This window comes from Strongylocentrotus purpuratus, unplaced genomic scaffold (assembly GCF_000002235.5).
Source record: "Strongylocentrotus purpuratus isolate Spur 01 unplaced genomic scaffold, Spur_5.0 spur5_scaffold_2, whole genome shotgun sequence".
Classification (NCBI taxonomy): Eukaryota; Metazoa; Echinodermata; class Echinoidea; order Camarodonta; family Strongylocentrotidae; genus Strongylocentrotus; species Strongylocentrotus purpuratus.
The window spans coordinates 19,495,491-19,567,579 of record NW_022145605.1 but is presented as its reverse complement, the minus strand read 5'-3'; the positions used below and the strand labels follow the sequence as shown (position 1 = coordinate 19,567,579).

At 37.6% G+C, this 72,089-nt stretch overlaps 4 protein-coding genes and 1 non-coding gene across 6 annotated transcripts in view; 3 read left to right on the top strand and 2 right to left on the bottom strand.

Annotated features, from left to right (window-relative positions):
- The window catches only part of LOC583141 (cyclic nucleotide-gated cation channel alpha-3), a 21,941-nt gene extending 19,958 nt beyond the window's left edge, over positions 1-1,983 (bottom strand). Inside the window, exon 1 of the mRNA XM_011685909.2 lies at positions 1-1,983. This exon is cut by the window's left edge and continues 345 nt beyond it. Within this exon, the coding sequence (XP_011684211.2) occupies positions 1-1,094 (1,094 nt within the window). The 5' untranslated portion in view covers positions 1,095-1,983.
- Positions 1,984-15,332: 13,349 nt separating this feature from the next.
- On the bottom strand, positions 15,333-26,567 carry LOC753686 (NFATC2-interacting protein). The gene is made up of 8 exons (XM_030991915.1): positions 26,453-26,567; positions 23,828-23,970; positions 22,822-22,972; positions 21,866-21,994; positions 20,656-20,839; positions 19,736-19,880; positions 17,647-17,780; positions 15,333-15,861 (listed from the first exon to the last, which is right to left on the bottom strand). Exons 2-8 carry the CDS (start codon positions 23,949-23,951, stop codon positions 15,700-15,702), a joined length of 1,029 nt encoding a protein of 342 aa, XP_030847775.1. The 5' UTR covers positions 23,952-23,970; positions 26,453-26,567; the 3' UTR covers positions 15,333-15,699.
- A 41-nt stretch (positions 26,568-26,608) lies between these two features.
- Positions 26,609-51,991, top strand: LOC592196 (rabankyrin-5). Its single transcript, XM_030991914.1, has 23 exons — positions 26,609-26,656; positions 30,050-30,245; positions 31,640-31,758; positions 32,363-32,498; positions 34,254-34,377; positions 35,332-35,481; positions 35,769-35,934; positions 36,727-36,931; positions 37,634-37,702; positions 38,180-38,331; positions 39,225-39,322; positions 39,949-40,330; positions 40,997-41,249; positions 42,626-42,794; positions 43,507-43,625; positions 44,178-44,334; positions 44,952-45,152; positions 45,451-45,627; positions 46,492-46,639; positions 47,313-47,403; positions 49,009-49,280; positions 49,955-50,045; positions 50,745-51,991. The coding sequence occupies exons 1-23, from the start codon at positions 26,647-26,649 to the stop codon at positions 50,872-50,874; spliced, it is 3,615 nt and encodes a 1,204-aa protein (XP_030847774.1). The 5' UTR covers positions 26,609-26,646; the 3' UTR covers positions 50,875-51,991.
- Positions 43,830-43,902, top strand: TRNAK-CUU. The gene has a single exon. It is a non-coding gene; the product is annotated as a tRNA-Lys (tRNA).
- A 2,611-nt stretch (positions 51,992-54,602) lies between the features above and the next one.
- LOC757057 (deleted in malignant brain tumors 1 protein) lies at positions 54,603-70,610 on the top strand. 2 transcript variants are annotated; one of them, XM_030991912.1, is made up of 8 exons: positions 54,603-54,764; positions 55,610-55,927; positions 59,583-59,897; positions 60,724-61,047; positions 64,412-64,735; positions 66,583-66,909; positions 68,534-68,843; positions 69,646-70,610. In XM_030991912.1, the coding sequence occupies exons 1-7, from the start codon at positions 54,704-54,706 to the stop codon at positions 68,839-68,841; spliced, it is 1,977 nt and encodes a 658-aa protein (XP_030847772.1). In that variant the 5' UTR covers positions 54,603-54,703; the 3' UTR covers positions 68,842-68,843; positions 69,646-70,610. The 2 variants fall into 2 exon arrangements, with proteins under 2 accessions (XP_030847772.1, XP_030847773.1); XM_030991913.1 differs by lacking the exon at positions 60,724-61,047 and having other exon boundaries at positions 54,604-54,764.
- Positions 70,611-72,089: the final 1,479 nt, after the last annotated feature.

Sequence of the window (72,089 nt, the reverse complement as noted above, 5' to 3'; positions counted from 1 at the left end):
AGGTAGAAGAGATCGGTGGGGAGGAGGGAGAGGAAATCGACTATGCACTGCCATGATCTTAGGTAATGTCTGAAGAGTTTCTTGCCGTCTAGGACAAGGAGACCCTGCTCCAAGTATGCGGTTCGGGACTGGACCACGATGTCCAGAATGTAGATGAAATCACAGAAGTAGTCAATGACGAACCACGTGATGCGGCCTTTCTCTTGGAGCTCAGGCCAGGCTTCCCGGGCGATCAACACCCAAAGGTTATACATGACCACGATGCTGACCACCGTCAACCAATACATTAGGAAATCGCCATCCGGGTCAACGATGGTTTTCGTTTTCTCTTCCTCGTCATCATCCTCGTCTTCAACAACCTCGGATTTGGCGTTCTCGTCCTCGGGATAATTGGACAGATCAGCTCGCCTCGTGGTGAATTTCTCCAAGAAAGAATCAACGCGTTGTGCAGACACCTTTTTATTTCTTCGCTTGTTTTTCTCTCTTAACTTGACTGATGATTTTAAAATATTCACGGCCTTGATGGAAGTCCAGAAACCTCCGGCTGACGTCGGAACGGTAGACATATCTGATGCCGAAGCGAATTCATCAAGTTGAACGGCCTCTTTAGATTCTCTCCTCTGGATGCCCGGCATGGGAACGAAGTTGGAATCATCTATCAAGTCAAGATAGTTTGTCGACTCTCTTCTGCTCATCTCTTCTCTTGATAGTATATCCTCCCCGTCGTGTTGGGATGAAGCCGTGATCGGCTTAACACTTCCATTTGAATTATCTGGCACTTTAATCTTTGGTTTCAGATGTGCATCTTTATACTCGTTTCCAGTCGTTGCCTCATTCGGCAAAATGTGTTCGGGATTTCTTCCCTCATTCGACTGGAAGTCCGTTCTTGTCTTTTTCTTGTCACCACGGTCGTCGTGCACCATTTCGTTGACTGGGTCCTTTGAGGAGCTTCGACCTACCTCGGTGAGAAGTTGAGTCCGATCTGACGGCGACTCACTCCACGCTTGCCGCTCACTGCTCTCCCGGCTGACGACCCGCGTCGCGTTCGGTGGCAACACGTCCCACGGTTGACTCATCACGGGTTCCACTGACATGTTAGCCAGCCTTGCCTTCACATCAAACCATGGAGTATAACAAACAATGGCTAGGTGCCAAAGGACGAAGACTACATCCCTGTCGAGTCATTCTCGAAAAGGTTATTACAGATATTTGTAGCACATTTGCGTAGAATTCCATTAAAGGTTTTCTCATTTAAGCCTTTCCGACCATGACAATGATGAGTCTTTATACACAAGGACCAACGCGTGAGGATAGTCAATTCGGAATCATTCCATAATCGAGAAAGCATATAAAATCACTCCACCATAAAATTAAAAATAAATTGAAGACTGTTGAAATTCTGGTAAATTGAAGCGTAACCAAAAAAAACCCTGCTATATCTCATCTCTAGTCAGTCGTTGCCTTCTCGACACACATCACACTTCAGAACACGACCCATTCATAAGCTAGTTACCCAAATGCCTTGTTTGGCCAAAGATCAGTAACTCTTTGGTTCGGCCAGTCAGCGCAGGGGACAAATCCCTTATACGAGGACCCTCATGAGGAACGAACAAACGGGAAAAGGGGACTCTGCAGATTAAACAAAACAAAAGGCAGTATCTGAAGAAGACCCTTCCCCCGTTTGATAAATCGAAGCGTCCTCTAATACTTCGAGCACACAAACAAAACGCAAACAATCGAAAATAAGACAGTGACTGAAATAACGGGAGCGCCTGCCGGGAAAGAAACTCTGTTATTTAAAGGAACTTCGTAACTTCTCGAATAACATGTTGGAAAGAGAGCCCAAATAGAGGCGGCGCCAAAATGACATGGGTGACGATAAAATAGAGTAGAGTACCTTTAAAACATGCATTAATCATTTGTTCATTATCACATCTATAGGATTTCACGTTCATTGGTAAGATGGCCTACTAGAGTTTTTTGTTGAAAATGAAATTTATATCCCTTTTCCATCCTGAACATCAATATTTTTTTTTTTATCATTTCAGGGATGTTTTACTTTTATTCTTTTAGCTTAATTAATGAATATTTCAACTACGTGAAAATGATAGACAGTATATCTTTAATTTCTTGTAAGCTCGCACTGCATTCCCTTTTTTGTTGAAATGGGCATCTCTACCATCTTATCTTCCACCCTTACCACCACCGATCATTCATGCCCATCAACGTCTATCTTCTTCTTCTCTTTTCAGTCTTTTGGGACAACCGAAATAAAAGTTCTCTAGTAGATTATTGATTTGGCTCAGTTCTTAAGAATGCACGAGATGCGTTCTCTTTTTCATTGAGGTAAGAGCTTCAGCATTTTAAAGCTGTTCAGACGAAGATATAATGACAATGAATTTTGTTGCACAGTTGGGACACTCTTGTTTGAAACGCTTAAACTGTACCAATCACCTGAGAAATAACTTGTGTGTAGCTAGAATAAATAAAAATATCCTTCAAAAAATAATAAAAAGCGGACTTTGGTTAATCATATATGCGAGTACGTATGCGTGTGTCTCCTCGACAAGACGTACTTTTACTGTTACTAAGATTGTATTTAGATTGCAATATCTCTTTTTAGAAGTAATATTTGAAGCTCTTATTTTGAATACATTTTCATTGAACCTCTTACATCAAGAGCAAACATATTTTGGTGATCGGTATAATGTACATTATGTAATATATCTGTATTTGCAACTGTGTGAATGTAGGCCAGGCTAAAGCCGGGGTTTAAATCCAAGGACGATGGAACGCCATTAATTTCAAGCTTAATTGCTTAGACTTTAGGGAGAACATTATTGATATAGATGAGACTACTGTGGGTAAATAGGAACATGTTATTACCATTAGGCCTATTATTTATCTTTTTCCGAATATTCCTCAGTTAACCCTTTAAACTATTGTTATTATTGTGCATGGAATATGATTAAAAGCAATAAATAAAACATTGATTGTTCCTTTTTTTAAAATGAATATTGCCTTAGATCAAATCACATATATAATTATGGATCATTAATTATAAGTATACAAGAGTATACTGAATGCAGAATGGCCGATAAAAAAATTAAAAAAAAGAGTTCACATCACCGGTTTGTATGTTAATTTTGTATCATTTTTTTAAATTAAGGATTAATTTTGCAAATAATTGCAGAAAAAATATAGTTTCCTGAGTTTTATTATCTGACTACTGCTGTTCAATTTTATGAAGAAAATAGATCTGAGTTAATTGTTTTGATTCCTCTTGTGCATGATTAACGTTATCTTGAAACGTTTTTTATTATTATTATTATTATTATTACACAGATGTTCTTCTATTAGATTAAAGATGTTTCGGGATGGTTTGGGGAACATAAAACAAAATCCACTGTAGAATCTTGGTTAAAAATATAGGAAATTATTGTGAGCATTCCGGTCTGTATATTCATGATGAAATTAAATGAAGGGCGATATATTTCAGCTGTCTAAACACACTGTACGTGCCCAATAAGTGTGAAGCGCTCTCTGGTCTATAAATCTATATCGCTTCGAGTGGCGTACACAATAGGGTTTACACCAGCCCAGTTTTAAAGGAAGATTAAAAGAAAGACGCAAACATTATTTTCCAGCGGCTATGACACATGTAAACAAACTATCTGAATGTATGTCGCTCTGTCGTTTCAGAGGAAGATGCAGAATTCTTTAGCGGGAGGGTGTTGGCCGGGGGGGGGGGGGCAAAGGTCAGAAAAACGGTTATCATGTTTGGCTAAAACAAAAATCTGACGAGCTAGCAGACAAAACATAAAAGCCTTATTCCTCCTCCTCCTCCTCTCTTTGCCTCGATTTTGCATACCCCTGTGGCCCTTATAAATCCATCACTGCGTGCATTACCAAATATATAGGCCTATATCTGTAGTGAAATTACCTGTTTTTCTATGTCTACAATAATATTGCCATATCATTTGTATTCCAATTGGCTGCTAATTGCTAAAGAAACCCGAAACCATAGTTACTGTAATAAAAGTATTCAGGAGATTGTACATTTTCACGTTGGACCTGTTGGCCGCGCCAAAATTTCTTCGTTATGTTCATATCTATATCTCTTTTTCTCCAAAACTTGCAGCAAAACTGTACGATTACTTAGAATCGCGTTTTTATTCAGCAACAAGAAGAAATCCCAGAAGAAAGCTCCAATCTTACTGTTACTGAGGTAGCAAAGGATTATTGGAATGACAATAAGATTAATCTTTAATGGTAATTTTTTACTCATCCAAGCTCAATTGCCAAGACTGTAAGAAAATAAGGAACATTGTTTCTCTGCCCCTAACCGTTTAAATCGATGGTTTCAAGAGCAAGTCTTTTACGACTATTGATCTAGAAAGACCTCTTGTTTCGTTTTAAAAAGCAGCTAATAGATCGATCTTTCGATTTGAGTCGCTAAAGAGCTTGAACAAAGCTCACAGCCCACCTGTAGTGCAAGGACAAAAAGAGGGGCGTATTTTTCGACGTAACTAAATGTGCAAGAATATAACGGGTCGGGATTAAAATATATGCACCTGCATGGCACGAAGCTTGTGACAGCAAAATGACCCCAGGTTACATCTCGATCATGATGTGTATCTATCATTGCCTGTTAAGTTTTCAGTATTACCTATCACTTGTTTTGATCTTTAATATCTCATTACCAGTGTCAGTATTCAGTTTAAGTTATTACTTATTTTGCTATTTCAAGCTTCGTGCCACGCAGGTGCATTAATCCCGACCCGTTAAAATAATTTTTGCTTGAAACAATTTAATGATAATGATAATAATGTCAATAACAATAATAACAACAACAACTACAGGAACAGTAACAATATAGTCATAGTAAAAGTCACAGTAATAGTAATAGTAATAGTAACACATGTAGTAATAGTAATAGCAGTAGAAATAGTACTAATACTATATAGTACTTTTACTTGTAATAGTAATAGGGATAGTAATAGTGATAGTAACAGTAATAGTAATAGTAATAACGATAGCGATAGTACTAGTACTAAATCTAGTACTGGCATTAGTAGTAGTAACAATAAGGCCAAAAAAAGAAAGAATTTGTATTGCCCTTTAGGTGCCAAAACATGGGTCGGTCGGTCGGAAATCTTTCTTTAAACAAAACAAACTTTTTAACAACTTTTTTTACTCCCTCTTTGGGCTGATATTTTTTAGTTTTGAATGCTTTGATACATTTTTTCTCTCTAAAAAACAGTTTAAAAAAAATAAAATAAAAAAAGCAGACCGTAGATTTCAAGATTTTGGGGTCGGTCGCAAAGGGCAATACAACATTTTTTTTGTTAGGCCTAATGATGATAGTGATATTACAGAATTAGATGGAGTTGTATTCAATTCAATTCAATAATAGGAGTCCTTGTGAAGATGATGAACAATGATTTGTGCGTGACCATTCGGGTGTTTACCCAATAACAGGTGTTGTCATACTTGTCAATCACCGTAGATTAGAACTCAGTTGTATGACCAACAGGTCTTATGTAATGCTCTGCATTTTCCACCCTTTCCTATGTTCTACAATATATTGCATCCAGACATTTTTAGTTTCTTCACGATCATGTTGCTAACCTCAACTCAATCTTTAATTCAAGACGCGTGCCCATTACATCACAGTAATCCCGGGTCAATTTTTTGTTCTAAAGCCGATTAAGAGATAGAAAGCTTAATTGGTAATCTCCTTTTCACTGTAGACCGTTATAACTATATTCTGCTGTCACCTAGTAACTGGTCCCACGGGAAAAACAGACAGCGATAGACAGAGGGGAGGGGCGGGGGGGGGGGGGGGGTGCTGTGATCAAAACATTATATAAAAGATACCTGTACGACATCAAAGCATAATGTCGGTCTAGGCGTTTTTATTTTACGTCGATTTCTGTTTCTTCCTCACCTTTACACATTTGGGAAAAGAAATCAAGGACAAATTAGGCTGGGAAGTATCACGTTTTGTGCAATATGTGTCCAGCTCTTAATAGCAAACAGTTTTAGAGGTATACTATATATATATATATATATATATATATATTGTTTGTTATGACGAAATATAAACGCAAAAATATACAAAAACATTGGAAGGAAATCAATCGCTTAACTGTCAACAGGCCTGAGTTGTGTCACGTTTTGTATGCTTTGAGCATATATAATATATATTTTCAAGCATATTTCATAGATGGTCCACCGTTAGTAAGAACTTGTTCTGAAGACATAGAAACAAAGCGATTGTATCCATGCAACGGAGTGAATACATACAGCAAACATTTATCACATTCTGTGATTGTTCTCTCGTGTACAGTTAGCAGATAGCATAACCAGTTTTATAAGATGATGAAGCGGATCCTATCAAATGATTGGTTGAGAGCGTACACGTGACCAGGCATTTATTTTGCCTACAAGTTTGCTAATGACCGGTCATTAGCAAATATCAATGACCGGTCATTAGTACAATCATGTTATAAAGCATCATTTCATAAAAGAAATAAAACATCATCTTATAAAACAAATGATACACATAATTTTTGATGGGCATTAGTAAAACCCACACTCGGTACCTTCAAAACAGTCCAATCACTCTCGGCTATCGCCTCGGGCGTGTTGGACTGTTCCAAAGGTACCTTGCGTGGGTAATTCTTACTAATGTCCTCACTGATGTGTATCATTAATTTTGTATATTGGTATTAAATCTCTGCCATGGTCTCATTCACACAGTGGCCTTCTTACTTATTCTTAAATAGCCAAAGACATCTCACATTCTTTACACAGGGAATGCCTAAAAGGTTTACCATCATGCTATAAAAACGACACCAACCTTCCCATCCAACTGCAATCTCGTACTAATCAAACATTATACATTTGTTCTAATCAAACAATAGAACAATGTCTAGCATTGCTCCGCGGGAGGGGAAGCTATCGTGTACTTTTCCCACCTTTATGAGACACTTAAACATCCTGCTGACCACCACCCCTAATTTGTGTTCCAATGGCCTACTTAATGCAAATTTGAACTATGACCCGAGGTCGGCTACAGCAATCGAGACCGACAGCCCATCGGTCTCGTTAGCCGTCTGAAAATTTTCTTTGATATTTCGATAGACCGATGGTCCTCGAGACCTATATCACATTGGACTGACGTTGTGTCTATCTTCCCTTTTATGTATTTCTTTGTTTTGTTGGTCTCGAAGGCGTTTTGTCTCGTGAATCTTTTGGAACCGTCTTCTTTTCTATATATTCTTTGGCATGGTTTTGTTTTGTCGGCCTCTTGGGCTGGCGGTCTACTGGGATGACCGTCACCTAGTCTACTTTGCAGACTTTGAAATAGATGAAGATAACAAATCGCAAAGAAGAGCACGATCCGACTTCGATACCTTAAAAGAAAATCTGTATGGAAAAGTTTCGGAATTTGTCTCATCGATTTGTTTATCACACCCGAAGGAAGCCGCTTCTTTTTTATTCTGTTTTTTTTTTTTTCGTGCAGAATCACGATAATGCGATCTGAAATCGGCATTACATACAATATGTACGTCAATGGGAGGTACCTGGTTATATATTACTGATTAAACATACGGATACTAATGAGTAATCGTGTATTATGTGTAATTACTCATCAAATTACACGACAAAACTAATGCATGTGTTTACATCAAATCACGTGTATATAACCTAAAGTATTTAAAAAAAAACACAATATATCATCAAGTATTTGTCAGCATTCGTCACGTCTGCACCTCTCATTATAGTTTTGAAGAAAAAAGGTTTCACAGTCCACCATGAAAGTAAATAATCTCCATCGATTTTCACGGAAACATAATCCAATAAAATCAATTTTCTTGGAACACCTCCTAAACGTTTTACGTGTTGGGCGATTATGTTAGGAGCGCAGGTGTGTAATTAAATTGTCACGTATTCATATCGTCACGTACGTCCAACTACAGATGCTATTTTTCTTTAGGTAAATGTTGCAAAATTAGTCCAAAGGTTATACGACACTATTTTTTAGTAATCAGACGAAAGGGAAATGCTCTTGTTACGTGTAATTCCAATAGAAAAGACGGAAAAGATGATTAAGGCCTATTCAAATGTTGATTAACAAATCCGAACGAATAAGATTTGTCAAAATTGGATAAAAGGGGTGGAGGAAGAAATATAACAGAGAGAGAGAGAGAGAGAGAGAAATGGAGAGAGAGAAATAGAGATAAAGAAAAAATAGGAGAGAGAGAGAGAGAGAGAGATAAAGAGAGAGAAAGAGAGAGCGAGAGAGATAAAGAGAGAGAGAGAGAGAGAAAGAAAGAGAGGGTACACAGAGAGAGAGAGAGATTTAGTCGAATTTTGATATTTTTCTTTTTTTTAGTACTAGTGAATAGCGTTCATGATCAGGCGCGGATCCAGGATTTCTTTTTTTCTTCTTCTTTTTGCTCCCGAAAATTTGAAAATCGCGCCGGCCGAAAATTCGCTCAGTGCGGGGGGGGGGGGGGGGGGGGGGGGGGGTAGTGAGCACATTTTTGTTTGTTTTTGGCCCTCGGAAATTTGCACCACCCCCCCCCCCTCCCTTGAGCGCCAGGGGGGGGGGGGTCCAATTCCCCAAAATGGTAAAATTTACGTGTTTTAACACTTTTTTTCACAGGGGGGGGGGGCCTGGTCCCCCCTGGATCCGCCACTGGATGCACTGTATGGTTCTTTGAATGTTAACTATACATACTTGACATGAAGATGGTGCGCATGCAAAGCTTGCAAACTCTTTTGTTTCATCCATTAATCCATGGTCTTTATAATTGTAACTTGCTCCTAATAAATCATTTATACCGCCAAATCGACTATAAACCGACCGATTTTTTTGTCCTTTCCATTGGTGTAATGTCATTTTCTGTTCGGTCCGTTTTCTGTTTAAACTAAAGGAATTGCTAGTTAAAATCCATACTACTCTCATAACATAAGAAGGGACGCTATTTATGTATGAGACAATTTACCGCCAAGTGATCTGCAGTTCATTTGCGGTACCTTTCTTTACTCAGAAGACAATGGGAAGTGTTTTTATCAGAAGAGGCAAGGTATTTCAGGAACTACTGCTATTCAGGACTTTGTTTGGGTTTGTTCTTAAATGAGGGCGCATTGCCGAGCTGGCAACATGAACGATACTTGAGGCACTGGGACGATACATAACTCCAGTTTTGCAATCAAAGAGGGCGAGAAAACGAAACATCAAAGCTCAAAGGGGAACTATTTGATGAGCAGCAATTCAACAAATTAATGGCAATTAGTGCGATTTGATAAGCAGTCAAGCCTCAAGGAAAAATACATGTGTGAAGGGAAGACTTTCAAGTGATTTCACGGCTGGTTTTGTAAGGCAGACGTTGTCGGAGCGCACTTCGGTTTGTTTGCAAGAATTACGGGAGAGTGCCATTGTCCGATGCAAAAGGACACTAGCGCTTGTTTGTTTGCTGTGGTCGCAAGTGCATCAACACTTCTCACTAGCTATAGGGCAGAGAGTGAAGGAGGGGAGCACTGTGTAGGTAGCACTAATACCCCCCTCATTTTTTTTTTTAATTAAAAAAAAAAAAAAAAAAAAAATTGGCTCACGGGTTACCTAAAAAGTTGACCTTACCGCCCCCCCCCCAACGGAACGAAATGTCAATTGGTCAAATTTTCAAATTTCGGGACAATTTTTTGTTTGTTTAATGTGCTCTTACCCCCCCCCCCCCCCCCCCCCCCCCCCCCTGTTTCATAAAACTTGTTATTAATAACAAATGCTTCATTTTAGACAAATTTTCTCTCGGCCAAACAAATGCCACAATTTCAGTAGCTTGTAACAGTTATTGTAACTTGTTCTTGACAACAAGTTTTATGAAGCAGGGCCCCTTGACCATTTCAATATCCTGTACTATGCTGTCTAGTACATTTTAAGAAAATTAAGACATATTTGAAAGAGTCTACCAGTACAGTCTACATTGGACAAAAATGTACTCAATAAATATGAAACCATTCTTCGAAAGGCATATGCGGTAATTAATTACTTTTAATTAAAGATATGGTATATACATCAATATATCATACAATAAACTAACAGTATACAAAATTAATTTACAGTACTATGAAAAAACACTTTTCAGTTGCAAAAAGAGAAAGAAGACAAAATAATAAATTACGTATAAATGACCAAGGCTGTATGAAAGTCTGGATGGACTAAAGTAAGAAACTAAGAATAAATAGATTGGAGAGGTAACAAACTATGTTTAATCAACACAATCTGAAAAAACTTCCCCCATACTAATTTTCAATCAAAAAGAGGAATACAGTGCATTTTCCTGACATTACAAGCAAATTTTACTTTATGTTAAAGCAATATTTTTCTGTCTATTAAAGGGAAATCCAACCTTGACAGCAAGTTGCTGTGAAGGAAAGGAGAAACAAGGTTAACTGTGTATTTAAATAAAAGTGAGGTTATATCCCACGTGCAAATCTACAGTTCACAACTAAATCATTCATACCCTTACCAAAGATTTATATTGTTTTAAGTGTGTGAAAATAGATTTGTCCCGATTCATGTTTCTTGAGAATGTGACATATTAAAGCTTGCATCTAAAAGTATTGAAGGCCCTAATTCTACCAATCCACCTTTCATTCATGAATTAGGTTTTTTTTTAAACGTAACAGACATCAACTCCCGGGAAAATTCCACATAGATTGGCCAGATATTTTGAATACTAAGTACTTTAAACACAATATCAGTCTTAAGGAAATGCTTGGATGGTTCACAAACAAAACCCCACAATATTCAAGCTGCTTAAACAGGATATTGTAAATTTCCACAGCAATTGATTATTGTTTAAAACGGTAAATACAACAAAATATTTTCATTTCTTTGTTTCTGAAGTGCATTTGCATATTTCTAACTGTTACCTTTCACATCATATACAAATATATATGTAGTAGATCTGTTGAAGTTTATTTACATATTTTTGTTAACATAAACAAAACTAAATACGGTACTGGTACAATGTTACACCTACCGGTATTTATATAATACAAAAGTGGGTACAAAAAGTTTGCTCATTATGTGTGAATACTATGCTCCTGTTGCACATAGAGCTATGTGACTTCACCCTAATCTTAACTAATCAATTCAGGCTATCGCAATTACTGTTTTGTCATATTTGGCTAGAGAGGGCAGCACTGGCCATGGGCATATTTGGCAAAGGCACTTCAGGTTCCAACACGTTAAAAACAATGGATCAAGAACAGGGCCCCGTTTCACAAAACTTGTCATCAGTGATAAATGGCATTTTTTGTTATAAGCTACTGAAATCCTCGCTTCTGATTGGCTATCAGCAGATTTGTCACTGATATTTGTCATTTGTCATTGAAAAAAGGCTTTGTGAAACACCCTCCAGGAAAGTCCCATGGAATTTATAGTTTTGGAACCAATAAACTATAAATGACAGATTATGATGGTGCCTACATGATCTCATCAGGAGAGTTCATGAAACCAGAACAATAGTTTAGTAAAATAAGGAATTAGTTGACACGGCTGTACATTCTCTATGGAAGCTGGGGGAAAACATGTCTTCTCGTCTTCCTCAGTATCGTATCTGCGCAGTGTGGGAGGAAGGTCGCCATCTACTGTCGAACATCGTATTTGCGGTAGGGTAAATTTAAGCTCTTGAATGAAATGAATTGAAGTTGAAACCATAGTGCTACCCGGTTATATTGCTAACTGGAATATTCTAGTAAATGATTTTTAAACTCTCTTCATCACATCCTAAATAGAATGGAAGACTCGTCATCTGGGCCCTGTTTCATTAAACTCGTTTGCAATAACATCTATCACAGATCTATGACAAATCTGCTCTTAGCCAATCAAAGCCAAGGATTTCAGTAGCTTTTAACAAACTATCGCATATTGTTATTGATAACAAGTTTTGTGAATCAGGGCCCTGATCCTATTCCCCAGCCACACCAACAGGGGAGCATTTCACAAAACTTGTCAAATGACAGTTTGTGTAATAAGCTACTGAAATCCTTGCTTCTAATTGGTTATCAGCAGATTTATCACTGATATTTGTCATTTGTCATTGAAAAAAGGCTTTGTGAAACACCCCCCCCCCCCACCACCCAGGACCTTCTCCAGACAGAACACAGACTGACCTGCAAATTACATTAACCCCCAATGGTCGAATATCGGTCAATAGACCATTTTTTAAATGAAATCAAATTTAATGCATAAATATTTGTTTATTGTCATTTTACAAATTATCTAATTCATCTGTTATAAATAATTGTATTTCAAATGTCAGAATGCGTATTGCATACATTAATTGTTGCTAGGTAGGACAAACATTATGGCTTGTTCTACCTAACAACTAGTAATTATGTATGCAATTCATATTTTGGCTATTGAAAAACATTTATTCGTAACGGGTGAATGAAATAATTTGTTAAGAGGCACTGAACAAAGATTTGTGCGATAAATTTGATTACAATACGAAAATGGCCCATTTGAAATCTGTATGCATTGTATTAAACTGAGCTATATAATAGCCAACTCCCACTTCTTACAAAACAGTGCATAGATATATATAATGAACATCTTCACATATTTCAAGACTTCTTCACAATTCATTGATAACAAATGCCTTGTATTCAATTTCATGCGCTGTGTACATTATTACAAATTATCTGCCACCTCTACTAATGCATACAAAATACCAAAATCAGTAATACTTTATCTATGTGAATGCATAGTTTGGAATACTAAATGTTTATGTATACATCGCACAATCATTTTTTTAATCCATCATAAAATATGAAAGCCTAAATATATGCATCACCTGCTGAATTTAGCAAGCAATATATCTGAACATTAAAGCTAATACAATAAAGTATTGAAGTTGTGATAGAGTTATTATTTGGAGGTGATTGCGACTGCGGTACGTGATTGTACTAATTTCATTTGCATGAAAGCGGAAAAATAAGAGGAACAGAATGGCGAAAGTTTCAAATAAATCGGACCAGTAACACAAAAGTTATGTGTTTGAAATATATGACATTGCGAATCGGCAATTTGATCGGTGGATTGTTAGGTATTCACTGACAACTCTTCAGTTGGGCGTGAACAAAAATACCATAAATTTCTGTTTTTCTCCTAAGTGCCTTTTCCTTTGAAGTAATCTCAATTATATTGTGGGTAGCATTTTATTAAAGGTTCTCTATAAAGAGAAAGGGCCCTGCTGAGCCATACATTTGACATGTGTGATTGTGTTTCGGGAAAAAAGGAAAAGTTGTCCAGCACTTTGTTACAGCGATACTGCTGATTCAACTAATTAGAAGTGATGACAACTTTCAAAATTTCTTAGCTTTTCTCATTTTTTATCCGATTGTGTTCAAACTTTCATCCGTCTACTTCTCCAATTTGATCTGCTTTCTTTAAAGCCCCACTGCACTACTAATAGCAGGGGTGATAGTGAGCACTAAAAAAAAAAAAGTTTTTTTGTTTTCCCCTCAACCACGCCCCCCTTGAGTAAAAAAAAGAGAAGAGGATTCGCGGGGAAAAAATGGCATCTAACAACATTCCCCCCTTTCGAGTAAGAAAATTGGGAAAAAAATAGAGCAAAATAGGGAAGATAAGAGAAAATAACGGGTAAATCGGTTAAATCAGGTTTAAAGGAGGTAAAAAAAAAATTTAAAAAAAAAAAATTAAATCGGGGAAGAAAAAAGAAATTGGGAAAAATTGGGAAAAATCTAAAAAAATTGGGAAACAGATTTAAATCGGGTTTTTATCAGGCCTGTTATAGCTACTTGCGCCCTCTATATAGTAAACAATGCCTAAGCTGTACCTGTTGGTCCCCGTGATCCTCTTTTTCTTATGTTAATTGAGAGCTGATTTGATGAGATAACCACCTGTCAGTGTCAGTGACCTGGCAGGGAGGTCTAATCCCCCATGGCCAAACTAGTACAGACGGGCTTTAAGAGTAGTTATACTATCAAAGTTGGATTTCCCTTTGAGGAAGAATATGAGAAAAAGAGGGCTCGGCACTAAAAGGTGCATACTATGAACACCCCCCTCCCCCAAAAAAATATTTCATTCCTTACCCCAAAATTTACTATTTACCATTTACTACTAAGTATTAACAATGCCTAGGGTTCATTGCATACAGACCCCTATAATATCGATCAAGGACCTACACACAAATAAGTAAGTGTGGAGCCCTGAGTCAAAAACATGTGAATTACAAAAAATGAGGTAGCTCTATATTTTTCTGCCTTATGTACAAATTCTTTCCTAAGGAGTGGACATGGGGAGGGGAAAGTGTTCCTAGCCCCTCCTCCCCCCCCCCCCCCCCCCGACTCACAAAATATATGTAGGTTTCCTAGTCACATTTTAATATATACATGTATATAGCAACATGGAACCCCTTAATTACAGGATAAATATTATGTTGATGGTTGCTACACTTTTAACACTGTAATTACAGAAATCAGTTGTGTGGGATCTGAATAAATAATAATAATAATAATAATAATAATAATAATATGTCTTGTTTACCCAGGGTAGCCTCATCAGTATTCATACTGTTCTCCCTGAGGGCCCTGCAATCATATTATTACCCCGGTTATCGGATTCAGGCTTACCCTGCACACAATGTATGCACATTCTCCACTCCCTGGGGAGCATTCGAGCCAGTGCATCATTTTTACAAGCGCACACTTGCTAATCTAAGCACATTAGCTTTCGCATCCTACAGGGTACCCATTTATCACCTGGGTGGAGAGTGGCAAATGTAGATTAATGTCTTGCCAAAGGACATTAGTGCCACAGTGGGACTTGAACCGCGGACCTTGTGATCCACAGACCGGTGACATATCCACTCGTCCACAACACCTCTGAATATAGGTGATATGATGGGGGTAAACTGGCATTTTGTTGTTTATAATGATGTATTAAAATGTAATACAATTCACAAGAGTTCAGTGTGTAGGATATTTATTAGACGCAGTTGGCACTTGCTATATTGGCAGTCTAAAATACTTTGAATTATGCCTCAAAGCTCACCTATATTAAAGATATGGACCAGTTTTTAAAACGCCCCCCTCTCAAAAAATGAATATGGAAGCTCTTATTACCAATCATGTGAAAGAATATGTTTTGAATAATACATGATGATTCAAATTTTGCAGGGAAACCACCTACTAATTGATACATTTGGTAAATTATCATATCGATCTGGCCTGGATAGATATCGCGTAGTCCCATACCCATATACATCTTTCTATGTACAGTGATTGTAACTTTACCAAGACTGGGCCAAATTTCTTAACATTTTGATGATTCCAGAACCTTGCAGTACACACCAATACTTATGCTAGATGATCATCCTTTTATGATCGACTCCACAACATTCTTTCACAATGCAATCGCATGACCAGAACTGGTCTATAGTACCTTTAACTGATTGGGTTCTGCAGGGGTACCACTACACCAGGAATTAACGAAGGAAGCACGGTTAGGAAGCAACATCACCAGACGTTCTATTGGGTCTACTCAACATTTCAGAACAGCAAGCATGGATTGCTTCCTTCTCTCAAACACCTTTATCCAGTGCTTGCTTATAAACGTTTCTTTGGTTTTCACCATCAGCTGGGTTTCATCTCCTATAAGATAATGACGTCGATGACGTTTTCTTCGGACATGTCCAAATCTTGAGGGGTAGCGGTGGGGGCGACGTCATCACCGTCAAAGGAGAAATGCAGTTGATGAATGGGCTTGTTGTGAAGTTCAGAAAACGCTTGAAACACTGTCTCGAAGGTCTCCATCTAGTGAAGGAAAGCATAAAATGAAGAAATCTTGAGCTAAAAAGTCCCCTTTTCTTGAAATACCCTGTATACTAGCATATTCAAATTTTAGGCATACTTTTAATAAACAAAGGTTGTTTCAAGACTAAGTAACACCATTAATTTACCTCATCTCCAAGAGAAAATGAAAGGATAAGTGTTATAATACTGCAACACAAGAGGGCAGCAAACACATTTGAGATAAGAGTTACTTTGAAGGGACTATTCCCTTTTTTAAAGAGATTAGCAGTTGATTAAGAAATAGATCCTATCATTCATTAGGCCTAAAAGAAAAATGTTGTGTTGCCCTTTAGGTGCCAAAACAAGGGTCGGTCGGTCAAAAACCTTTCTTTTTAATTTCTTTTTCACTCACTCTTTGGGCTGATATTTCTCAGTACTGAACGTTAATAAATGATACATTTTTTTTTCTAAAAAACGGTAACCAAAAAAAAAATTAATTAAAAAGCCGACTGTAGATTTCAAAATATTTGGGTCGGTCGCAAAGGGCAATACAACATCTTTTTTCTTTTTTTTTTATACTTGGTGAAATTTAAGCTCTAATCGGTGCAAAATGAATCTTTATCCTAATTGATATATTTGATAAATTATTATATCTATCCGGACTGGATAGATATTGCGTAGTTCCATATACATCTTTCTATGTACAGTGCTTGTAACTTTAACAAGACTGGGCCAAATTTCTTATCATTTTGATGATTGCAGAACCTTGCAGTACACACCAATACTTATATGCTAGATGATCAACCTTTTCTGATCGATTCCACAACGTTTCTTTCAAAGTTTAGGACAATAACATGCAGAATTCTACAGGGTAGCCTGCTTGGGCCATTGTTGTTTATATTATATGTGAATGATATTTATAAATCTGCTAATGAATTGTCTTTTATACTGTATGCAGACGACACAAACATATTTCACAGAGATTCAAACTTGAAGTCTCTTATGGATACAGTAAATGCAGGTCTTGCATATATATGTGATTGGTTCAAATCTAATAAATTATCTGTTAATGTAAAGAAATGTAACTATATGATTTTTCACAATGGAAAGAATGCAGATTTAAATGATTTCAATATTGTTCTTGATATTGTAATATTGCCAAGGGTAGATAAAGTCAAATTTCTTTCTCTCTCTTCCATTTACTATTTTTTTCTTTCCTATCAACTTTCTGTTATATAAAATGTAATTTTCATAATAATATCTATAATGTTCTCTCGGTAACTGTGTTAATTTATTATGGGCGTTCCCAACTCAAGCTATGCTTTCCGGGTTTTTGCCTCCTTCCGTATCTGAATTATTTACTGTATACTCTATGTTGAAATAATTGTTACATATATCAAGTATATATACATCGTGTTTCATATTGTACTGTTGAGAAGGAAATAAATGTTAATAAATACAACAACAAAAAATACAATGCAATCGCACGACCAGAACTGGTCTATGCCTTTAAGGTTAACAAAAACAAGGAAACATTACTCTGCAACATGAAAATGTCACTCGTCTGAATCACTCGCAACATTCATTTAAGTCTCTTGCACGTAACAAATTCTTGTATCAAAATAACCTGTCCTAAAACATGCAAACTTCTTGAGTTAACACGGCAACAAAAAGCGTGACGGGCGGACGGACAGCTCAAAAACATAACGGCTCTGCCACCACCCTCATCCAGTGGCACAGGCATAACAAAAATGACTACCGGTATTCCTCTTTCGCCATGGAAATATCAACAATACCTCAACTCACCTTAGCTAATTTTTTAGTGATTGTTTTGCAGTTCTTCTCCCTGGTTCTCAGTGTAACCCTGACATAATCCTCCTCGGTAAGAGTGGTGGAGTACCATACTATGGCAGGTGTTACCCCATCTACTATCACATAATCTGAAAAGAAGTAATATATAGTAAGGAGAAACAAATGTGAAGATTCTTTTTAGAGAACATTGTAATCCTCATAAAATGATTTATATACATGTACCTCTCTTTAGAAATCGAGGTATCTGATTGGTCGAAATTGGAGTCGTGAATTTAGCCATTCCCGTAAAGAAATGAACTAGATGGAACTTCGACTGCGCGCAGTCGAAATGATGCCTCCGTCATAGAGCAATTTTACAAACCAAAACAGAAGAAATTGTTCAAATTCAAGTTCAATTGTAATCCATTAACAGGTTCTCAGAATATCGTGATTACAAGCAATTTCTCATATACATATATGACCCTTTGATCTTTGACCACACGACCCTAACATCTACTCAGTTCATTGGCTCTGCAAGATGTCCCGAGTTAAATAGTAATCCATCTGTCAGTTCTAATGAGAATGCGTTCACAAGCTATTTTTGCATACATAATGAGCCCATGACCTTTGACCTTTGACCTCATGACCCAAGAATCTACTCAGTTCATTGGCTCTGCAAGATACATACATGAACTAAGTTTAGGAGGAATCCATCAATCTGTTCTAATGTTAATGCGATCACAAGCTATTTTGCATGCATAATAAGCCGCATGACCTTTGACCTTGACCTCATGACCCCAAAATTTAATCGGTTCATCGGCTCTGCAAGTAACATACATGACCTAAGTTTGGCAGGAATCCATCAATCGGTTCTTGAGATAACGCGATCACGAGCTGTTTCAGCATACATAATGAGCCCTGTGACCTTTGACCTTTGACCTCGTGACCCCAAAATCTAATCAGTTCATCGTCTCTGCAAGATACATACATGACCTAAGTTTGGCAGGAATCCATCAATTGGTTCTTCAGATAACGCGATCACGAGCTGTTTTTGCATACATAATGAGCCCTGTGACCTTTGACCTTTGACCCCAAAGTCTAATCAGTTCATCGGCTCTGCAAGATACATACATGACCAAAGTTTGGCAGGAATCCATCAATCGGTTCTTCAGATAACGCGATCACGAGAACAGAAGTACGGACGGACGGACAACCCGAAAACATAATGCCTCCGGCTACTTCGTAACGGAGGCATAAAAACGGTGAATACTTCATGAGTGAGATTCCCTAAAGATTCCGGGTACTGGGAAAATGGCACATTTTGATGAGATCCCTATTGGTTTACGTTTTAAAACTTACTTCGTGGGAGCGCGGATACCATACAGTGCTTTTTGTCTGCAATTCCCAAAGGATTGTAACATTCAGTAATCTTTCCAGCAAAGATTAACAGACAGTGTCTCAGATTTTCGGTGATGTTTTTAACCAACCTTTACTCAAGAAAAGGATAAGGTAAGAATTCTTGGTAGATTTTTGTGTCAATTTGGTATATAAAAGACATGTCAACTGCTTTAATATTCGAGGTCTGGCCGTTTCTATACTGGCTCTCGGCGCGCCTCGGGTCATGGCAGGATGCAACGTCCCCTTGAACCTATAAAAACTGCCAGACCTCTCATAGCAGTCGATATATCTATACTACTATGAATCTACAATAAAAGACTATAGGGTGATCCAATGAATAATATTCAATATGAGGCACTCTTTACCTTTTCAAGTGTTGTTTAGATTGAGCAGGGCATACTTATGTGACAATTGCCCACTTGCATTCATAAATTCAATAATGGCCCAAACATTAGACCTGACCCAAATAGCAAATCTAATGGGGCGCTGCGAGAAAGTTGCGATTGATTGCAAGTTGCAACATTTGCAACTGATACACTATATTTGCAATCGATTGCAACTCAATTGTGTGTTTCCCTTGCAAATGGTTTCTCATTGAAACATGTACTAAAGGAACCTGTACATAAAGACCACCTGCCTATAAAGACCACTTTTCATGTCTCCCTTGGGTGGTCTTTATAGACAGGTTTTTACTGTAGTTGCTTACCCAGTATGTCTGCTATGTGAAGATTGATAGAGCTGGGTGTGTCCTCATGCAAGAGGTTATCACCTTTCCTGGTTATCCTCACTCGTCTTCCTTCCACGCCCTCTGACACGCCCAGCTCGGTGAATATCTTCTCAAAGGTTTGATTCTAAACAGAGAGGAAATTGCATGAATAATAATAATAAAATGAGTATATTGGCTTCCATTCTCGAAAGAATCGTGAGTAAATTAAAACCTAGTAAATATTATAGAATGAAGTTGTGATCATCTGATTTTGAGGAAAGTGGATGAAAAGAAGAAGATAAAGAAGAAAAAGAAAAAGAAGAAGAAGAAGATCTAGAAGAAGAAGTAGAAGAAGAAGAAAAACTCCGTTTCATTGACAATCAGCCATGCATGAAGTCTTTCGTCTATGTCTGATCGTCAACGAAACAGAGTTAGGTCTTTTGTCAATTCCGTTTGTTGCTACGGCAGGCAGCCAGTGAAAACGAATTTGTTTAATCACATTATGGAAATGCAAGCATCACTTTAAACAAACAGAACTTTTTTTATTCCTGGCTCATTTTTCCTGATTGAGGTGTCACATGAAAGGGCAGAAAATGAACTTTCTAGAAATGTGATTTTCTCTTTGAAATTCAGATACCGTTGGCCAAATGACGTTCTGGCATCCTATCTTCAAATTGTTTTAAATCACTCACGCGTGAAATATGCATCATATAAGTTGCATTAAATGAAATAGGAGGACATTAGCTTTACAAATATGTGCCATTTATTTATTATAATTGTGATTAAGTTATGATAAAACATCGATAATTCTCGGTTTCGTTTTGGCTGGGATAGTACATGTATAGTCAGCTGCCAGCAGGTAGACCGTTACTGCCATTGACAACATGTAGCTGTTACAGCCTTCTTTTAAAGAATCTTACCATCGGATAATCCTCAAATCGCAACAAGCCTTTTCGACTTCTCACTTTGATGGTGATGGTCTCCCTGGCGATAGCTGCGTTAAGGTCAATGAACTCTGATGGACTGTTCTTGACTGGAGATACGTTATCCATCGCTGCTATGGCTTTGGACATCTGGTATGACCTCATCCTACTCTCAAGGTTACTGCACACCAAAGGGGAAAGACAAAGTTTGAAGTTAAAGCCCCACTGCACTACTTATAGCTACTTGGGCCTTCTATAGAGCAAACAATGCCTAATCGGTGACCAGTTGTCCCCCATGGTCCCCTTTTTCTTATGTTAATTGAGAGCTTATTTGATGAGATAACCACCTGTCAGTGACCATGCAGGGAGGTCTAATCCTCTTGGCCAAACTAATGCAGTGGGGCTTTAAAATGATCCCATTACTGCGTGTGCTTTGGACAACCTATACAACCTCATCTCGCTCTATAGTTTGCTGTATCTATACGGAAAAGGGAAGGGTCAAGTTCACTGATTTTCAAAAATCTGATTAGAATTCTTGAGAGCTTATATCCATTCATTTGCTAATGTTCTTATTTATTATTCAACCTAGTTTCACATTACAATTGAAACATCATCACAGTCACCATCATCACAGTCTTGATCATCATCCTCACCATAATCATCATCATTATTATCATCATCATCACCATCATCACAGTCATCACTATCATCATCATCATAATCATCATCATTATTATCATCATCATCAACATCATCACAGTCATCACTATCATCGTCACAATAATCATCATGACATCATCATCACCATCATCATTATCACAGTCATCACCATCATCATAGTCATCATCATCATCACCATCATCACAGTCATCACCATCATCGTCACCATAATCATCATCATTATCCTCCTCCTCATCATCATCAATCACCATCTGGCATCACCATCATCACCACTGTCATAATTTTCACTACCATCATTATTTTTATCACATCATCTTTTTTATCATCATCATCATGGTCATCATCACCACTATTATCATAACCATCATCATCACCACCATCATCATTTTCATCATCCTCACATTCACCATCATAATCATAATCATCATCATCAACATCGTCATCTATACACAATATAAACCATGGATGATGAAGCTATAATCTTGATATGAATTTACATACAAGTTAAGTACTGTGTTGTTCTTACTGTATTGTTTGAGCCGCACCTCTGTTCTTTCTTCTTATCTCAGCAACCATCTGATCATCAAACTCTGGGGGCGGGGGAGGGGAAGGAGAGTCGCCATTTACCAGGTTCTCATAGGCCTTCCTAGGTGGACTGCAAAATCAATCAGAGTAAAGTTTTTAACAATTTCTGGAGAAAAAAAATCAAATGTATCCTTTTAATTCATTGAAGATAATTCTAACAGCAATTTGGCATTCTATAACAAGCCTATGTAAAATTTAATGTTTCATAAACTTGAAGAATGGCCGATTGGAAACCCAAATGTTGTGTGATGAGCTCATATTAGTTTACGCCATATCCTTGATATGCAGATTTTTATTAATTCATTAAATGGTCTATAATATTCCTCATCAAAATAGGAAATTCTCTGGAAATTTCATTCCTTTAAAGACCGTCACCACTACTGGGCCAGAAGGGATTAGACCACACAGAGAGCCATCGAGGTCACTGTGACAGGTGGCTATCTCATTAACTCAGCTCTCATTTAACATAAGAAAAAGAGGATCATGGGGGACCAACAGGCACCAATTGGGGAAGTTTTCTATATAGAGGGAGCAAGTAGCTACAAGTATGGCAGTGTGCCTTTAATGAAAAAGAGTAATCTAAGGTTACCGTTCACAACACTAGTTTGAAGGCCAATAAATATAAATTATTTTCTCCAAAAGAGGATTTGTTGGCAGCTATGAACCAGATGGTTCATCCAATACAGGAACAAGATAATTCAGGGGGGGGGGGGGGGGTTAGCAGAACTTGTCATTGGTGACAAATGACAGTTTTTGTTATAAGCTACTGAAATCCTTGCTTCTGATTGGTTATCAGCAGATTTGTCACTGATTTTTGTCATTTGGCATTGAAAAAGGGCTTTGTGAAACGGTCCCCTGAAGTAAATAGGATAAATACTCATGAAACTTGAAATGTACCTTGCCATGAGGTCAACCACTTCCTCATCTTCATCGCTGTCATCATACTTCTTCTTCTTCTGTTTCCTCTTTTGCGCAGTCTTTGCCTTTCCTTTTCCTTTACTTGGTCCGGACAGTTTTGCTTTGAGATCCTCCAAGTCTTCTTCTTCATCTGATTTACAAGAATTACAAGATGGCAAGCTTTCGAAAATAAGAAATGGCTCCAGATACAAAACTTGGTCCATATACAACGTATATAATGTACACAGTAGATGTAGTGGTAGATATTACAAACTTAGTTGGAAATCGATACATAATAACATTAATAACATTAACAACCATAACAACAACAACGGCAACAACAATAATAATAATAATAATATTGAAATTAAGAACAACAACAACAAACACAATAGTATTCTTGTGAGTTGCTCAAGTCCATTGAGATGCCCTGTGATGATCCCAGCACTCCAATATTATCAACCCAACTTCATGTACGTCTAAGTAAAGATCCGGCCAACTAAACGAGAAGACGGAATTTGGAACTGAATATATTATAGAGGCTTAAGCCTGTGTTCAGAAGAATCCATAAGTAAGTATTAAATGTGTAGCACTCTAGCATATCAAGTGAATGTTTACACCTGGGTGGAGATGGTCAAATATTGATCCATGTAGTTACCTAAGTAAGCTTATCAGTTTCAATGAAAACGGATGTGGGGTGGGAGGGGGGGGGCAAATGAAGAGACGGACAGAGATGGACGAAACCGATTGGAACGAAAAGAAACGTAACTAGAGGGAGAGAAAGAGAGAAGGAGAGAGAGAGAGAGAGTAACAGTTAGAGAAAGATAGACTGCAAAGAAGAGGATCTGGGACCAGTTGCATAAAGCCTTTTTTCAATGACAAATGGAGAAAAAAAATCAGGGACAAATCAAGGATTTCACTAGCTTATAACAAAAACTGTCATTTGTCACCGATGACAAGTTTTGTGAAATGGGGCCTAGGATGCAAGCTGGAGACGAGAACTTACCCGACTCCAGGTCCTGTGCAGTGGGTCGAGGAACTTTCAGCCTACCATCTGCACCAAATGCAGAGAAGAGATTGAAGGACTTTAACTCATCTACATGTACGCTCATTGGCCGCTTGTGAGCCATATTTTTATATCGACCAGCTCTGGAGGAAAGAAAGAGAAAGAGAAATAGAAAAAATTACTTTGCAGCTTTTACTTTTAACATACCGTTACCATCTTTCTTATCACTGAAATAAACAGAGATACAGTCTTACACACTGTTACAGACTCAATTTAATGAAAAAGAGCCCCTGTAATTTCTCTATATGGACTTTTATGCATCACGAGTCCAGGTTTTTTAACCTAAATACAATGTACATGTAAGTAGTTAACATGACATTTTATTGGTTCCCCCGACAGAAGTTCAAAATAAAAACAAGGGTAAATTTGAATAATTTGCTTTAAATATAATGAAGGCAGTACCGGTAACCAAAAATACTACTTTTTGCTAATCAATTTGAGCTCTAATCTATTGGAATTTTAAAATTGAATTTCTTGATATCATTGAGTCAAGGTTAAAGATACTTTTGCAGAATTGCACTTTACATGCACAATTGTTTGTACCTGTAGTAAAATCTTGTTAAGGAAGAAAATGCATAATTTAAAGGTCTGTTGATTTTCTGTTCATCACACCATTCAACCACAAAAACCAAAAGTTCTGCATCCTCTGATACTAGTCTTTGCAGTGCTAACTGCAATAAGATTAAGAACCCTGCCCTATATCTTAAAATAATAAGAACATGAAATAAAAAATACTTAAATATTATTGACTGCTCTCAACTGTTTCATTATTCATATTCATATTCAGATGATTGAATAAAAAAAATAAAAGGCCAATCTAGACAGAAATAACTGTCTGGTATGGGGAATTCTTTAATAAAACTGACATTCGTCAACCTCCCCCAATACACAGACAGTATTATAAATCCTTGCCGCACCCACATAGGGGGGTGGGGGGGAGGATTAACTAGAAATTTTCACTGGAATCCCAGGTAAAGTTTGCCTTTGATTTTGATCTATTTAGAGTTAAATTAACTGACAACAAATTAACTGACAAGAACAAACTATACTGCATGTTTTGCAGCATACAATCCCTTTCTACAATGTCCTCTATCTGGAGCTTCATCAAGATGAACCAAAGATCCACCTTCCCCATGTACACAAATTACTTCATAACATCTTGGTGCAATTTGTCAACCCCAAAGTGATTGCTAGTGCCAGTTCACTTAAACAGTTCAGTTATCAAGAACCTCGCAACCAAAGGGCAGATGATCAACTCATTGTGGGGCACTCTGTTGTAATTACTACTAGCTTCAGGGAAGGTGGCTATGAAAGATCAGGAGGAATTGTATTCATGTAATTGCATACCTAAGTGATGGTATGAAATATGATAATGATATTACCTAGCCCTAATTGGCACCCATGCACCTGAGTGAAGAGAGATGTAAACAAAACCTTAACGTGTTCATTTGTTTGTGACTACAATATCAAGTCATTTCTGGGCAATTCCACGGTAACGAAAGGACACTCAGACAAGATTTTTGAACTTCAGGTTCATACTAAAAGAAATGTTTTATTAGTATGTATTAAACTATGGGGAACAAAATGTGTTTCAGTCAAGTGGAAAGCTTCATCAACTTCACAAAGTTTGGATAAACACTAATTAACTGGAAAAACCATGTCCATTTTTATGTCCTTCCGTTACCGAGATAATTAATATGCACATTCTTAAACTACTTAACTATAATGACAATTTTTTGGGGGAGAATTAAAGGCACTTATATAGGTATTATATTTATATCTGTACTGTTTCACATCTTATACTAATAAAACAGTTCTTTTAGTATGAACCTGAAGTTCAAAAATCTTGTCTGAGTGTCCTTCCGTTACCGTGGAATTGCCCTTCTTTTAATTGCTGTAGACCCTTCTATAGTCTAATGTCAGTTAACAGGATTAATGTGGCTCATATTCCATGAGTGCGCAGGTCTAGATCTATTTTTTTTCTCACTTCTACTTCTGGCTTGAACCAAATTCTCATTGGCCCAAAATATACAAGCAATTAAGTTGTATCAGTAGATCTATTCTCATTATGCATTTTATTACAACACCCTTTTTGCATCATAAGAAATACTAGTGTACCGATGCTTTACAATTTTGTCATTAAATAATAGGCCTAAATGGCTAGTATACATGTAGAATTAACATTACAATTTCAGTTGAGCCTAAGGTTAGTAAGGTCAGTGAGAGAGTCAAATTGCAATGCATTAATACTAATAGATTGAAATGCCTGGCCCTGGCCTGGCCTTGCCAATCTAGCGCGTGCGTAGGACGTAGGCTAGGCTGCAGCAAAAAGTGCTAGAGAAATTAGAGCTACGGCTGGGCCTGGCTATCCACACCACCCCTGGCAGTACCGCCCCTGGCCCTACACAGCAGCGCGGCCGGAGAGTGCAATGGCAATGCCATGCCATGCAAGCTAGCGTAGCAGATCGACAACGCAACGCAACAAAAAATATGATGAATATGAATTGTAGATCCAAATCCATCGCCAGGAAAAAGAATGATAATAATTCAAGAATCAAATCTCACTGCTCTTGATGAAAGAATATGGTGGTATCGAGCTGAGTTAGAAATTCCAACTGTCTCGTCAGAGTTCGAAAAATAGGGATTTCCCCGCCTAGCTCCTCAAATTCAGCGAACAAAATGTTTTGATTCGCGGGTCACGTCATGCAGTGACCAATCACTTCCGGTACCCGTGTTCATTATCGTGTGTATGACTGATCATGGCGGAGGGTAAGGGCGTGTTTCTTGTTTTATTGTGTGTCTGTTCATATTGTTGTGAATGTTTTATATAGATCTACGTTTTATACCGCTGGTTGAATTGAGAGGTTGATATGCCTTTTGAAACATGTTGTTTATTCAGTGACAGTAGTGTAATTCAGACGTAAATTAGGGCACATTCTCATGATCCTGCATCCTAAATTATGAACGAATTGAGAGCTCCCGATACCGGCCCTGTCTCGGTGTCGATCTGCATGTGTATGAATCAATGATCGAATGAATGAGAAATGTGAAATGTTTTATTATGGAATTGAATAAACGCCGAATTGAATTGAATTGAGACAGTCGGAAACATCAGGCTTGGATTGAGTTGAACTAAAATGTACAGTGAAGACTAGACCGAAAATTTCTGTCTCTTTCGTTCGTTAGCCTCTGAATCTGAAGAGAGGAGCCGACCCTATAAATTAGACTGGCTAAGTGAAGACTAAAGTGAAGTCATTCGGACTATTAATTGCAATATTGGTGTGATTTTTGTGCCACTGTGGACTTGAATATTCTTTGTGATTTGAAATAAAATGTACGTGTTTGGATAAATAATGGCAAAACTATAAATGTTACACCTCCTGAGTACCTGACGTATTGTTGTAAATCGTTAGCTGATATGAGTGGGAGGTTGGATGTCGAAACAATATATTAACAAATATAAAGACTTCTCTTTGGCCTTTTAATTAAATGGAAAATATTCACCAATAGCACTATCAATGTCATGAATATTTGTCCTTTATAATATTATAAGTCTGAAGATTTATGAAAATTGAAATATTCTAGATCTAGATCTATGTGTAAAATTTTGTAAATTTCTTCAACTAGATCTAATTGCTCTTTTAAATCAACTGTCCAGATAAACTAGATTATAGATACACAAACTCTCTGGACACACAAATAACGTCTGGGTTTAGCTCATTATCATCAGGAACACAGAATGTTAGCATATCATTTTCACTCTGGTATCAAATTTTCACATTTTTGGTTAAATTCTTGACTGATTACAAAAGTGCTTTGAATGAGTATATACATGTAGCTAGGAGAGTCCAGCTAGCGAACAAAGGTAGTTTGCACGGTTTGTCGGGTCTGGGAATGGGTGATTATGAACACATTTGAGGTTTTGTTTACATCTCTCTTCATTCAGATTTATGGGTAATATCAATATCATGTTTCATATTATCATATCACCTAGGTACGCAATTCGCTGTATGCATGCTCTTGAGTTCTTAAAAACATGAATACAAATACAATTTGCATTTTTTATTTCACTCAAGAGTTGGGATGTTGAGGTAAAAAATATTCCCCAAAGGGGTTTAAACATGAACAAAATCAACAAACCAAATTTTCTATTTATTGTACAAAATATTACTACCTACCTGAAAAATGAACATGAAAACTAAAAATATTTGATATGGTGCAAAATTTACTGAAATCGCTGATTCAGCTAGTAGGAAGCAACATGACCATGGTATCGCCGAGAGAACAAAATAGAAATATAAAACGGTGTGTTTATAGCAGCCCGCCATCGATGCACTGTGGCGCTTGAACTTTAATATCTCAATCTCATTTCTATCTTCTTCTTTTTTTTAGACCTCTCATTTTATGTTTTGCTCAGCACATACTCTCTGTCTGTAAAGTGTAGGATGAACTTATTTACTTTGAAACGGATTGAATTGTAAAATCTAGTATTATTCTAAGATCAATATTTTACAATCTTTCTGCCATTTTGAAATCAAACTCATTTAAAAACGAGACACCCCCCCCCCCCCAACAAAAACAAAAACACATAGAACAACAACAACAACAAAATGTTTTATAGGAAAAAAGTATGAATTTCATAATCCCCAATTTCCTGAAGAAAAAAAACCCTGATAACCTAGCCTCACTGCGTTAAAATGGCTGTGAAAAGTTCCTGTTGAAATATTGCTGCCCTACAATTGTTTTGTTAGTCACTGGTGAATCGTGAAATTTAGGTCATGTTGGTGTCGCTGGATGATTCATAACCCTTCCTGAGTTCTCATTAATCATTTCCAGGTGTGACAAATATATAAATTGATACAATTAGAATTACCGATTTTCTGTTGTAGGATCCATTATACTTGTGACACATGTTCACCCCCCCCCCCCCCCCTATCTAAACAAAACATTTATTGGCAGTGTGACATCATTGGCTAATTATCCCCTGTTGTTACAATGTATTGAAGTCATCTTGAGCAAATTGCGCTCATCATTCCCTCTCTTCTCTGTCCCGTTGCCTTCTATTAGGGCGCATAAAATTGATTCTTAGATGCCTGTCTCCCCCACCCATCTCCCCCACCCTCCCCCCCCCCCCCCTCCATTTTCTTTTTTCCTGCCAACCCCTTATTTTCACTATTATTTTACATCAAAACAAAAATATGCATGATATTATAAGAATGTTCTAATTCTAATCTACACAATGAATAAGGTTACATAATCCATTTCAATTCAGTTTCTAATTACTTCACTAATGACTAAATTTGGAACATGTATATTCAGTAACAATTCAGTAAATTACAGTAATTTGCAACTTGTTTTGACCCCCTGCTGTGTATGGAGATGTATGGAAATGCAGTTTTATCAAGAAAATATGCGATGAATTTGTGTAACTCATATAATTTGTCTTCAACTTATTTTTCTGTACCAAATCAATGAACCTCTATTTTTGTTGCGACTCATCCTATCAAATTTTCCCTCCATATCACCCTCTCCCCCTCCCCTTTATCTCCCCTTTGTCTCCCCTATGTTCCCCTCAGAGAGGATAATCCCCATTGTGATGTGATAATCCCACCTGTCACCCATTAGTGCATTCGTAATTACAATCTCCATGTGGGATTAAAGCCTGTATAAAAACATCGCTAAATTGGCTTAATCTAAGTGTTCCTCTCTCTCCCCACAGTTGTTCGGGACCAAACTGTGCCATTTTTTGATAGAAAAATTGTTTTGGAACATAGTTCACACTTTTAAAAGCACTCAGAAAGAGATGATGTTAGTCTGTGGTAGGACAATTGCAAATTGCAATGATACTGGGGACTGTGTTGAATATCTGCTGATGGTGTATATTTTCCTTGTGTTTCTTTCTATTTGCAATACATGGAATAATTCATGGAATATTTTTAGCAGCATTTGAATAGACTCCCGTTTTTGTTCTCGCTGTCGATTGTGAATTAATAGTCACATGTTGCTGTGTACTAGGTGTGTCTTGCCTTCATTGTGAATGGTCCCATCTTTAATTCAAACGTTACTAGACAGTCACTGTGTTACGTTATAATCTGCATACTTGGAATTACTCTTCAAACAGTCAATTTAGAACTCTAATCATGTTATTGAACATTCTTGCAGAAGCGGAGAAGCTGCAGCGTCATTTGGACCTGCTGCGACAGGAGTACGTTAAACTGCAGAATCGCCTCGCTGAAGTAGAGCAGAAGTACAATGTTGCCACGGCAGCAAACAGTGGCGGAGGCAAAGGAGAAGAGGGCAATTTTGTGTCAAGGCTCCTGGCAACCGTTGCTGACTTGTTTGACAAGGAGCTGTACAGGTAGCATTATTTATTCATTTTATTTCTTCTGCAGCTGCCTTAAAGTAGTCACCCAAAGAAACAAAAGTGTTATGAATTGAACCAAATTCATATCATTGCAAAGGGGAAGCCTTACTGATCAAATATAACAACTTCCCTCTTCACAATATGTTTGGGGCCCGTACATGTAGTATTCATCTCTCAAAAATGTTAATTTTGAGATCCAGATTTTCTGCCTTCAGCAGTCCTCCGTAGAGCATCAAGACTTGTGAAGTCACACGCAAGACACTGCTAGCCAAAAAATTGCATTTTACTTTCCATGATATCTATATGATTTTCAGCAGGTTATTCATGTTTTTCCAGAGAAAATCTTTCCATCCATAATCTGTCCATAATTATCAGTTGTTGTGAATTTTCTTCCAGTGACTACTTTAAGCACAAGCTGATAAAAGTGCATTTCCGTTGTGTTGTATTTTGTTACACTGTCGGCAAATAGCACGCTTTTGCTAACAATTTGATATACATGCATATTTAGATTCTTATCCAAATGTTTCTTTATTTTATTTTATTAACTCATGCTGTTAGTTTTTGTCTTGCAGTATTTAGATTAGTAATGATTTCAAATTGCCCTAACATCTCAAAGTTTATATTTGTGTAAAAGTACATCACTTGAGGTCCATATATGCATACGTTTTCCATGGATTTATTAAAGTATTATTGCACTTAGTATGGGTATACATACCTGCCAACCACCCCGATTTAGGCGGAGTTCCTCCGCATTTTTCATACCAACTCCGAATTCCGAGTGCATGCCTCAAAACTCCGATTTTTTTAAATTTAATTTATTTTTTTTTTTTTTTTTTTTTTTTTTTTTAGAGTGTAATGCACTTGGAGAGTATATAACTATTATGTTTGTATAAAGGCGCTCAATAAATACCAATATGTATGTATGTATGTATAAGACTAAAGCATAACACAGCACTGATAACCAGATCACGCCGACATCCGCGCTTGCGCTCATAGAAGATATACACAGCGACATGGGAAAAAAAAATAGACCCTAAAGTCCTGTGTACCCCCCCCCCCCCCCCCCCCCCCCCCCCCCCCCCCCCAATCTACGGGCTACTACCCCAATCCTTCGGTGGTTCGCGACCTCGTAGTCCATCCAGAAAAATTTACTCCTAATTTCTCTTGTCTCAGGTTGGCAGGTATGGGTATATTCTATAACGTCCTTAAAATGTTCCATCCTACTAATACTCAGAATATTATTTTATTTGTGATGATGTACATTTGCTATTATTGTAGTATGTACATGTACAATGACTGTAAAACTAGTGAAAAAAGAATTTCCTGAAAGGGACGATAAATGGTGATTCATTTCAATTCATTTCATTCATCATCTATATTTTTAACAGTGATCTGGTCGTGAGGTTGGCGGGTCGAGAGGTCAAAGCTCACAAGTTTGTCCTTGCTGCCCGAAGTGACCACTGGGGAGTACCCAACTTGGCCGATGTACAGAGCATTGATTTTACAGGTATACAAATACATAACACTTCTTTCTTTCTTTACTATTTCTTGTGAATAGAAGCAAATCTTTCTGATTCTCAACCACCAATATTTTTCGTTATTGTATAAATTTACACATTATTGTGAATTGTTATTGCGTTTAATTATGATGCATTGTACTTGAAACTTGTCACTTATGTAGCAAGATGTTATTTAGGTTTTCCCAAAGTTTTGTATGCTTCCGAGTTAAAGTTCTAAAGTAACCAGTACATCATCTGAAAATCATTAGCTAGGGGAACAACTCTGATTTGTTTTTTCTTCCCCCATTTTGAATAGATACAGTCATATACTTGAATATATTCTTGTTTCAAAATTAGAGTTAGGTTCACTTTCAAATATATAGAAAGATGGAAAAGTTTGTAGTATTACCGGTAGATTCAATTTACTGAGAATTTCAGCATTCATTGAGCAAGGTTAACAACAACAACAACAACAATAACATCAAAGAACATCTCTGCTAGGTCATAAAAGTCAAAGGATGATGGTAAATGTGTAAAAGCTCTACCGTAGTTAAAAAAATTATATAGAAATAAGAGAAAAACATAATGTATATAATTTCAACACTATTACAGACATTGGGCTTGAGGTGGGCATGGACTTGCTGAAGTGGGTCTACACTGACGTTATCTCGCTGAGGCAAGACGACACGTTTGTTCTGGACCTCCTTCGAGCGGCTAGCAAGTTCAAACTGGTGCCCTTACAGGATAGGTGGGTTGAAGAGCTGATTACAATCAATGTTTCTATTTAAATGTGACATTAATTGATGTCATGTACATTTTCTAGAATATATTTAAGTTAGTATTGTCTGGTGGGAGCCAGGGGAGTACAAATGATCAAATAATTCCCTTGGCTCTCAACAGAGAGGTTCAATTATATTACATTGTTATGTTATTTGTAGTTATTTGTCTATGATATGTTAATGTATTGTTATATTTTATACAAATGTGAGCCGTAAGACGATTTTTATGCCTTCTATCTATTTTGTGCTTGACAATAAAGAAATTCAATTCAATTCAATTCAATTCAATAATTTGAATGCTGACCATGTAAAGATAAAGTCGCTGACTACCTTTATTGAAGTCCATTCCTTTACGTGCAGTTGTCCAAAAGAAGACGTAGATGGCGTTAACCAGTATTTGCCAAGCTACGCTCCCTTTGAGGTGCATATGAAAATCTGTGCACTTGACTCTTTGTAAATACATGGGAGTCACAAGCATCTTTCCATATACTACAGGGGGCGTTTGAAAAGAAAACATAGACAGGATGCCATTGCTCATGTCATTAAAGGAAGTTTGTGGTTGCATGCACTTCACACATATATGTATACACAAGAGACAAGTTTCCCGCGAGCTCGTGTATTCTGTTGCGGAATTACACGGTGTGAACAGGATGCATTGATTTTGAAGAGGTCGCTCTGGCCGAGTGTAAACAGCTGGTGTACATTTTTGTTGTGCATATCATATTTATACTGTATCGATCTCAAAAAAGCTACGTAAGTTGCAACTGGTACTTGATGAGTATGCTTGTTGACAGTCTCAATGTGCTAACAGTTATGCAAACAATTAATATATGAAATGGAATAAATTCAAATCAATCGATCAATCAATGTGGTGGTCAAATGAAAGAGGGATACAGAATGAAACTGCTTTTGAAAGATAGTACATTGAAGGAGTGTATCAAGCAATGAATGCTCAGGGAGTTGGGGGTTGCCACAAAGATTTTTGTTTCTGAATATCATGATCTGCATTAAAGGTAATACAAAGTTTTGGTATGGGTCATAAATTTGGTTCAAATAAACATATTGGAAGCATATGCGATCCTATAATATTCAGTGGTCGTTGTCGCGGTTGAAATCGAGACTAAAAATATGAAATTATAAATAATAAACTCTTTATGTTGTATAGCTCCCTCTCAAGGTCAAGATATTAATTAAGCTATAGAACAATGTTTCTTGACTAAAATCGACCGATTAGCTATTCCCGTTTGGAAATTATATAGCACAACTACATATTCTGAGATTTTGGTCGCAGCTACCATTGTACGGCCGTAGGCGCTAAAATTGAAATTTATCAAAATTTACCGGGAGCACCGGTAAATTTTTATATTCAATTTTTCTCAAAAGCAGAAATGCTTTAGGGGCTAAATTTCCTAATGCATATAATACACCCACAGGGGCATCCAAACAAATCAAATTTGTTAAGAATCACTATCCGACCAATTTTCAAAATTTCCCAAAACTTTGTATTACCTTTAATATATACATGTTGTTAGACAGGATATATTTACACAGCTAACAGTATAAACAAAAATGTTGACGCCATAGGGTTTTACTATGGATGTATTGCTTACTCCATTAAACTTCAGTTTTTCTCTTTGCCCTCACCCCCCTCCCCCCCCCCCACCCCTTAATGCTCACACAAAAAAGAACAAGACAAAGAACAAATAATTTTTCTTTCTTCGTAGATGCGAGAAGACACTGATGTCATCTGTCAACGTACGGAACTGCATCCGCTACTACCAGGTGGCAGAGGAGATCGGTGCCATGCAGCTCAAGGGCTACTGCTCAGAACTCATCTCAAGTCATTGGGTAAGAAAGAAGAAGTTGGCTTTTATTCATTGCAAGCCCGATGAGATGATGATGATGATAGTTTTGGTTTCATAGTCATTAAAGAGAAGGTTGAGGTCTGGGAAGAGGTGAAAAATAATTTGTGAGCGTCGTCCTTGTATTTTGCAAGTGTTGAAGAACATCAGATAAAAAAATGTTCCCTGAAAAGCATGGCTCTTCAAATGCCTTAATATTCTAAATATCGCATGTAACATCATACAAATCGGGACAGATTTTTATGCCACTTGTTCGTCTAGTCCCATATACATCTTTCTGTGTACAGTGCTTGTAACTTACCAAGACGGCGCCAAATTTCCTATCATTTTGATGATTTCAGAACCTTGCAGTACACACCCCAATACTTATATGCTAGATGATTAACCTTTTCTGATCGATTCCACAACGTTTCTTTCACAATGCAATCGCATGACTAGAACTCAACTTTATTTTTGACCTCAAATATTTACACGTTTTGTAATGAAATTGGTTATAATTTTATTGTCATAACCTAGTATTTTTTTTAATTTTACCATATTGTACATACCATAACCTTGACATTAAAAAACCCCACAGAAACAACAATTAAATGGTCTTTTATATTGGACCCTTTCTCATTACGTAGAGATAACGCAAAGCTCAGCATGTGAAATATTTTCATGTTGATCACATTCCTTATGAATCCCTTTGATGATAACATTGTACGTGTATCTTACCATGCCTTGTTTTACTTTACATCGTGATTACATGGAGTAAATTATTATTATTATTATCATTATTATTATTATTATTACTTATTTCTTATAATAATAAAAATCAAAATTACATAAATACATATACCGGTAATAAGAAAAACAGTCTTACAACTGCAAACTGCAAAAAAGATGTGTTTTTAAGGCCTTTCTGAAGGTAATAACTCTATATCGTTACCTTTTCCAGAATGATTTCACGAGCGAGGACTTTGGCAACATGGCCGCCCCTCTCCTGTACAAGATGTTCAAGACCAAGGCACCGTTCCCTCTCCATACTGCCGTCAGGAATAGGAGAGAAGACATCGTCTTTCTCTTCCTCATGGAGTATGATGCCCAGGTAAGACTCTCGGGGTTTTTGCGCCGAGGAGTCATAGAATAGAACTGGGGGTGTTTCACAAAGATCCTAAGTTGAAATTAACTTTAAGTCGCCTATTTATGGGTGTGCTCATTCTAATTTAACCACAACAGCGTTCGCATCTACTTGGTACCCATCTAACACCTGGGTGAAGAGGAGCAATTTAGATAAAATATCTTGCTCAAATTCATAAGACCTTTGCATTTCTAGTCAAGTGATTAAAGCACTCCACTGTGACACCTCTATTCTGTTCACTATTATAAATGCAGTTGCCAGGGAAACTGAACGAGGTGGACGACAGGGGCGACCTCCCGCTGGACTTGGCTCTGTCCTCGAAGCAAGAGAGTATCGCCAGTGAACTGGTCAAGCACAGAGTGGACGTGGACAGAGCTGATCGACAGGGTCATTGTCTGCTGCACAAAGCCATCAAGAGAGGTCAGTTCATGAAGGTTTTGAGAAAGTTTCTTGTAATGTTTAATGTCTTAGGGTTAGAAGAATGTGAGGAGAGATGAAAAGAAGATCGTGATTCTCTTAATGCCCCAGATTTGGAGATTTCGCTATCTCTAATGTATCAAATTTTGTATTTGTATGTTGAATATTTTATCACAAATAAAAGTTTTGAGGTATATATGTTCCAGCTTCCTGGAAATCTTAATTTTCTGTTAATTCTTGCGATTTATTCTGATGAGTGCAAGAAGAAAAGCTTCAGTAGGTCTGCATTTGTTGCGATTCTTTTATTTTGAGTTCCAATCATCTCTTTAGTTACCTCACATTTTGAAAAGTTGTACTATGTTTACAACATGAAACATGAAAAGAAACAGGAACAAAATAAACAAGATGAAGAGAGAGCAAGAGTAATAATGTATCAATCTAAAAAACGAAATGACATCCCAATACCTTATGATAAGACTTATCATAGCACCTGTTTTCACAAACAATGATTCGAGGGGTCAGTGACACAAAGACGTAACTCCATTTTGGCCATTTTGAGAAAAAAATGGTTTATGTGTCACTGAGCACAAGGGGTTAAGTCTACTTTCACTAGCCATTGACTTCAATGGGGTGTTGGGTGGAGTTAAGACCTTGTGTTTCCTGGAAAGCCCACATTTTTGTGAACATTTTGATATCAATTACTCATTTTGGCAAAATATGGAGTTGCATCTTTGTGTCACTGAACCCTTGGATTCATAGTGAAATGTTTTATTGTCTGTCTCTTACTTGGTGTAGTGGATGAATTCTCTGCCAACTTCCTGATCAAGTCCAGTGCCAATGTCAACGCTGCTACCCAGGGGGACAGGGAGACGCCCCTTCACATGGTGGCTGGTTTCAACCCCATTGTGACCGACGATGCCCAGTTGGAGGGCATGGTCAGGGTAGCGGAGCAGATACTGCAGGGCGGGGCCAACCCGAATGCTCAGGATAGTAAGGGAAAGTAAGTAGGTTAGAGGAGGAGGAGGAGGAGGATAAAGATGATGGCGATTATTGCGATGATTGTGATGATAATGATGATAATGATGGTGATGTTAATTGTGGTGATGTTGATGGTGGTGATGGTGATGATGTTGATGGTGGTGATGTTGATGGTTGAAGATGATGATGATGATAGTGTGATGATGATGATGGTGATAATGATGATGGTGATGATTGAAGATGATGATGATGAAATTGATGGTGGTGATGATAATGATGATGGTGATGATGGTGGCGGTGATGATGATGATGATGGTGATGATGGTGGTGATGATGATGATGATGATGGTGATGATGGTGGTGATGATGATGATGATGATGGTGATGATGGTGGTGGTGATGATGGTGATGATGGTGGCGGTGATGATGATGATGATGGTGATGCACGATTGTGCTTTGGTTGTTAAAGTAATGTTGTAGGAAGTTAATGTTGGAATGCTCAATCATAATATTGACGAGCATGGTAATGAGAATGTCTTCATATCGTGTATACATGCTTTTTTTCAAACAGATGATATTTATATTGATGAATACAATTACTAATGACTAAACCAGTGATATTCAACAAATAAGACAGTAGAGATAGAGTAAGCAGTAATTTTATGAAATGATATTGACATTGATTACACCAAGTAAATTTATCTATTTGGATTTTTTTTTTCAGTACCCCCATTCACATTGCAATAGGAAGTGGAAATACAGCTGTATTTGATCAACTCTTAGTCCACAAATTGTAAGTATTTATGTTGGTTCCTTGGATTAATATTTGCTTTCATTTACAATCAGCCATATGTCATCCTTCCATCCAAACTATCGATCTATGACTTTATTTTATTTTTTTAGCCAGGATTGCATGTGCAACATATTTTTAAAATCATGTAAGATTGATACCCACCCAAGTAAGAAAAAAAAAAGTTTATACATTTTCTTAGTAGTTGTATGAAATCTTGTGTATTTAATAATAAAGTGTATGAACATTGAATGATGTCATTAAATCAGACTGAATGGGGATAAAATCAATTGAGATTCACATGCACAAACTAGGGTATTGTTTAAGACAAGATAGATATGATTACAGTGCATGTTTTAAAATGATGTTCAGGACGAAATTGAAATACTGTATTTTCATTATTTAATTGTGATATAAGACATATACTTTAGAACTGTACATACCCTCACTAAAGTCCCTTTTTTCCCCTTTTCTTTCTAGGATCAACTTTGACCTGCTGAATAACGATGGAGATTCCGCCCTGTGGTGGGCCCTGGATAACACTGCCACTAGCACCAGTTACAACGAAGACAGTCTCGCTGCCAAGCTCATTAGGAGAGGGTGCAGTCCTGATGCCATCAACCCACAGACAGGTATGACCTCTGACCTTTGACCCAGCAGTAAGGTCAGGTCATCAACTTTGGTGATACACATTGCGGGAATTTCGATAAGCTCAGGATTATATTTTCTCCAGTATATGTTATTTATATTCCAAGGAAAAAATGCTGAATTCAAAAACCCATTTTTCTTCTGTTGAATGTTGCTCTCTATTAATACTTTGTGTTTTCCTTTCCATTATGTTTCTTTTGCAAGTGGGGGAAGGGATACTCAATACTCGGAGCTTTACCTACAAACAGTACTCTTTAGTTTTAATCTCATTTTATAAGTACATTGTAATATCTTTGTAAAAGAGTTTACTTTACTATGGTTGTGGAAAATTAAATCCAATTTCTTGAATTTCAAATGTGAATACTTTGCTAGAGCTACATGCACTTCATATATATATATATATATATATATATATACTTCACTTTTAGTATCTGTAGAGGTATTGCCAGTAAGAATGCAATTTGTTAAGTAGGTAGTTAGATCTATTCAAGTGGTGGAATTATTCAGACAGAACTGTACAAAACATTGATACTTGTATATAATACTATTCTTAAATATAGACAGAAAAGGAAGTGAGTTTATCCTTCTATCGATTTTATCTAGCCATGTGTATTTTGATGTCTTCTGGAAAGAAAACAGGTGGTGTTTCATAAAGCTGTGCGTAAACTTAGGCATGACTTGAATATGAAGATTATGGGAAATACAGTCACACTTTGTTGAAATGTCAGGAAAAACTTTGGGCATCTCATTTGGCTCTTCATATTCAAATCATTTGTAAAGTCATTCGTACCTTTGTGCACAGATTCATGAAACACCCCCCAGTGTACAAAAAAACTCAGACATTTATTGCTAAATGATATGTTCTTTATGGCTGCAGGTGATACTCTGATGCACAGAGCAGCCAGAGCAGGAAACGAGCAGGGCGCACTCTTCCTAGCTACTCATGGTGCTTCGCCAAATCTTGCCAATTTCAAGGTAAATATGATATGAGACGGAAGTTAACTTTGTCTTTTTCTTCTTGTATTTGAAGCCATCTCTAAAAAGTCTTATCCCAATTCAAATAAAAGAAATGTGTTGCTAGTATTTTTTTGTTGTTGATTAAAACAAATAAATCACTTTATATGTAATTAACAACTATCAGATAATCAAGCAAGTTGTAGTTCCAGTTGGAAAGCTTGCAGATGTTTTTTTATGTTCTATTTATTCTTCATTTCTTGATTGTTTGTAATGATATATTTGAGATATTCTAATCCATTTATTGCCATAATCCTCAATTGGTTATATTAGCTAGGATCTTTCTCTGTAGTACTGAAAAAAGGAGAGGTTATTTTCTCTAATGTCTCTAGGAAGGGGATTAAAATTGGTATTTAATCGCACAAAAGGCCATTCAAATTTGATCTCTTTTGTCTTATCGTGAATGTTTTGACATTCAAGGAAAATTGTTAACAAAATTATTATTATTGTTATTTTTTATTTTTATTATTATTTTTTTTTTTGGGGGGGGTTGGTGGGTATGGAAGAGTTGTGCAAGGCCTAATGTATCACAAAACAGTTAATCTCTGTATTAAATGCTATGACTCATTGCTCCTCCCCCTCGACAGGGAGAGACACCACTCCACGCCGCTGCCAGCTTCGGCCTGGCCCAGCTGTCCGGTCTCCTCCTCCAGAAGGGTGCCAACCCCAACACCCAGACCCGAGATACCGGTGTTGACCTCGCCTCCCAGTTCGGCTCCATGGGGTTTGGCTCCACCCCTTCGGAAATCACCACCTCCTCCTCAGCGGGGAGCTCCAACCCTTTCGGGGACAATGGTTCCTTTGGTGGTGGTGGTGATGGTGGAAGTTTTGGAGGAGGAGGAAGGGGAGGAGTAGTAGGAGTGCAGGATGGAGATAGTGGTCTCCTAGTGGCCTGCAAACAGACACCGCTTCACATGGCAGTGGCCAACAGACATGCTGAAGTTGTAGGTGTCTTCATGGAACATAGAAGTAAGTTCTGGGGAGTGTTTCATAAAGATCTAAAGTTGAACTTATCTCTAAGTTGGACTAAACAATTATCTTTGACAATATTTTGTAAAAGTTATTTTAAAAGCCATAAAATGTTGATTCCAATCATTCATATTTTCTATTATCAAGGAGATTTCATTTTCTTCATGTCGAATTCATGAAAAGTCTAAAATACTTGTGTTTTTTGCATTTGAATATATTTTATTTTAAGGCTACAAATGGCTCTCCATAATGTTTAAGTCCAACTTAGAGTTAAGTTCGACTTAGGATCTTTGTGAAACACCCCCCTGTTACAGATTACAGAAAAATGTTTGATTTTTTTCCTATTGATGAAAGGTTTCATATTTGTTTAAATTTCGTTAATAGTAATGACACAGATATGTTGTATTATGTCAATTATTCCCCTAAAAAGGGTACGTGAGGAGCTTATAATAAAAATATAGTCATTAGAAACTACTTGTCTTTGAGTGTGATTTCAGCTTTCTCATCAAATTTCATAAACACTCATTTTGGAGTCCGAACCTCAAAACGCCCTTTGACTACAAATTTTTCTCATTCACCAAGAGTCACTAGAGGAACCACCCAGTTCTAGTAGGCAATGGTTGAAACCATTCATTAAATAATCTCTTTCATTACTTTGATATACAGCCCAAGCCCTTCAGTCGAGAGACGGTATCCAGATCATCCCAGACTTCAACCTCCACGACTCCAACGACCAGACCGTCCTGGGCCTGGCCCTGTGGACCGGACTGCACAGCTTCGCGGCCCAGCTCCTCCACGCCGGGGCCAACATCAACTACACAACGGGAGATGGCCTGACCCTGCTCCACCTTGCCATTCAGAAGCAGGATACGTCCAGTGCTCTCTTTCTCCTGGAGCACCAGGCTGATATCAACATCAAGTGAGTGTTGTTGGACATTTTTTTTTAAATTAAAAAAAAATAAAAAATTTAATCACCTTTTTAAACAACAATATAATACTGTATTACTGTTTTGGTGGCAGCACCAATAAAGCCTTTGGCTTTCCTTGCTGTCTCCACATTCATATACATTTTTGATGTTGTATTCTATTCTAAATGTTTCTCTTTGACTTGTACACTATGTTTTATATTTGATATGTTTGTTATGATGTTTTTATGATGAATGAAATAAAGATCAATTCAACTGTTTCTGAATGAAAATAATGTTGTACCATCATGAAATAAATTTAACTCAAAGATTATCAATTCAATTCAATTCAGTTTTATTCAATTCCAATAAAGTATTCATAACCAAATACAATCATATAACAGTATAAATCCATCAAGAGAACAAAATAAGGTAAAATGATTAAACAATAAAGCGATACATCAGATAACAACACAAGATAGAGCATTATTGGAATTGGGTGGCCATAAAAAACCATGAGGATTTGTTGAAACGACCACCAAATCAAAATGCTTATTTTTTTGTTAGTTTGTTTTACTCCACTGCTAATAAATGTGCAGCCAGGGGACTGATGGCTTTAAGTCCTGTTCGAGGTACCAGTTACGGTACCCTGCTCTACCACTGAGCCATTGTGCCATCTCAGTTATAATGAGATCGAAATGACATGTACCTGAGGACCTCATAATGCATGTTTTTTTTAAACAAATACGTATTCATCAATTTGTTTTAGAAACACCATTTGAGTCAGAGTGTGAACAGATTTTAAGCAGGAATACAAAAGAATTAAACTTGCGTGGAAAGGGAAGACTAGTAATGAGAGAAAGGGCTCGTGAAACAAGGAACTATTGTGCACAGTCCATTTGGAACCCACCCCTAACCCATTATTTCAAGTCAGTAACACACCCTATCAACCTATATAAATCTCATGTATTATTATTATTATTATTATTATTACCTTCAACTTTAAAACCATCCCAAAATTACAATGAATTCATAACGTTATTCAATAAACATACATTGAAAACTACTTCCCTCTAAAATAGAAGAATTTTAATATTGATCAATAATAGGGTGGGTGGGGGCATGATACTGTGTAAACGATGTTGTATTTATATTATACCAATATGTTAAGAATTTTAATTTGCGATATATCATTTTCTCTCATTTATTTTTGTATTGTAAAATGGACCCCTCGGTAGAACAGCTGTGCTGCACTGACACAGCTGAGCAGGGCGATCCATCCAATGTTTTTTTCTCATGTTTTCATGTTTATTGTTATTTATATGTTTTTATATTGGTAAATTAAATCAAGTCAAATCAAAGATCAAACCTTTGACCTCTACCCTAATAGAACTAAAGATGGAGAGAACCCCCTTCAGTTGGCGATCAAGAGGCATCTACCGGTGGTGGTGGATGCCCTGTGCGTGAGAGGGGCAAACATGAACACCCCCGACGAGAATGGGAACCCACCCCTATGGGTAGCCCTGGAGAGTGGGCAGGAAGACATTGCCTCAACGCTGGTGAGTGGTTCTGCCTGCCTTCATCTAATCATTTCTAAATTGAATAATTGTGATGGATCCTCCTAAATGTCCAAGTTCCATAGATATAATGCCTGTAAGAAATATCTTGGGTCTTAAAAGAGAAACTCCCTCTATCTATATTTTTTTTTAATTTTTTAATTTTTATTATAATTTCCATTGCCACAACGACGACTTTCATCTCCTAATTACATGTGCAAAATGCGAAGGCATATTACTTGCAGTTTTTAACATTTTGATGGGTGTAAATCTGTGATGCAACCTTGTACATATCCTTGTCAATTATAACCCAGTGATTGTATTTTGTTCCAGGAACACATTACGGCTTTAAGTGCATTACATGAAATTGACTCACTTTGTAAATTTTGAATTGTTTTTAGTCTGTGATGCTAAGCACTCAGGGCTTTGCACCATTTTTATTTGAAGAGTAAGGAGAATAGAAATTTATAACAAACAACAAACTGAAATATATTACTCATTGTTTGATTAAACCTGTATTTACAGGGGGGGGGGGAGGGTTCAGTAAGGCTTTAAACGTGTAGCGTGTATGTTAATTACATTATCAGCAAACATTACTCGATAGAGCTATCAGTGAGGACCTCAATGAGTGCTGAGAAATGCTAAAGGATAGATGAGATCTACTTTATCTTTAAAAGCCTTATTCAGCCTGTGTTCTTTAATACCTTTCATCTAGGTGCGGCATGGTTGTGATACAACGGCTTGGGGTACCGGTGAAGGAGGCATGCAACAGACATTACTCCATAGAGCCATTGATGATAACAACCAGACAGTCGCATGTTTTCTTATTAGGAGGTAGGTTGCAAACTGATGCTGTGAAACCTGTAAAGAAAAATCCCTCAAGGGGGACAAGAAAAGTGTGTTTTTTGTTCTTTAGAGACAGATTCCTGTGTAGGAAGTTTCAATTAGAAATACTCATCTTTTGGACAAAAATGTTGTCTTCAAAGACAGGTGGCCTTTCGATACAGATACAGGCTGTTGCAGAATATTTGTCTAAATGTCCGGTTAGCTCAGTCGGTAGAGCATAGGACTCTTAATCCCAGGGTCGTGGGTCCGAGCCCCACATTGGGCGTACATTTTTTAGCGCTTAGAGACTTCGGTGGTAAGCGCTTTACAAGTAACGTTTTTATTATTATCATTATTATTAATGTACATGTTGGTTACTTATTTGGTCTTTTCTGGCTTGTTTTTGTTGGTTTATTTCCACCTGATATTAATTACAGTTTTACAGTTTTTATTGAAATGCCGACCAACTTGAAGTATTATTTAGTGAATATATTTTAGCTGAAGTGCATGTTTTCATGAATCCTAAAAGTAATTTCTTTGGGTCTCTTCTTTTTGAAACAGCATGTGCGATGTGAACAGTAGCAGAAGGCCTGGACCTAATGGGGAGGGTCCAGATGAGGCGTTTGACGGTCAGGGTCCCCTTCACCATGCCTGTGAATGGGGCCTGGAACAAGTGGTCCAGTGCCTTATTGAACATCAGGCTGATATCAACGCTAAGGTGAGTATAATGTGAACGGTCGTACTTAACCAGGACCTAAGGCGTAAAAAAAAAAGATGTTTTATTGCCCTTTGCGACCGACCCAAAAATCTTAAGATCTACGGTCTGCTTTTTAATTTTTTTTTTTTTTTAAATGAATTTTAAAAATATGTATTTTTTTTTTTTAAATGTGGTATAAATGCATCAAATAATCAAATTATTCCCAAATTCTCACTCTTCTTTTGCCCTAGTTTCAAAATCCTGCCAGCATAAACAAGTAGACCCTGCCTCGTGCACATGTATGTATATACCATGCACTGCACCAGCTAGAATCCAGTCGAGATTTGGGTGATGTTCCCAGATGTGAGTTTTTTTGGCGACGGTCGCTGTTTTGAGGGGGTGGGGGATCTGACCGACCGACCCAGGTTCTGGCACCTAAAGGGCATTACAAAATCTTTTTCTTTTTAGACCTAATGGGGAGGGACCTGATGAGGTTTTTGACGGACAAGGTCCCCTTTCTAAAAATGCTGCTTTGTACCAAGCAATGATTTTCCTGAACATGTATTGTGACCGTGATGTGAAGGTCATGTTGAGCCCCAAACTGATGTTCAGCCTTACTTTTTCTTGATCATACCCAGGATGCCGAGGGTCGAACGCCTCTTCACATCGCCATCAGCAACCAACATCCGACCATCATCAGTCTCATCATGTCCCATCCAGTCCTGGATCTGACGTTACGAGACAAGGGTGGTCTGACACCTTTCGCTGCTGCCCTTACCTTCAAGAACAACAAAGCCGCCCAGGCAATACTCGACAGAGAACCGCGAGCAGCCGAACAGGTGTGATGCATATCAATTTATCAACAGTCTATGAACGTTTAAGTTTTATGATAGGCTCTTAAATGCTCATGAGTCGAAATTGAAAGGATTGACATATTTATTTCTAATTCATCTTGACTGTGCCATTAACCAGAAATATGACAGAAGAAAGAGAACAGCTATAGAACATCAGATTTTCTTGCAGAGTTTGTTTTACTCTTCATAGATAGGTGTGTGGACCTTTTTGAAAGTAATGAGAGTAATCATGGGCTTTTAAAATCTCTTTACAAAAACTGCATGGACTTTTGTCCCCTAACAGCTGGACAACAAAGGCAGAAACTTCCTCCATGTTGCCGTTGAGAAGTCGGACATCGAAAGCGTGTTGTTCCTGATCAGCGTGCGGGCCAACGTCACTTCTCGCATTCAAGACTCGTCTCAACTCACCCCACTTCACTTAGCAGTCCAGGCAGGTTCGGAGATCATCGTCAGGAACCTGGTAAGTCAACAAATAGTGGGAATGTTGAGAATTAGAAAACACAAAATTAAAAAAATAATATGAAGAATTTTGTTCTCAACCATGGCGACAAAGAAGTCAACTACCTTATGTCGTGACTGTTATGTAGGTTAACATTTTCTAGTGGAATTGGTCTCATTTCATTAAATAACCATTTCTCATGAGTTTGTCTGAGTATCGTGTTCTTGACTTTCAAATGTTTTCAATCCTGTAAAAATAATCATGACTTGTATCATACCATATTAGGAGAAGGCAAAGTTCACCCTTCCACATAGCTTCTGGAGCGTATCAGGACAATTACCCCCTAGACAATCACCGCCCATAAAATTACCATCTGTAAAATGTACCCCCCTAGACAATCACCCCCCCCCCCCCCCCGAAAAATTACCCCTGGACAATCACCGCCCAGAAAATTACCATCTGGAAAACGTGACTCCCTGGACAATCACCCCCTCCCCGGACAATTACCCCCTGGAAAATCACCCCCAGGAAAATTACCCCCTGGACAATCACCGCCCAGAAAATGACCATCTGGAAAACGCAACCCCCAAGGATAAAAAGCCCCCGGAAAATCATCCCGAGGACAACTACCCCTGGAAAAGAAGCCACTAGGACAATTACCCCCCCCCCCCCCCCCCCTGTTCAAGGGGAAGTCTACCCTGATAAGAAGTTAGTTTTAATAAAAGCAGAATAGGGGGGGGGGGGTTCGATTGTCCAAGCGGATAATTTTCCTAGAACCCTTCTGGAGATATTGCTTTGATTTTATTTTTTTAAAGATTTTGACGTTTTTACCCATCCTTTTTTTTCCCCCTCTTAATTTCTTATTGTCTGATATTCCTTTGGTAGCTATTAGCAGGTGCAAGTGTGATGGCCCTCAACAATCACAAGCAGAACGGTCTGCACATGGCTGCAACTAAAGACCATTCTACCATCTGCAGTATCCTCATCGAGAATGGCATCAACGTGGATGCCAAAGATGACAATAACAACAGTGGTTAGTATTTGAAAGAATGATAATACTATACTGGGTTTACATAGTGCCTGATACATGTATGTCTACAGTGTCTCTAAGCATTTTGCACATGTATTTAGGAGATGAAAGAAGTCGTTGTGGCAATGGAAATAATAATAAACATACATAGATATAAATAGATAGAGGGAGTTTCCCTTTTCAGACCCAAGGGCCCGAATTCACAAAGGAGGTTTGTTGACAAACCTTCTTTGTGAATTTGGGCCATGATGTTTAAGAAGATAACATGCATTATGCTTTTCTCTGTGTTGGGGAAGTTGAAAGAAAACATAAAAGCCAATATTTTTCATTAATCCTTTACAAACGTAACGGAAAAAGAAAGAAGAAAAAAGATGTAAGCGTAAATATTCTCAAACGCAGATAATCCCAACAAATAAAAAAATAAAAAAAATAACTACTTGTTAATTAACTATACATGAAGGTCCTAATATTGAAATAATAGCATGAGGAATGGACATTTCTGCATTAGAAGTGTGTCGCTTGTGGTTGTAAGTTTCGTTCTAATGAATTCCTTTTTTTTGTGCCATCATGGTTCCTTTTTTTTTGTTGCACAAGGTTTGCAGCTCTGCTAATATAAGATGTGGAGCAATTGTCCTCCAATTGACAACCCTTTGTTCTTGTTATTGTATTTATACAGCTCTTCACATAGCAGTGCAATATGGAAACCTGAATAGTGCTCGGGTACTCCTTACTGAATCAAGCATCGATGCCGAGGCATTTAACACAAGGTGAGTTAACAGGAGCATCACTCACATAAATAATTCAGAAAATACTAGATTTTTTTTTGTAATCCTTCTCCTTCAGATTTTCTGTTAATGATAAAATTGAGCTCTTGTCAAGCTTGTATGCTGAAATATCACTCAATGACTGAAATTGTATAATTGGTTGATAGTTATGTGAATAACTTTAATATTCATTTAATAATAATAATAATTACATTTATATAACTTATTATATACCTCACTTAAGTAATCCAGCAATCTGATTGGTCGAAATTGCATTCATAAACTTTAACTGTTCCCGAAAATTCCCGGTAACCATGTTTAAAAAACAGTTCAAAATCCCAATAACCATGGTTATTGGGAAAATAGGTCAGTCTCCATGGTTACCCCATAGGTTTACATGTTAAAAAATGGTCTGAGCGATCAAGGATACCGTACATGTGCGAAGAATTGGTCGGTAATTTCAATACAATTGAATCTCGATCGATCTTACCGACAATTTTATCTTGCATTGTTGACATTAAGACGAAAATAAACTTCCAAAAACAAAAAAACAACATCTGCAGATAGATCTTGATCTAAATTCGTGCCAATATGCATTGCAAAAGTAAAAGAAGGGCCTGTTTAATGGAGCAGCCGCGAAGCTTTCACCACGCGAAGCCGTTTTCAATCCATTTTAATGTATATATAAGAAAAAACTGCTATGTTTGGTAACAGAGCGCGATAGCCGAGCGGTTTAAGGCGGCGGTTTTCGTTACATCACCTATGGTACGCAAGAGTTCGAATCCCATCTTCGACAAAAGTTTTTTTTTTTTTTTTTTTTTTTTTGCATATAAAAGTATTAATGACTGCTTTAATATTCAAGAAATAGTTGTTTTTATACGCTCTCGGGAAGGTTACAATTGGGCTATTGCCTCAAAGCAGTCATTAATACTATAATATTCATTTAATAATTAATATAATGATTACATCTATAGGGCGCTTAATAAGCCTTTTCGTAAATACTATCTGCGCATGGGCAGATAAAGGTCATTGCTGATAAAATTGTAAAACCCACCGACAGGAATACGTGCTCATGATATGTGGTCATTATTCATGTATGCACCTACGGTACATTCTTATGATACAAGAGGGCAAACAAAAGCTTTTCATGAAGCACATACATGACTTTGGCATTGATTATTCTAAAATACACAAAGTGGGACTTCTCCATGAGTAAAAGATCTGTGGATGTTTGGGGTCATTTGACCCATGTGCTAACTACGAAATGGTCTATACAGCTTTTCATGAAGCACATACATGACTTTGGCATTGATTATTCTAAAATACACAAAGTGGGACTTCTCCATGAGTAAAAGATCTGTGGATGTTTGGGGTCATTTGACCCATGTGCTAACTACGAAATGGTCTATACAGCCGTTTTCTAAGCGCACAGGTAGTAATGTCTAACTCAGTATAATTATTCAACATGTTCAATAGCTTAAAAGCAACCAAATAAAATAAGATATTACTGATACAATACAATTCAGTTGAATTTCTGTCAGTAGGCTTAGATTTGTATGCTTACCAGAGCTGCTCAAGAAATAACATATAACTTCCATCTCTCCACAGGGGCCAGACACCCATGCACCTGCTGGGGCAGTACGGGCGGGACAACGCGGCGGCCATCTTTGACCTGTTCCGCGAGTGCATGCCCCAGTACCCGCTGGACAAGCAGGACGCCGAGGGTAACACGGTGCTGCTGCTGGCCTACCAGAAGGGCAACGGGGCCATCTGTAGGGCCATCGTGCGGGCCGGGGCCAGCCTGGGGATCATGAACAAGCAGGGCGTGTCCATCTTCAATGCCCAGGTGGCCACCAGGCAACTGCTCTTCAGGCTTTTAGGTAGGGTCATTGCCAGATTTCATGATGAAAACAATAATATATCTTCTTTTTTTTGTAGCACACAGGCCTGATAGATACCTGATTTAAATCGGTTTCCCAATTTTTATATTTTTTTCACCAATTTTTCCCAAATTTTCTTAGTCAAAAGGCGGGGAATGTTGTTAGGTGCCATTTTTTGTTCCTGAATCCTTTTTTTTGGTGTTGAGGAAAAAAAAAGAACCTATTTTTGGTGTAGGGAAAAAAACAACTTTTTTTAATATTATCAATCATGAATGTATGACTGCATAACATGAAATAAATCACTCATGATATTGATTTTGATAAAGATCATATAACTGCAATATACTTACACATGCACATTTGTGAGAATTACATATTTTTATTGACATGTGATGATATTTTGTCACCTAACACCCGAACCATAGGTCTGCCCACAACAAATTTGGTATCAAAATGTGCGGGAGACATGAGGGAAAAAAACTCGGCAAAAATTTGACAGGGGGGGCATTATGCCCCCCCCCCCCCCCCCCCGGCCTTATTAGGGTTAAGTTAACTTAAAGTTAAGTCAAGTTAAGTTAAGTTAAGAAGAAAGAAGCTTGCTGACTGATCCTAATCAAAATGTTTGCAAAGAAACTAGCTTGATTGCATTATTTGCTTTCTATTTGTGATTGCAGATATGTTATCAAAGGAACCAGCCTGGTCAGAGAGCGAGCTCTGTCAAGATTGCCAGGTCAAATTCAGCATTAAGACTAGGAAACACCACTGGTAAGTTCAAAGTTCAAGGTTCAATTATGTCTTCATCAGGGAAGCCCTTTTGCAGACCATAGCCTGGGCCCCGTCTTACAAAGAGTTGCGATTGATCCAAATCAATTGCAAGTCCTCCAATCAATAGCAAGTTTGCAGTCTCCTATCTCTTATGTACGTAGTTGAGATTGATATCAATCTCAAATAAGTTGCAATTGATATCAACTCTTTGTAAGACGGGGCCCTGATTTCAGACCCTGACACCTCCCCATCTCATTTATTTCTTCTGGCTTCATATCTTACAGCACACATGGGGCTCCAACATGCCACAGTCTCTTTTCAGGCTCATTAGATGAAACCAACTAGTATCCCTGCGACATGTTCTTTTTTCGAGAACAACAAAACAAGATCGATGTCATTGAAAAAAATTATCTGTTTGGAGAGAGAGAAGGATGTGAACTCTGTGCAAAATGCTACAAGTTGATGACTTCCTGACTCCAAACAAACGAGATATCAATAAAAAAAGAAACAATTAATGACAAATGCTGGGAAACGCATACTTTGAGAAGCACCTCCCACACTTGCATATGGGAGACCCTGTACTGGTACATGTGTCAGGATGATTAAATTATGCTCTTATCTTTCTTTGCCCATGAATCAGTTACAATAAGAACTGGAAACTGTTGTAATTCTCTGTCTATTCTCTGTTCTATCTTGCAGTCGTCACTGCGGTAGGATCCTATGCAGTAAGTGTTCTTCCAAGATGGTTCCCATCGTCAAGTACGATCTCACCCGTCCGGTCAGGACCTGTGACATGTGCTTCGACGTGCTCTCTTTGGGTGCCATGTGAACGGTCTACCAGGTAGTCTGACCCTTGATGGAGCAGGAACCAATGGCTTCATGCAACAGAGAAGTGCTCGAAGACCACACCCTGTGTGCCAATCGTCCGCTTGTCCAGGAGGTGGGAGAGACTCTAAAGAAAGGGTCAACAGAGACTATGAACTGTTGAGGGAAGTCAAGTGCTATGAAGGATATGAACTATGCTGGCATACAATTGTGTAATTCATCTCTTTTTTTTGTTGGTTCTTTAAGAAGCCATCTTGAGACTCAAATCAATGTTACCTTAATTACCTTGTTCTTACTCGGTCAAATCCTGCCAGTGTTATGCTTCTTTTGTTTTTGCTCTTGCAATTGATCATGATATATCGTGGAAGACTATGAAATGAAGGGATGATGTTCATCGATGGCTTTAGACAATATTTGAGTGTACTTTACACTGCCAGGGTCCTCACTTGGATAACGTAATAGCCTTTTCATTATTATTATGTTTGGGGGGAGGGGGAGGGGGGCTGAAGTAGTCCCAAAAGATACATGTTGCATTATCTTGGCTTTCGTCCAGTATAACCTTGAGTCTCTTTCATTCCATATCTTTAGCAAATATTTGTATGATTTTTTAAGACTATGAGCCACGTTTTGATTGTGTAAAGCATTACTTGCCCATCGTATTGCCTAATATATCTTCTTCCCCCTCCCCTAATTTTTTTTTCTTCAAAATTATACATTCTAAACTCATTGTGAAGTGCAAGTTTGGCCCTCACGGAATATACAGAGTATATATCCACACTTTCCTGTGGTATCTCACGGCCCTGTTTCATAAAAGTTATTATCAGTAACAAGTCACAATAATTGTTATAAGCTACTGAAACCATTGCATTTGATTGGCCTTGGGAAAAGCAATTATAGAAATGTGACATGTGTTGCTGATAAAAAGTTTTGTGAAAGAGGGCCTGATGGTGATGGTCTTTCAAGCATTGTAATACAGCTGATACTGCATTCTCAAATCATCACATTCATTCTTAAAGGTACAGACCAGTTCTGGTCATGCGATTGCATTGTGAAAGAAACGTTGTGGAATTGACCAGAAAAGGTTGATCATCTAGCATATAGTATTGGTTTGTACTGCAAGGTTCTGGAATCTTCAAAATGATAAGAAATTTGGCCCAGTCTTGTTAAAGTTACAAGCACTGTACACAGAAATACTACGCGATATCTATTCAGCCCGGATAGATATGATAATTTACCAAATATATCAATTAGTAGGCAGTTTCCCAGCTAAATTTGAATCATCACGTATTAGTCAAAATATATTCTTTCACATGATCGGTAAAAAGATCTTCCATTTCATTTTTTGAGAAGGGAGCATTTCCAAAACTGGTCTTTACCTTTAAACTTAGGTACTATCAAAAGTGCTATTAAAGTTATATTATGTCAACTCCAACATTGATTTCAATCTGGAATCAATTCTTTTTTTATCCTGTTTTCCTACATGTGTAGGACCTTTAAAAGGACTTTATATCGATGCAAATGTCTGTATGTTACACATATTGTGATGGTGTCCTTTCTTTCCTCATTTTATATTTTCTAAGATATTCAGTATTACATTTATAGCTCAATATATCTGATGTATTGTGAGCCAACAGTTACAGTGATTTGTTTCCCATTTTTTAAATCATGGAGATTCATTAAAGGTTAATAAGACTATAAATGGTTGCATTGTTTGAATGAAACCTAATGTTCAATATGCCATACCCCAACTTCTTTCTTTCCTCTTTAGTGCAGTTATATTGTACATGTACATGTATATGATAATATAAATATTTATTTTTAAAACTATTTGATAGGGAGGGTCAACAAAGAGTCTAGTTTGAAATTAATCTCCAGAAAGAAATATTTGTATATGAAATCCTATAATCTCATGTAATGGAAATCCTGTTATTCTAAATAATTTTAGATGTTAATGATGTAAAAAGTTAAAGGAGAATATATGTACATTTTATAGAACTGTTTCATGTTTTTTGTATTACCGGTATGTATAATTATGTTTTGTATAACTTTGCATGTATTTGTTTATACCAACATATCAATAATATGATTGATGGAAGGTGGATGTAGGTGACCAAATTTTTATTTATTTGAGATAGAATTGATTTAGGTATCTTTAGTTATGTCTGTAATCCAAAATGCTTGGCATGAATTGAAGTTTTATGAGTATTGTGCATACCTTAATTTTTGAAATGTCACAATCTAAATGGAAATTAAAAACTGATTTGATTTATCAAAAGATGTGTTCTTTCTGATGTATCTGTTGTCTCAGTCTCGGATTTCCTTGAGATTACATATTCTACAAATACTTCTTTTTCTTCCTCCGCTACAAAGTAGCTGCAGGCATTATGTTTTGGGGTTTCCGTCCGTCCATACGTCCCGTTCTCGTAATCACATTATCTCAAGAACCGAGTGATAGATTCCCACCAAACTTAAGTCATGTATGTATCTTGCAGAGCCAATGACCTGATTATATTTTGATGTCAACGGTCACAGGGCTCATTTTGTATGCAAAAAAAAAAAAAAAATGGGGGGTCATGAGGTCAAAGGTCACATGGTTCATTATGTATGTAAAAATAGCTTGTGAATGCATTGTCAATAGAACCGACGGATGGATCACTATCAAACTCAGGACATGTATGTATCTAGCAGAGCCAATGAACTGATTAGATTCTAGGGTCATGGGGTCAAAGATCAAAGGGTCCCAAATGATTTGGGATAAATCACTCTTTCATAAGATGTATAATAATTTACTGTTTATAGATGAATTTTAAAATAATTAGCAACATCCTAGGTGTAAACTTTTGTTGACTCACACAGTATACATGTAGCTGCACACACACACACACACATGCGCGCACGCACACACACCCACATTTGTGTCTCTAAACGCTGATACGTAAGATGAATAACAAATGGGAAATTTTCAAATAGCTTTTTCAAACGTTATATTTTCAATAACAACATCAAGTATACAAACAGAAGCATCGTTATACATGAACATGGATTTACAATGTACAAGAAGATGCACACTTGATTATGAACAAAATTATTTTTTTAAATGTTGTCTGAAAATGGAATATAGGTCAGCATCTTTCTAAGAGATACAAGTTGAATGTGTTGCATTTTCTTAATGCCGTTATACAGCTACTAATATCATCGAAATGCAGGATAAACACCCTTCAAAGTTGTATGACCAGTCCTTACATTACAACAGTTAAAGAGTTCCCATGGTAATACGTACGTCATCAAAATACATACTTTAAGAAATATGACGCCACACGAGGCACATGTACCATTACATTAATATAAAAACGATAAGAATTATTCAACTTCATATACGTATATACATTTTTTGTAAAATCAAAATTTCTTCGTTGTGTTCTTTATATTTTAGAGGCTTCCTTGGTTATGTCAGTGCATGAAAAATCCCACCATTATGCCCTTTGATACTTGAACTTGAAGCACAAAATTAAGTGGTTTGTTTGTCGATTTCTTAAGGGTGCAAGGTATATCCTGTTCTCGAAAGGTGATCCTGTTAAACCTCTTACCAACACCAACATGCTGGTGGCTTTTGATCTTTAGATTTGTCTCAGAAAAAAGTGTTCAATCGGAGTCTCAGTGCTTCTCAAGTCTGACCGCAAAAACCGCAATCAGCGAGTGAAGTCGTCACAGTACATCTGGAACGGGTCGACGGTGTTAGCTAAAGTATCAGCAAAGAGCCTATCATCGACCGACTTTGAATTGGCGACTTCATCTTTCCAGCGTGTATCACTCATCGCCATCTCAACATCATAATGATGTTCAAGGCTTATCTAGTAGTGTGTTTCTTAGCAACAGCGGTGAACGCTCAGAGTAGTGAGTCTGAAATTGATTTATTCAGTTATCCTCATGATCAAAATGGTGCATCTGTTAATTGTACTTCTTCTTTTGTTTCAATCAAGGGTGTAGATTTGACCTCGGCAATAATTGGGAAAAAGGAACTGAAGCATCTGTTTCTAATTTTGCGAGATCATCATCATCATCATCATCATCATCATTATCATTATTATTATTATTATTGTAATATCGTAGTCGAGTGGTTCAAGCACTTGACTTTCAAAGGTCTTGGTTCGATCCCCGACACGGCACTAATGTCCTTTGGCAAGGCATTAATCTCCATTTGACACGCTCGAGCCAGGTGAGGTAAATGGGTACCTGGTAGGAATTAATTCCTTCAAATGCTGGAGCGCTGTAATGGTAATAATTAGTGCGCCTCGGAATAGAATTTCTAAATAAACGGCGCTATAGAAATGGCTATTATTATTAGTAGTAGTAGTATTATTATTATTATTATTATTATTATCATTATTAGTATTATTATTATTATTATTATTATTACTTTTTTGAGTATTATAATTACATAAATCTGCAAAAAATGGGCATGCATGTGTTTTGTTGCAGGTGTTCGTCTCGTCACTGGTAACACCGTCGGAGAATGTAGAGTTTTTTTTGTTTGTTCCGTAACGAATAATAACCACTTAAACAACGGGTGTAGTTTAGGAAAAGATACGAAAGAATTTCGATTGATTTATGAGTCATTTTGTTTCTCTTTAACGAAATTTCAGCACTTATTAAATGATAAACAACTTTTTGTGTGCGAGATAATTCGACTGCCTGCCTAACACCGATTTCATCAAATGCGCTGTACTGTTTCGTTTCAGATGTTCGTCTTGTCGATGGTATCACTCTAGGAGAAGGTAGGGTTGAGGTACTCTACAATGGAGAATGGGGAACTGTCTGCGATGACTGGTTTCGATTGGCTGATGCCAACGTAGTCTGTGAGTCCCTTGGGCTTGGTGCTGCAACATATGCTTACCAGTATGCTGTCTTTGGTCAGGGCACAGGAACCATCGTTTTGGATGGCGTCTCCTGCTCCGGTGACGAAACGAGTATCTTTGACTGTGGGAATTTGGCTCTTGGAACCTACAAACGTTACTGTGGTCGTTTCGAAGACGCAAGTGTACGATGTGAAAACGGAGGTACGGACATGGACGTGTGCATGATTTCGCGATGAGGGGGGGGGGGGGGGGGTTGAAACATAAGGTTTTAGTTCCAACTAGGTCAGAACCCTTCCAACCTTGGGGGACCCCACCTCGAATGGACTTTCAACGGTTTTGTTGTAGCTCAAAAATGTAGGTACGTTAACTACCTGCATATACCACCAAACCACAAATTTTGTTTCCCCTTTTTTATTCAGAATTATTTCATAATATTTCAAAAAGAAAATGTTGAATAAATATTTTTTTAATTTCACATCCCTTTATGCACCACCTTATCCACAGTTACTTTCACCACTTATTAAATTTGAAATGGTAGCAGGGTAGGGTGATATTAGAGGGTATAGAGCGATCTAATAAGATGCTTATTGATATACTGCAAAATTGTGGCACTGTTGTTCATGGGTGTCGATCCGTAACTGATACCTATTCATCAGGGGGGATGATCTATTCATTCATCCCCCCTGATGAATAGGTATTACGTAAGTATCGACACCCATGCTGTTGTTCATGGACGAGGAAAAAGCGACTTATTCGCCCCCTTAATGCATGGCGGGAAACAATATGGGTTCCTCAGTCTTAAGTTACTCCACATCTAAAAATTTGCGAAGGTGCGTAGCGACCGAGTGACAAAATTTAGAGTTTTTTTCCTTGTGCCTTTTTTTTGTTGATGATAGGGGGTCCAGAGCTCCCTCACATCTCTACCGTTTTAATACAGTCCAGTCTGCTATAATCCGATCAAATAAAACAAATTTAATAGCTTATAACTGTAAGCTGTTATTGATAACAATGTCTATGAAACAGGGATTTCCATAGTAATAGGGACTGTATTCACACGAAGACAATGGGGATTGCTACGGTCGACGTCCTTTTAATGCACTGCCTTGAATGGACGTCACACGTATCAGTCCACGTAAATCTAAAAGTCCCTAATGTCGTTGTGTCTCTGCTGGTTTTCCTTTATACTGTTTCTCTCCGTTTGATTTTTTTTTGAGTATTTTTTTCTATTACCTCCCGGTAAAAATTTTACTTTACTAAGTGATGGCGTTAATAGAACACTGATGCTCAGCCTCCACTTTAATTCTCTCTCTCTCTCTCTCTCTCCCTCTCCATCCCTTCTCTTTTCCCTCCTTCTCTCTCTCTCTCTTTCACGAATAATGTATAGTACGACTGGCTGCTGGAAGCGATGCAAGCGAAGGCAGAGTTGAGGTTTATTACAATGGAGCCTGGGGAACTGTATGTGATGACTCGTGGGATGACACCGATGCTGGAGTTGTCTGTCGAAGTCTTGGATTCGCTTCTGGAACTGGGGTAGGAGGCGCTGCATTCGGACAAGGTTCAGGGGATATCCTCCTGGATGATGTATCATGTACCGGAACCGAAACAAGTCTTGGTGATTGTGATAATGCTGGTCTCGGTGTCCATAACTGTGTGCACTTTGAGGATGCTGGAGTACGCTGTTCAACAGGTAGAATGTTTGCCTAGACCTCCCATTTATTCTTATTCTATTCCTATAGCGCCGTACTCGAAAATATTGATTTAAGATTTTACCATGGAGTTACTGAAACTCCATGATTTTACAGCCCGTTGGAAAATTTTGAATGATTGGTTACAAATCGCTTTATTTTCGAGAATCACACAACGTACTGCATTAGCAATATACTTTAAAATGTCTGTGATTTTTACTTTCTCTGCTCGTGTATAATAATAATAATAATAATATGGATATTTATATAGCGCCGGTATCCGCCAGGCTCTGACGCTCATGGCACTGTACATATTACTATCACAAAAATATAACTTTCTTAACTAAAATAAAGTAAACTAAAACAACACAAATTATTACGCTACATTGACATGATTAAATAGCACTGTTTAGAAAGAGATGGGTTTTTAGAGCAACTTTGAAGTCATGAAGGGCAGTTAAATTACGAATACTAAGTGGCAGCTTATTCCAAAGGGACGGACCAGAATGAGAAAATGCTCTATCCCCCCAGGAGCTGCGCGTCTTAGGGACAACTAATAAGGATTGAGATGAACGAAGATGTCTTGTAGGCTTATACTTAACAATCAACTTGATATTCTATAGGAAGGAGCAGAGTCATACAAGGAATGGAAAACTAGCAACAATATCGTAAAAATAATTCGGTCACATTCCGGGAGCCAGTGAAGAGTTTTGAGAATGGGTGTGACAATACGTGCAGCAGTATATTGCAGTTTCTGGAGTCGAACAAGTTGTGTGTTAGGGAGAAGATAGAGAATAGAATTACAGAAATCTAAGCGTGATGAAATAAGAGCATGTACAAGTTTCTCTGTGGTTGAACGACTTAAGTATTTCCTAATAAAACCTAGATTTCTTAGTTGGTATCTGACTGACTTACAAATACTAGAAACATGAGTTGACAATGACATAGACGAGTTTAACATGACACCAAGGTTACGACATTGCGAGGAAGGACTGATTACAGAATCTGATATGGATATATTGAACGACTGTATCTTAGCAAGATTTGATTTCGAACCAAATAAAATTAGTTCAGTTTTACTATCATTCAGTTTGCGTAAGTTCGAGTTCATCCAGGTTTGCAAATCTTTGACGCAAGCTTCGAGTAGTTTGACAGTCCGACTAATGTGTTAATCCTAGCATTCTAAATCAAACTATATCGCAAAACGTAAAAAGGAGACATTAATAAATTGTACAGCTGTGCAGTGTCAAATCTCGGCATCTTAACAGACAATCCAACCATTGTAACAAGTTCTTTTGTTTGAAAGCAGAAAATTAAGAGAAACGGGAGGGCGAAAGATTGAAATAAGTCTGAAATAAGAGAATCATGAATGTTTGACATATGAGATCACTTAAGCTTTGCGAATCTGATATTGGCAATTTTTTCAGTAAATTGAGACGTTGTCATGGACAACTCTCTCGTTTGTCGGATACAAAAAAAAAAACTCATTGATGTTTTTCTCCCAAGTGCTTTCGCCCTTGGGAACTCTCCTCAAAATATATTATAGATAGTATAATATTGTAGGTCCTCTAAAGAGAAGAGACCATCCCGGGTCATACATTAACTAAAAGAAGATGACAATTTAGTCATTTTGTGTGTTGGAACAAACGGAAAAGTTGCCGGCGCTATATCAGTGAAATTACAGATTCATAATATTTTAAAGTTCCAATTCTTATAGAAGTACCACTATCAAACATTCGCAACTCTTTCATTTTTTTGGTTCGATTTCGTTCAAACTTTGACCACTCTTCTTCTTTAATTTTAGTCTGCTTTCTTTTATAGCTGTTTGCTATTAATGTTGGATTTCCCAATAAATGCCGTATATCGCATATTAAATTATGATATGATAATACGTCTCTATGCGATTCCAAATGGGTTGGATAATAACCCCATCTTAAGCTTATAATCATCATCATCATAATGATCACCATCATAATTATTATTGTTATTACTATTGTTATCATTGCTACTACTAACGTAGCACGATGACCACTTATACAACAGGTCGATGAAACTATAGTGTAGTTAAGGAAAAGATCTAACATTCTCTCTTTCTCTCCGTCTCTCGCTCCCTCCCTTCTCATTTCCCTCCTTCTCTCTCTCTCTCTCTCTCTTTCACGAATAATGTATAGTACGACTGGTTGATGGAAGCGATGCAAGCGAAGGCAGAGTTGAGGTTTATTACAATGGAGCCTGGGGAACTGTCTGTGATGACTCGTGGGATGACACCGATGCTGGAGTTGTCTGCCGAAGTCTCGGATTCGATTCTGGAACTGGGGTAGGAAGCGCTGATTTCGGACAAGGTACAGGGGATATCCTCCTGGATGACGTATCATGTACTGGAACCGAAATCAATCTTGGTGATTGTTCTAATGCTGGTTTCGGCGTCCATAATTGTGGGCACTCTGAAGATGCCGGAGTCCGCTGTTCTGGGACAAATTTTGAAGGTAGAATGTTTGTCTAAACATCCCATTTATTCTTAAAACTATCATCGCCAATTCACTGAGTATTTGGTGTAGCGCCCTTTAATATGTGCTGGTCTTAGAAACAACAACTGTTGTGGAAACAGGCGCGCCGGAAGCAGTTTGGGATTGGGGTCTATGAGGGGTGGGGGGCAAACATTCCAGGGGCACAACTTTCGGAAGTTTAGGTGTTTTAGGCATTTAATTATGGTCAGATAAGCGTATTTAGATACCTTATTTGTTATACTGGCAGGTCACTAATTGGCATGGGGTCCAGGGGGACTAAGCCCTATGAAGCTCAGGGGTTTGAGGTATTTAAATACGGTCAGATGAGCATCCAGGGGCCCGCCTTTCCCTTGGTGGGGTCCAGGGGAGGAGCCCCCGTATTATGCCACTGGCAGGTCACTGCTTTTTTCTTACTTTCTCTCTTTCTTTATTTTGCTCTTTAACGAACTTTTTTAAAGTGAGGGGTGCTCGAGCCCCCAGAGCGCCGCCGTTCTGCAGGCCCTGACATGAAGATTCCTCATATTTGAAGTTTCCAAAAACTCCGACTCTCTTTATTTTTTGGATTTCGGTTAAACTTTCACCGGTCTGCTTAATCTTTGATTTTAGTCTGCTTTCTTATATTTGTTGTTTGCTATGAATGCTGGATTTCCCTTTGAATGCCATACATCGCATATTACATTATGATATGATAATACGTCTCTATGCGATTCCAAAGGAGTTGGATAATAACCTCCATCATCATTAATATATTTTTAGTTAACATTTTTGTTCATATCATTACTATTACCTCTCTTTCGCATGATAGTTTATGTAGTACGACTGGTTGATGGAAGCGATGCAAGCGAAGGCAGAGTTGAGGTTTATAACAATGGAGCCTGGGGAACTGTATGTGATGACTCATGGGATGACACCGATGCTGGAGTTGTCTGCCGAAGTCTTGGATTCGATTCTGGAACTGGGGTAGGAAGGGCTGAATTCGGACAAGGTACAGGGGATATCCTCCTGGATGACGTATCATGTACTGGAACCGAAATCAATCTTGGTGATTGTTCTAATGCTGGTTTCGGCGTCCATAACTGTAGGCACTCTGAGGATGCCGGAGTCCGCTGTTCTGGGACAAATTTGGAAGGTAGAATGTTTGTCTAAACATCCCATTTATTCTTAAAACTATCCACCCCAATTCACAGATTATTTGGTATAGCGCCCTTTACTTGCTGGTCTTGGGGGCAATGGGGGGGGGGCAAACATTCAAAGGGGCACAATTTTGAGAGGCAGTGTCGTAATGAGCAAAACTGTTGGGGGGGCAGAAGAAGATCTGCATCACTGCAACTCATATTAGTGACATGCAGGCCCCGCGGAACGTTTTTCAAAGTGAATTATTAACGATCAGGTAGAGCGTAAATTGCCGTGGAGGTCGGGGGTTAAGGGGCTGAGCCCCCGGAAGCTCAGGTTTTTTTGGCATTTAATTATGGTCAGATAAGCGTATTTAAAAACCTTATTTGTGATACTGGCAGGTCACTAATTGGGGTTTGAGGTATTTAAATACGGTCAGATGAGCATACAGGGGCCCGCCTTAGGGCACTTGGCGGGGTCCAGGGGGAGCAGCCCCCGTATTATGCCACTGGCAAGTTATTGCATTTTTCTTTCTTTCTCTCTTTCTTTCTTTTGCTCTTTAACGAACTTTTTTAAAGTGAGGGGTGGTCGAGCCCCGAGAGCCCCGCCGTTCTGCAGGCCCTGACATGAAAATTCGTCATATATTGAAGTTTCCAAAAACTCAGACTCTCTTTATTTTTTGGATTTCGTTTAAACTTTCACCAGTCTAATTAATCTTTGATTTTAGTCTGCTTTCTTATATAGTTGTTTGCTATTAATGCTGGATTTCTCTTTAAATGCCATATATCGCTTATTACAGTATGATATAACGTCTCTATGCGATTTTAAAGGAGTTGGATAATTAACCCCAGCTTAAGATAACGAGGTCCGCGGTTCGAGACCCGCCGAGGCACTAATGTCCTTTGGCAAGACATTGATCTACATTTGCCACACTCAATCCAGGTGAGGTAAATGGGTACCTGGCAGGAATTAATTCTTTGAAATGCTAGAGCGCCTCAATGGCAGCACAAGGAGTGGTAATAATCTCCAAGTTTGGAAGCGCTTAGTGATTTTAATAGGCGCTATATAAAAACTGAGTATGATTATTATTATTATTATTATCAACATAATCATCAACATCGTCATTATTATTAGAATATGACTATTTTATTATTATAATTATTACTTATATTATTATTATTATTATTATTATTATTGTCATCATCATCATCATTATTAGATTTTTAGTTAAAGGTAAAGACCAGTTATGGTCATGCGATTGTATTGTGAAAGAAACGTTGTGGAATCGATCAGAAAAGGTTGATCATCTAGCATCTAGCATCTGCAAGGTTCTGGAATCATCAAAATGATAAGAAATTTGGCCCATTCTTCGTAAAGTTACAAGCACTATACACAGAAAGATGTATATGGGACTACCCTATATCTCTCAAAGTCCATGAGAGAAACAAATTTACCAAATATATGAATTAGTAGGCGGTTTCTCGGCAAATTTTTTATCATCATGTCTTAGTCAAAACATATTCTTTCACATGATTGGTAATGAGAGCTTCCATTTAATTTTTTGAAATTGGGGCTTTTCCAATACTAGTCTTTACCTTTAACATTTATGTTCATATCATTACTATTATCTCTCTTTTGCATGATAGTTTATGTAGTACGACTGGTTGATGGAAGCGATGAAAGCGAAGGAAGAGTTGAGGTTTATAACAATGGAACCTGGGGAACTGTATGTGATGACTCGTGGGATGACACCGATGCTGGAGTTGTCTGTCGAAGTCTTGGATTCGATTCTGGAACCGGGGTAGGAGGCGCTGCATTCGGAGAAGGTTCAGGGGATATCCTCCTCGATGATGTATCTTGTACTGGAACTGAAACCAATCTTGGTGATTGTACTAATGCTGGTTTCGGCGTCCATAACTGTAGGCACTCTGAAGATGCCGGAGTCCGCTGTTTTGAGACAAATTTGGAAGGTAGAATGATTGTCTAAACATCCCATTTATTCTTAAAACTATCCACCACAATTCACAGATTATTTGGTATAACGCCCTTTACTTGCTGGTCTTGGGGGCAATGGGGGAGGGGGAAACAAGGGGCACAATGTTCAGAGGCAGTATAGTAGCAGCAAAACCGTTGGGGGCAGAAGAAAAGTCTGCATCACCACCACTCTTATTAGTGACATGCAGGCCCCGCAGAACGTTTTTCAAAGTGAAGTATTAACAATCAGGTAGAGCGTGAATTGGCGTGTTGTCTAGAGGCTTTGCCCCGCCGGGGGGTTAAGGGGCTGAGCCCCTGGAAGCTCAGGTGTTTTCGGCATTTAATTATGGTCAGATAAACATATTTAAAAAACCTTATATGTGATACTAGCAGGTCACTAATTGGCATGGGGTCCAGGGGGACTAGGCCCATGAAGCTCAGGGGTTTGAGGTAGGCTAGTTAAATACGGTCAGATGAGCATCCAGGGGCCCGCCTTAGGGCCCTTGGTGGGGTCTAGGGGGAGGAGCCCCCGTATTATGCTACTGGCAGGTCACTGTTTTTTCTTTCTTCCTCTCTTTCTTACTTTTCCTCTTAAACGTACTTTTTTTAAGACCCGAGATTCGAGACCCGCCGAGGCACTAATGTCCTTTGGCAAGACATTGATCTACATTTGCTACACTCAATCCAGGTGAGGTAAATGGGTACCTGGCAGGAATTAATTCTTTGAAATGCTAGAGCGCCTCAATGGCAGCACAGCTAAAGGAGTGGTAATAATATCCAAGTTTGGAAGCGCTTAGTGATTTTAATAGGCGCTATATAAAAACTGAGTATGATTATTATTATTATTATTATTATTATCAACATAATCATCAACATCGTCATTATTATTAGAATATGACTATTTTATTATTATAATTATAACTTATATTATTATTATTATTATTATTATTATTATTGTCATCATCATCATCATTATTAGATTTTTAGTTAAAGGTAAAGACCAGTTATGGTCATGCGATTGTATTGTGAAAGAAACGTTGTGGAATCGATCAGAAAAGGTTGATCATCTAGCATCTAGCATCTGCAAGGTTCTGGAATCATCAAAATGATAAGAAATTTGGCCCATTCTTCGTAAAGTTACAAGCACTATACACAGAAAGATGTATATGGGACTACCCTATATCTCTCAAAGTCCATGAGAGAAACAAATTTACCAAATATATGAATTAGTAGGCGGTTTCCCGGCAAATTTTTTATCATCATGTCTTAGTCAAAACATATTCTTTCACATGATTGGTAATGAGAGCTTCCATTTAATTTTTTGAAATTGGGGCTTTTCAAATACTAGTCTTTACCTTTAACATTTATGTTCATATCATTACTATTATCTCTCTTTTGCATGATAGTTTTAGTAGTACGACTGGTTGATGGAAGCGATGAAAGCGAAGGAAGAGTTGAGGTTTATAACAATGGAACCTGGGGAACTGTATGTGATGACTCGTGGGATGACACCGATGCTGGAGTTGTCTGCCGAAGTCTTGGATTCGATTCTGGAACTGGGGTAGGAAACGCTGCATTCGGAGAAGGATCAAAAGATATCCTCCTGGATGATGTATCATGTACTGGAACCGAAACTAATCTTGGTGATTGTTCTAATGCTGGTTTCGGCGTCCATAACTGTGGGCACTCTGAAGATGCCGGAGTCCGCTGTTCTGAGACAAATTTGGAAGGTAGAATGTTTTTCTAAATATCCCATTTATTCTTAAAACTATCCACCCCAATTCACAGATTATTTGGTATAACGCCCTTTACTTGCTGGTCTTGGGGGCAATGGGGGAGGGGGAAACAAGGGGCACAATGTTCAGAGGCAGTATAGTAGCAGCAAAACCGTTGGGGGGCAGAAGAAAAGTCTGCATCACCACCACTCTTATTAGTGACATGCAGGCCCCGCAGAACGTTTTTCAAAGTGAAGTATTAACGATCAGGTAGAGCGTGAATTGGCGTGGTATCCAGAGGCTTTGCCCCGTCGGGGGATCAAGGGGCTGAGCCCCCGGAAGCCCGGATGTTTAAAGCATTTAATTATGGTCAGATAAGCGTATTTAAAAACCTTATTTGTGATAAGGGGGCCCCATAAGGCTCAGTGGTTTGAGGTAGGCTAGTTAAATACGGTCAGATGAGCATCCAGGGGCCCGCCTTAGGGCCCTTGGTGGGGTCTAGGGGGAGGAGCCCCCGTATTATGCTACTGGCAGGTCACTTTTTTTCCTTTCTTCCTCTCTTTCTTTCTTTTTCTCTTTAACGTACTTTTTTAAAGTGAGGGGGTCTCGAGCCCCCCCCCCCCCGAGCCCCGCCGTTCTGCAGGCCCTGACATGAAGATTCGTCATATTTTAAGTTTCCAAAAAGTCAGACTCTCTTTATTTATATTCGGATTCCGTTCAAACTTTCACCAGTCTGCTTCTTCGATTTTAGTCTGCTTTCTTATATAGTTGTTTGCTATTAATGTTGGATTTCCCTTTGAATGCCATATGTCGCATATTACATTATGATATCACGTCACTATGCGATTCCAAAGGAGTTGGTTAATTACCCCCAGCTTAAAGGACAAGTTCACTCGAAAAATAAATTACTTTCAATAAAAGCATAAAAATCAGACTAACCAATTAAAAAAAGGTTGAGCAAAATCGGATATTTAATAAGAAAGTTATGAGTTTTTGAACAAGTATGTAAAACTATGGAACAATGAGAATCACAACACAAATTGCCAAGAGGGTTATCAGTTTGTGACGTCATGCCCTCACTATTTATTAATTGCTTTATATACATGTAGTTTAATCCCATTCATTTCCCTTTTTATTCCCCCAAATTTGATTCCTCTCCCATGCCTTTGCCCAGGTTATATGATTTGTATCACATTGCTTGCATGACATTTCACAAAATCTCTCATGAACTTTAAAGAATTTATACTATTTTCTGAATATTCTATATTCATAATTATTGATTTTTATATAAATAGTTTATCAAAATTAAATTTTTCATTATTAAACTGGAAAAAATTACTCTATATTAGTGCATCTGCACAAAAACATATTACTATCAATCTAACTTGGATGCTGATGTGAAGAAATAAGGTTCTTAAGGAGAAAATAGGAAATTTATATCATCAATATAAAAAAAAATAGTGGATAGTGAGGACATGACGTCACAGACTCATGAGTGAGTTGCCAATATGTCTAGTAATTTTCAAAGTTTTTCATGTCACTAAAAATTCATAACTTTCTTATTAGCTATCCGATTTTGCTCAAACTTTTTTTGATTGGTTAGTCTGTTTTTTTCTGCCTCTATTGAAAGTAAGTTAGTGTTGGAGTGGACTTGGGCTTTAAGCTTATAATCATCATCATCATCATCATCATAATGATCACCTTCGTCATTGTAATTATCATTATGAGTATTTTATTATTATAATTATTACTATTATTATAACCCCCATTATTATTATTGTTGTCATCATCATCATCATCATTATATTTTTAGTTAACATTTTTGTTCATATCATTACTATTATCTCTCTTTTGCATGATAGTTTTATTAGTACGACTGGTTGATGGAAGCGATGAAAGCGAAGGAAGAGTTGAGATTTATAACAATGGAACCTGGGGAACTGTCTGTGATGACTCGTGGGATGACACCGATGCTGGAGTTGTCTGCCGAAGTCTTGGATTCGCTTCGGGAACTGGGGTAGGAAGCCTTGCATTCGGAGAAGGTTCGGGGGATATTCTCCTGGATGATGTATCATGTACTGGAACCGAAACCAATCTTGGTTATTGTTCTAATGCTGGTTTCGGCGTCCATAATTGTAGGCACTCTGAAGATGCCGGAGTCTTCTGTTTCGCTCAGACAGGATCAGCAGGTATGTTGTTGATCTAATACTTTCCAATCTATTATTCACAGAGTATTTGGTTAAGCCCCTTTTCCCTGCTAGTCTCGGAAACAACCACTGTGGACATCATATCCACTCCCAACGTGCACTGCTTGGACAGTTTCATTCGTCATAACGACTTGCACGACCGATCACACATGCACAGCAATTAATTAATTAAAATAATTGAATATAGCACACTGAGAGAAGCAGTTGTGACTACGCGTAAGTTTAATCCATAGCATCTCAGAGTGTTGTTAATTTGTAAATGTATCAGTTTCCCTCCTCTAGTTAGCAACTCTCAACGTTATGTTCAACTCCTTCATTATTAGAAAAATAATATGTTTATTAAATGAACCATAGTGAAAGGAGATTGAAAAATTTAACCCCAAAGCTGCAAATTTGAACACGACAAAACTTTGATACAAACTTTAGCGACTTGAATGATTAGTTACATTACAATCGCTCTTATTCGAGGACCGCACATCGTATTGTATTGAAAATGGACTATAAAATGTCTGTGATGTTTTGTTTTCTTTGCTCGTGTATAATGTGTAGATCTTAGCATTCAAAATTTAAGGACATCGCGAAACGTCACTAAAAGGAGACATTAATGATACGACTGTGGATTAAGTCTTGACATCTTAAAGGGCAATCCAGCCTCGTAATAAGTTTATTTGTTTGAAAGCAGAACGATAAGAGAAACGGGATAGTGAAAGTTTGAAATAAATCTGTAATAAGAGAATTATGAATATTTGGAATATGAGATCACTAAAGCTATGCGAATCTCATATTGGCAATTTTGTCGGTAAATAATTGACGTTGTCGTGGACAGCTCTCTCGTTTATCGTGTATAAAAATATCACTCATTTCTGTTTTTCTTCCAAGTAAATTCCTCCTTTGTTTTCTTTTAAAAAGTAAATTCTTCCTGGGGGGGGCACTACTCAAAATGTATTATTGATAGCTAATTGTAGGTCCTCTGAAGAGAAAAGACCATCCCGAGTCATGCATTTTGAAAAGGATGTAATTTTAGTCTTTCATTTTGTGTGTGATGGAACAAACGGGAAAGTTGTTCGGCGCTATATCACATGCAGTGACATTATCGATTCATACTATTTGAAGTTTAGTCTTAAAACTTTCAGAAATGTCTAATCTTCCTTTTGTTGATATTCGATTTCGTTCAAACTCTCACCAGTCTGCTTTTCATATTTTGGTCTGCTTTCTTCTATAGTTGTTTGCTCTTTATGTTGGATTTCCCTTTAAATGCCGTATATCGCATTATGATATAACGCCTATGCAATGCCAAAGGCGTTGTATTATTACCCCAGTTGATAATTGATCATCATCATCATCATTATCACTGTCATCACTGTTATATTTAATATCAGCACTATTGATAATATTAAATATTATTAATATTATTGTTATTATCATTATTTGTTATTATTATGATGATGATTATTATTGTCAATTATAATATTATTATTGCTACTACTACTATTATTATCATTATCGTTATTATTGTTATTGTTATCACTATCGTCGTCATCGTATCAACAATGTTATTATTTTTTCATATTATTAATATTATCTCTCTTTCGCTTTATATCTGTAGAATTACGACTGGTTAATGGAGCCTGCAACAGAGAAGGCAGAGTTGAGATTTTCTACGACGGAGTCTGGGGAACGATTTGTGATGACTTCTGGGATGACACCGATGCTGGAGTTGTCTGCAGAAGTCTTGGATACAGCTCGGGAACTGCGGTAGGAAGCGCTGAATTCGGACAAGGTTCAGGGCCTATCATATTCGACGATGTCGAGTGTTCCGCTGGAGATACCGCTCTGGAGTATTGTCCGAGCAATGCTCCCTTCGATAATAACTGCTTGCACTTTGAAGATGCCGGTGTCAGATGCACCGCGTAAACGTAAATAATAAGCATGACCGGGCACGATTCATAAAACCTATCATCAATACCAAGTTTAGATAACTGTTACAAGCTACATAACGAACTATATCAGGGACCCATTTCACAAAGCCTTTTTTTAATGACAAATGACAAAAATTAGTGACAAATCTGCTTATAACCAATCAGAAGCTAGGATTTCAGTAGCTTATAACAAAAACTGTCATTTGTCACTGATGACAAGTTTGTGAAATGGGGCCTGATTGGCTGTCAGCGAATTTGTCATTGAACTTTGACACTTGTTATTGACGGTAAGTTTAATGAAACTAGGGGAGAGGGGGAAGGGGAATAACAAAGGGTACATTCCAAGTCATCCAAATGTTAGGGTATATGTAGATATTAAATTCATAATTTAGACCTATTATTGTTACTATTTTAAGTTGTTGTTGTCAGGGAATTCTTCAACCCAAACGGCAAACCTGTAACCTGGTTTCATTTTAGGGCCTTTTCATAGAACTTTCGGACTTACTTGTGCCGCCCCTTCTACTTCTCTATGATAAATCAGCTTAATCCATTCTTCCCATTCTCTTGTAGTTCTTTTCATCCATGACGTCATGGTGTGTGAATGATGAAAACAGTTTTGTTAGGACGCCATCTTGAAGTATATATCGCTAAAACCAAAAATATTTCTCATCATATGTAATTTTTATCATGCATTTTAACTATTAAAATGATAAATGAGTTATGTGGATGTTTTTATAATCATTAACACTTGAAAATCATAGTAGCTTCTATTTCATTTTTATTCTTTTTAATTTTGCAGACGATGCTGAAAGGTCGTGTACACCTCGAGTGTAATACAGTGACCCGATTTAAAGTTGTTTGCCACTCTCTTCCATCTATACTCTTCTTCATGTCACGATGATCAAGGATTTAACTGTTATCTATATCGATTGCATGTGTTAAGCTGGTATTGTAAAACACATTTAGGTATAGCGTTCATCTTTAATGATAGGGACCCGTTATAAAGAGGCAAAAGTTGGCTTTGTGTAGTGCAAAGCTGTCTCATTTTTTACCGGTTGCTCGTGCTTTTTATAATAATTGAATAGTCTTTTTTCATAGAAGGTAGCTTATAACGGTGTAAGTTATAAAAAGCCAAACAGATAGTAGATGATTCCATTAACTGAATAAATACCAAGAACTACATGATCTTTTCTACTGACTGTGATTGACAATGAGAACAAAATACGTCTTATCACAATGATATCGAAATAACATATGGTATGCATTTATATAATCAATTGTATTAATCAGTCATAATGAAAGTCACATTTTCAAAGATGATCAATATCGTTCAAGTGTCATTGTGTATTATAATATCTTTAAGACATATATTATACAGAACGTCGAATTATATGATGACATATAAATTAATTAATTCAAATTAAAAGTAAATTAATTCTAACATGTTTCCTACATTTACTAGATATTCAATTATTATAGTGGGGGGCGGAAATTTCGATATTGATCACCATGTATTTCAAATCGTACTTTTCAAGTATGATGTTGATAGATAATCAAAATATAATGTGGAATAAGGTTATTTTTTATTCGTTAAATCTGGGGGTTATTCGGCGGTATAAAAATGTTTCGTGTAGGACTGTTGGACCATCAAGCTTTTTCACGCTTCCCTTCAATTTGATAATCATTAGTGGTAGGGGCTTCTATCTGGATCCAAATTGAAAGTATTCTTTGTTTTCTTTGGGATTAAAGTCTTTCTGCATTGGACGTTTTTTTTATCGTCTCTTCCTTTGTGTGAAATCGCAAAGACTTTCAAGAAATCAACTCAAGGGCGATTACTATAGCCTTTAAATACCATATACAGATTACGTAATATGTCAACAGGTGACGGACAAAGCGTTGAAATTGCCCTAGGTTGATTTGTTGATAAATGTTGATAAATTATGATTATAGTTGGTGGGGGTGGATTAACAAACTCTTCGCTAAACTCAGGGAATTAATTACATAGAGAGTAAATGAGGCACAAGTGGGAAGTAGCATAGCGAGAGAGAGATTATGAAAGGGAGAGAGAGGGAATGAGAACGAGAAGCGCAGAGGGAAAAACCTAGCTGGGCCATTTTTTTAAATTTTTAATGGTGTCTTCAAATCGGCTTTATAAGGGGGGATTTTTTTTATTTTTTTTTATTCCATCATGTAATCATTACGATATTCTTTGTTGGTTTCCCTTATCATCTATTGATTTATTAAGGCATCTTATTCAACCGCTCTTCTACATCTTAAATTCTTTATCTCCCTTCATTTCTCCGTTCATTCCTCTTTTTTTCTAGGCCTACAATGTAATTCTTTATTTTCTGCAATTCATCTTCCCCATCTTTATGCAAATTGTTAATTCTTCTGGTGCATTCTACCATAATTTTCTATTAGGCCTATAATATACTCTGTTTTTGTATTTCTATCTTTTCCCATTTCTTCTATAATAATCTTTGTTTTCCACATTACTTGTAATTTCCATCCTAATACGTTTTATTCCTTACTTTATTTTCATATGTCAGTCTTTTAAGAATAATCTTTCTTTTTTGATAATCTATCCCTTTTCTTCCCTTCTATTTTTTCTATCATGTAATTCTTGATTTTCTCCACTCTTCCACTGTTAAATCTGGCCAACGAATTCTTTCAATTCCTAAATATTTTTTCCTTTGTATTCCTTTCTAGGTAGTTCTTGATTTCCCACAAACTTATTTCTTAAGTAAATTTTCATACGCACCCCCATTTAAAAATTGTTAAAACCAGTCGCTAATTTAAGATAAGATTTCCCAAGCTTGTAGGGCCGATTTTAAGACACCATTACCAAAATAATGCCCAGCTAGCCGTGACCCGAGTGTTTTCCAGCGCGCCAATATATGAACCGATAAATTTAGGAGTTCTAGAGTGATCCTTTACCGAGGCGGCAGGCCGATGTTGAAATATAATGGCACGCGGGGAGTTCTGAATTTAGAGGTGAATTTATGTTTATCTTATGTTTATCTTGAACAACGATTTGCATAATTCTCGTGAGGACGCCCTTGCTCCTTTGGAATCGGGCTCTCGATCTCGATTACATTTAGGTCGCCTTTAAGTCAGATGCACGCAGCTAAGACAGTGCAAACAAAGGGTATTTAAGGAGCAGAAACATAGGCAGGATTTGAACAAGGAAAATAGATGCGCACCCTAATTCACTTTTTACGTGTCTCACCGTTTAATAAAATA

Bases quoted from the DNA above. Each gene is read 5' to 3' on its own strand.
- LOC753686 (XM_030991915.1), bottom strand. From the start codon at position 23,951: ATGGCTCACAAGCGGCCAATGAGCGTACATGTAGATGAGTTAAAGTCC. The intron at 21,995-22,821 runs GTACATTTCAAG...TTGATTTTGCAG, and splicing joins GTGGTTGACCTCATGGCAAG to TCCACCTAGGAAGGCCTATG. The intron at 19,881-20,655 runs GTAAGATTCTTT...CTCTCTGTTTAG, and splicing joins GATTTGAGGATTATCCGATG to AATCAAACCTTTGAGAAGAT.
- LOC592196 (XM_030991914.1), top strand. The intron at 34,378-35,331 runs GTAAGAAAGAAG...TACCTTTTCCAG, and splicing joins AACTCATCTCAAGTCATTGG to AATGATTTCACGAGCGAGGA. The intron at 47,404-49,008 runs GTGAGTTAACAG...ATCTCTCCACAG, and splicing joins GCCGAGGCATTTAACACAAG to GGGCCAGACACCCATGCACC.
- LOC757057 (XM_030991912.1), top strand. From the start codon at position 54,704: ATGATGTTCAAGGCTTATCTAGTAGTGTGTTTCTTAGCAACAGCGGTG. The intron at 54,765-55,609 runs GTGAGTCTGAAA...GTTTCGTTTCAG, and splicing joins AGCGGTGAACGCTCAGAGTA to ATGTTCGTCTTGTCGATGGT. The intron at 61,048-64,411 runs GTAGAATGTTTG...TTTGCATGATAG, and splicing joins TTCTGGGACAAATTTGGAAG to TTTTAGTAGTACGACTGGTT.